At 34.7% G+C, this 64,056-nt stretch overlaps 6 protein-coding genes and 2 long non-coding RNA genes across 8 annotated transcripts; 5 read left to right on the plus strand and 3 right to left on the minus strand.

Annotated features, from left to right (window-relative positions):
- Window positions 1-957: 957 nt before the first annotated feature.
- On the plus strand, window positions 958-3,742 carry LOC116004149 (bidirectional sugar transporter SWEET7b-like). The gene is made up of 6 exons (XM_031244081.1): window positions 958-1,362; window positions 2,082-2,118; window positions 2,201-2,417; window positions 2,543-2,704; window positions 2,802-2,921; window positions 3,372-3,742. Exons 1-6 carry the CDS (start codon window positions 1,320-1,322, stop codon window positions 3,474-3,476), a joined length of 684 nt encoding a protein of 227 aa, XP_031099941.1. The 5' UTR covers window positions 958-1,319; the 3' UTR covers window positions 3,477-3,742.
- Window positions 3,743-18,628: 14,886 nt separating this feature from the next.
- Window positions 18,629-20,181, plus strand: LOC116010611. Its single transcript, XR_004096943.1, has 3 exons — window positions 18,629-19,407; window positions 19,619-19,810; window positions 20,037-20,181. It is a non-coding gene; the product is annotated as an uncharacterized LOC116010611 (long non-coding RNA).
- Window positions 20,182-20,191: 10 nt separating this feature from the next.
- On the plus strand, window positions 20,192-22,508 carry LOC116010610. Its single transcript, XR_004096942.1, has 5 exons — window positions 20,192-21,119; window positions 21,328-21,379; window positions 21,612-21,689; window positions 21,804-22,040; window positions 22,153-22,508. It is a non-coding gene; the product is annotated as an uncharacterized LOC116010610 (long non-coding RNA).
- An 11,980-nt stretch (window positions 22,509-34,488) lies between these two features.
- LOC116010656 (stromal cell-derived factor 2-like protein) lies at window positions 34,489-37,157 on the plus strand. Its single transcript, XM_031250149.1, has 6 exons — window positions 34,489-34,923; window positions 35,352-35,492; window positions 35,599-35,739; window positions 36,470-36,519; window positions 36,589-36,718; window positions 36,830-37,157. The coding sequence occupies exons 1-6, from the start codon at window positions 34,819-34,821 to the stop codon at window positions 36,920-36,922; spliced, it is 660 nt and encodes a 219-aa protein (XP_031106009.1). The 5' UTR covers window positions 34,489-34,818; the 3' UTR covers window positions 36,923-37,157.
- A 43-nt stretch (window positions 37,158-37,200) lies between these two features.
- Window positions 37,201-39,343, minus strand: LOC116010657 (40S ribosomal protein S12-like). The gene is made up of 5 exons (XM_031250150.1): window positions 39,270-39,343; window positions 38,513-38,553; window positions 37,720-38,005; window positions 37,510-37,575; window positions 37,201-37,417 (listed from the first exon to the last, which is right to left on the minus strand). Exons 2-5 carry the CDS (start codon window positions 38,518-38,520, stop codon window positions 37,358-37,360), a joined length of 420 nt encoding a protein of 139 aa, XP_031106010.1. The 5' UTR covers window positions 38,521-38,553; window positions 39,270-39,343; the 3' UTR covers window positions 37,201-37,357.
- Window positions 39,344-44,196: 4,853 nt separating this feature from the next.
- Window positions 44,197-46,980, minus strand: LOC116010948. Its single transcript, XM_031250441.1, has 2 exons — window positions 46,893-46,980; window positions 44,197-44,588 (listed from the first exon to the last, which is right to left on the minus strand). Exons 1-2 carry the CDS (start codon window positions 46,978-46,980, stop codon window positions 44,197-44,199), a joined length of 480 nt encoding a protein of 159 aa, XP_031106301.1.
- Window positions 46,981-55,291: 8,311 nt separating this feature from the next.
- Window positions 55,292-56,386, minus strand: LOC116010949 (actin-85C-like). The gene is made up of 2 exons (XM_031250442.1): window positions 55,534-56,386; window positions 55,292-55,424 (listed from the first exon to the last, which is right to left on the minus strand). Exons 1-2 carry the CDS (start codon window positions 56,298-56,300, stop codon window positions 55,292-55,294), a joined length of 900 nt encoding a protein of 299 aa, XP_031106302.1. The 5' UTR covers window positions 56,301-56,386.
- A 642-nt stretch (window positions 56,387-57,028) lies between these two features.
- Window positions 57,029-58,666, plus strand: LOC116011307 (probable CCR4-associated factor 1 homolog 7). The gene is made up of 2 exons (XM_031250859.1): window positions 57,029-57,367; window positions 57,508-58,666. Exon 2 carries the CDS (start codon window positions 57,620-57,622, stop codon window positions 58,430-58,432), a length of 813 nt encoding a protein of 270 aa, XP_031106719.1. The 5' UTR covers window positions 57,029-57,367; window positions 57,508-57,619; the 3' UTR covers window positions 58,433-58,666.
- The last annotated feature ends 5,390 nt before the right edge of the window (window positions 58,667-64,056 follow it).

Raw genomic sequence — 64,056 nt, forward strand, 5'->3', positions numbered from 1 at the left:
GTTATTTAGTTTCATTTTTATACATGTTGGTTTTATGACTTTTGGGTAGTCAAAGGCAGGCCAACACTACCTGTGTGAATAGCGAGAATATAGGAAATATGTAGGAAAATATAGTGAGAGAATATAGGTATTGTATTGCTCAGAATTGCTTGTACCTCCTTGTCTCCATGTGTGGAGGGTCTATTTATACATATTTTGGGCCTAGAGCCCTACAAGGAATAAGAATCCTGGACCGCCTCATATTGGGAGTCCCTGTTACATTATAACTAATAAGCCCTAATCTTGCTAATATTATAAGTGCTAAGTCCAATCCTTATCGAACTCTTCTGTAGCTTTGTGTTGAGGGTCCTTCTTGGACTTTCTTGATCCAATTGTTTTCTTGGGCCGGTCCATGTAGTCCAGGCTTAGTGTATTATCCATCAATACACATTTAATAAATTTATTACAACACCACTAAAATATCAGTATAATTTAATTATAATTTTATTTAATAATATACACTCAAATATGTTATTCAGTTTTATTTTACGCAAACTGTAGTCTTATTATAAAATTAATAAAAAAAAAAATATTGAGCGTGCCACAAAACATAACCGACGTACGGCTGTGGTTTCTATTAAAGGAAACGCGACTTCTTTTACCATGGTCCGCTATAAAATGATCGGTTTTATAGGCGATGGGCCCAGTGGGTACTATCTACGTAGCGATGTCGCCGGAAAACAACCCTTAGGCGACGGAGAAGCGGCGGAGATGGTTATTTAATAGCCGCGTCAGCAGTGAGTTGATTTTGTCCAGTTGGCAAGGCAGCCAGCTCAAACCCAGCCGTCTTTTGGTTAGAGAATTGCGTGCATGCGTGCAAGCATATTCATATACGTTAGTCAGTTGTCTAAAAGGCCACTGCGTTTTGGTAGTTGCAAGAAACCAGGAGTGGCAATCGGGCGTAAATATGCAGCGAACGGAGGGCTAATTCCCGAGCCCTTACAACAGTACAACTGACTGGATCGATAGAGGTACTATACGTTGAAGCAGAGCAGAGAGAGAGAGAGAGAGAGAGAGAATGAATTCAGTTGAGCAGAGAGTAGTGAGTAAAACGGAACAAAGTCCAGCTAATGAAAACCAAACCAAAAATATTCTATTCTAACCGTTAATCGCCTGTAGCGGCGTTGAGAGTAGTATATATATATATATATATATATGCCTATCTCCACTTTCCATTCTCTACCTTCATCACTACAGCTGAAAGTTCCATCCTGCAATATAATTCTCCGTCGATCCGATTCCGACTTCCGGCTTAATTAATCTCTTTCCGGCCAGCAGCAATGAGGAAAGCGCTTCTCTTCCGCACCATCCTCGGCATCATTGGTACTCTCTTCACTTCATATATACCGGCCTCTATCCATCTAATTAGTTCTCTCTTTGATTCTGTATGTATTTATCCTAGCATGTAATTAATAAGCCTCTTTAATTTCAGACTGACGTCAATATATGCATATGAATTTGATGTGATATAGCTTAATTTTGAGTTGGATTTGACTGAGATCGAGTTTGCATTGGTAGTTGATTTGAACGTGATTTTTTTTTTCTCCAATTCGATTCGTTTTTGTGATCTAGTATTTAATTTTGGTTGAGTTAGTTTCTTCATGTTTGATCTGGTCTTATTTTGACTGAAAATGAGTGACAGAGTTGAAATTTTTTGACTGGCCTTGCCTGGGGATGTAATAGTACGTATTAATTGATTGCCAGGATTGTTGAGTATAGATTGAAGCTAAGGTCGATCATATTGCTTTAGCTTGTTGATATGATCGCCTGCTTGCATTCCACGCAATGTTTCAAGTAACAAAAATAATATTTATTGCATGTCTATAGTCTTTGGGTGTTGGTTCTGATGATGATCAAAGAATTAATTCCTTACAGATCACAAGAATTTTAATGAAGCTCTTCAATTCTAGATAACTATCTCTGTTTTATCTACTATAGTCTATACATAATACATTAGCTAGCTAGCTTTTGCTGACAATTATGTTTACTCAATCGGCTGCTGAACTTAATTTCTTGTTTCATCTATATATATAAATGCACAGGAAACATCACCTCCGGCGCTCTGTTCATTTCACCAGCGTACGCATGCAATCCCTCTCTCTCTCTGTTCTATATATATATATATATATGGTGTTATTGTATTTTGCATTGCATGGTGCAGGCCAACTGTTTACAGAATTATGAAGAAGAAATCAGTGGAGGGGTTCCATCCATGGCCATACCATGCGGCACTGATGAACTGCTTCATGTGGGTGTTCTATGCCATGCCATTCGTCCATCCTCACAGCATTCTCGTCATGACCATCAACACTCTCGGCATCGCCTTGGAGCTCTCCTATCTCGCCGTCTTTTTCTACTTCAGCAATGCCAAAACTCGGGTATATAGAATTTTTCCATCTCATCTGTTCTGTTACCTAGTTTTCAAAGCTAATTAATAAGCTAATTAGGATATAGGAGGATATGATGATGATATGGTGTTGTACTGTGTTTGGGATCCATCCAGGGGAAAATGGTGTTGTTGCTCCTCATTCAACTGCTTGCTCTTGCTGGGATAGTTGCTGCAACTCTCATGGGTGCGCACACCACCCAAAAGAGAAGCACAATTGTGGGATCACTGTCTGTTGTCTTCGGCATCATTTTGTACGCCTCGCCTCTCTCCATCATGGTACATATACTAGCAGCTTTTCAGTTCAATTATATATATATATATATGGACGAATGAATTCCAAGAAATTAAGTAAGTTTGATGCATGCCCAAGCAGAGGACAGTGATCAAAAGCAAGAGCGCGGAGTTCTTGCCGGGTTGGCTCATCGCTTCTGGCTTCACTAATGGAATCATCTGGGCAGCCTATGCTTGCATTAGATTCGACATCTTTGTCTTCGTACGTAATTAAGCGCAGCTTTAACTCTACTCTTCCATTGCATTATTATATTATGACCCTGTTTGGTAAATGGCTGTTAGTTGATTGGGCTAGAAGGTATAATTAGTTGATAACATTAGCTAATTGTAAAAAGTTGCATGATAGATTAGCTGTTAGCTAATAGCTGTTTGGTATAATTTTTTTTTTCTCAAAAAGCTAATTGAAAATGCTACTTTGAGTAGCCTTTTGAACTTTAGTATTTTGGAGTTGCAAAAAGCTTATTAACCAAACAACTAATAGTGATCAAATAAGCCAAAATTGACTGATAGGCGGATTATTTACCAAACAGAGCGTATATATATATATTCTCCCGGCCCTTAGCTTTGAATTGATTTCTGATCTGAAGGCATTGCATGCATGCCCGCAGTACTAACAATTAAATTAAATTAAATTAAATATGCATGCATGCAGGTCAGCAATGGGGTTGGAGCGCTGTTGTCTTTCATCCAGATTATCCTCAAGATAATTTACCGCAACGGTCCAAAGCCGGAACAACCCAAGCCATCCGAGGTGTAGATCCAGAATGTGGCTTAGCAGCCTTAGCTTGAATGCTTGATCATATATATATATATATATATATATATATATATATATATATATATGCCGGTTTTTATGCAGTTTTTGAGCGGCGCGATCCATTTAGTCATGTTTAGTTTTAATTTGTAAATATCCACGTACCACCTATTTGTGAGAGTGAGAGTGGCAGACCTCAACTAACTGTCTAATGCTGATAAAGAAAGAGGAAAGATCGAGAAGAAGATTTATTGAAAGGCATGCATGCATATATGGTCTCATTTAACTATTTACCTTACACATATATAATTTTCTCTCTTTCACATTCATCTAACTTTGTCTCGCCAAATCTTTTGATGATGCTTAAAAAAAATAAAAAAAAAAAACTTATATTTTGACACCTTGGTAGAAGTTCTATACACCTCCGGATGTGGTCTCGCAACCCGCCACCGCTAGCATCATTGGGCCATTCTAGGACATTTTTCTCATATATATTTTCAGTGGATTCAAACCCCGACACTACTATTACCTCCGGTCATAACTTTCAAGTTCAGTGACGAACTATAAAAACTACACACTTTAGGAATCACGTTTTAAGACTTAAACCACCAAAGATAAATATAATTAGATCACATGGCATTGTGACATTCGAGAAACTCACCCAATTTTCCCTGGTTTAATTGTCTCCCGCCATGTGAATTCCACACAGCAACTTCAATGTTATATTCAAGCAATACCATATACAAATTGATCTCTTTGAGTTGCGTTCAAATGTTTAAAAAAGAAAATATTAGGAAATTAAATAACATTTCTAAGTAAATATTTTGTTTTAATTAAAAAAATCAAATGTATAATTATTACATCTACAGTCTATGCAATCAAAACAAATAAAAGAAGAAAAAAAAAAGAGTTAATTCCATTTTTTGTTCTAGATTTATAGGTGACCGTTCACTTTTAGTTCTTTTTATCAAAATATTCCCTTTTGGTCCTAGTATTATTGTGGCATAATCATTTTTTGTCTTCCATCAACAAAATCGTTGAAATGCCGTTAAATACAAGGACATTTCGATATTTTTAATACAAAGTACGTTGACTCGTTATATTTTTTATGCTTATCTTTTTGAAAAAAAATTCATAATTGAAGACCGAAATGTCTTTGTATTTAACGATATTTAAGCTATTTTGTTGATAGAGGATCAAAAATGATCATTCCCATTTGCGTTCCTTTTTTTTCGAAATACTTTATCCGAACGCATGTTTTTTACTGGAATAGGATTGCATGGGGTATAATTGACAAAAATAAGTTGACAAAAGTAGAAAAAACTCACTTGGGACATGCGTTTGAGATCAGAAACGCATGTCCCATTTGCGTTCCTTTTTTTCGAAATACATAAAATATTGTTGACGCAATTAACAGAGTTTTTTCCCAAAATAGTCCTTCCACTATTCTCAACTTGGGTCCTGAAGCCCACACATGGGCTATCAACTTGGCCACTACCACCCTATTGCTTTGCCTATAAATATGGCATTGCATTTGAGTTTTACATACACCATAATATTTTTCTTTGCATTATATTCTCAAAATGAAACGAAATTTCTTATTTTTCAATTTCTTCATCATATGCGGTGCATATCATTCATCATCCTACTATTGTGGTGCATATCATTCATCATTCTACTATTTTTTTGTTGTCAACAAAAAAATCGAATGAATTCCAATTAAAATTCGCACACTTGCAATTGAGCCTAAGGGGATTGAAAGTCTGATTCGATAAATTTCGTATTTCCTTTAGGGGTTACTCTTAGACGACTGGCTTGCTCCTCCAATGGGTCGGATCAGACTTGCTAATTCATTATAAAGGGTTGCTCGTTCCTTGCTGGTTTGTCACCTCAACATCAGGGTCTTTTATTATTATTTTTTCAAATAAATTTTCTTTACAAAAGACAATGCTAGCAAATAGTATAATAGCAGCTCCACTTTATTAATATATTTATTTTTGATGTTTCAAATTGCCATAAATAAAAAATGTAATGGCATCATTTGTGATTGTGCAATATACATTTATATTGCAATAACTTTTGAGGTTTTACCTATGTACTAGAAGAACTATGTATTCACATATTCCCAACAACGCCAAATACTTTGTTTATACTTATGAAATAAAATGTTACTTTATATCATACTGTAACGTTCTACGAAAGCTTGATCAATCTAAAGACATGCATCTAAAAATAAAATTACATATCGAAAACACATTTCACTTGGACCCTGTTTGGTAAATGACTATTAGCTAATTGGGTTAGCTGTTTGGGTTAGAAGGTATGATTAGTTGATAACATTAGCTGATGGTAAAAAGTTGTTTGATAGATTAGCTGTTAGCTGATAGCTGTTTGGTATAATTTCTTTTCTCAAAAAACTAATTGAAAAGGTTGTTTTGAGTAGCCTTTTGAATTTTAGTATTTTGGAGTTACAAAAGACTTATTAACCAAACAACTAATAGTGGTCAAATAAGCCAAAATTGGTTGATAGGCTGATTATTTACCAAACAAGGCCTTGTTCTAAAAATCAACTTCATATTTGGCTCGATAATTACACAAAAATTACTTGTTATGAATGTTATTGGTCATACTACTCATCTAAGACATAAGTTTTAGTGACTCCAACAATTGTACAAAAAGTTAGAAAAATTTTACTCCAGCAAAGATAGAAAAAGTTAGAAAAAATTTTCTAAAAAAAAACAGAAATCTATGCAAATGGGACGCATCTCCCGCTTGCGTTTGGAGAATGCAAGTGACACGCGTTTCCCACTTGCGTCTTCATACATCAGAGACTCTCCGGCGCCGGCGATGAAAAACGGATCTGGCCTGGGAGATGCGTTTCTCGTATCATACGAGGAATGCATCGCCCACGTGCGTATTACTGTACGTATTGGAATACAAAAAACATAAGTGTTAATTGCTTTAACAGTATTTTATACTACAGACGCATCTCCCACATGCGTTTGGATAAAGTATTTTAAAAAAAGAAGAACGCAAATGAGACATACTTTTCTGACCTCAAATGCATATCTAAGTGAGTTTTTTCTACTTTTGTCAACTTCTCATTTCATTCATATTTTTGTCATTATACCCCATGCATTCTTATTCCAATCAAAAACCTTTTAAAATGTCGTATTTTTATTCATACATAACAAAAGGGTCTTATTTTGCCAAGGACTTTGTAGTCCAGTGGCATCAAACCCTTCCCTTTATACGAGAGGGGGTGGGTTCGGTCCTCAATGGAGGTCCCTTAAATAGTATTCAAAAAAAAACAAAAAAGGGTCTTATTCCAGTTTTTAACCTAGTTTTCCACTGGCACCGGCGAAAGTGAAAATTCAGTGTGAAACAGAAGCCATAGTCGTACACTCGTACTCATAAATTCAAAGTTCTTAAGCACTAGAAGCCAAACAGAAAAAAAAAAAACCTTTTAATTGCTGGAGACCGGAGTGAACAATGGTTATTAAAGTTGGATTTTTGTGTTTGAGGAAAGACTGCAAAATTTGGATTGATTGTATGACGCTATGCTGTGCCTATTGTACGTGTCTTGAATTTGGAGCTTGATATGAATACCCGTATGCTTAATTTCATGGTTACTTGGGCCCTTATGTAACGAACCTGAGAATTTGCAGTAAAGATGACGAAAAAGCAGGCAAAAGAGAGGCAAGGAAGAGAGAAATTGCAGAGAAGGGGGAGGAAAATAGCAGAATTTTCCATAGATGGGAGGATTTTATGTGGCATTTTTACATGTCCTTGATTGTCTTGTAAATGGAGTGATATCAATGTTAAAAAGAAAATGTTATTGGCAAGCCCCTTCATTGGGCAAAATAACGAACTAAAGCGATTATTGTTCATCAAATTTTCAGAGATTAGGGCTTGTTCTCTCTAATGTATATAAAGGGCGATCTGGATCATTTTATGAAGCACTTCAACCATCAATCAAGGCACTTTTTGCTCATGGACTAAAACAACATGCTGATCAGTGAGATTTTGAGAATAACAGCTCCAAATCAACATATTTCTGAATTCCATTTGGTAATTATTTAGTGTAGGTTATTGTATTTCAACATGTTGAGTTTCTTTTCCAATATGTAGAACCATTACTACTTTTGCTCTTACATTTACATTTTGGTTGTCAACGCAGAAGTTCTGCCTAGTAATGTGAGGGCATACAATCTGGGGGTCTTAGATGCAAGCAATGCTTGGTTTCCATTTTTATTGTTGCTGTTAGTAAACTGACGTATTGTTCTTGCCTTTTCTCAGCCCCAACAATGCTGATGCTCTATTACCATACATGGAGGTAGTCAAGACTAGAGGACAGTGAAGAAATCTCTGTGGATCTTCTAAATATCCTCCTAACTACTGAAATGAAGGAAAACCAGGCAATTGCTTTTTCTAGTGTTTTGTGTTGTTTACTCTCCATATATGTTCCCAGCATATATTGATACTGAAGTTGCATTGTTTGGTGCAGAATCCTTTGAATCTATCTTACGGGTGGGCTGAGATCTTAAAGCCTACAGCATCTCAAAGTCTCAACTCTATTGAAGATTTCAACACTAGAGAAAGTTGTGCAGAAGAGGAAAACAAACTGAGTGGTGAAGCCTCCAAAAGAGTAAGAGGAAGTGTTCTCCTTCAGAAAAAGGTATGGAGTTATCATCATTTATTAGGCTGTCACTCATATGTTAAGTATTTCAAGAATTTTTGTTGAAACAACTTTTGAAAATTAGAAAAGGTTTGCTCAACTCAACCAAGCAGTAGATTATATATTGGGGCAAATATATAAATGGACATTTTGACAATTGTCCAAAGATGGTAATTTCTTAACTGCTTGTGATATGTGGATAATGGGATAAATCTGTGCCTTAATGAACAAAAGTACCTCAAGAATACTTAGATATGATGTTTTTGCAACACGAAGAATGTGCAAATGTGCTTTTTTTTTTGCACCCTCTCTCCTTCTCCCTTCATCTACCTGTTTATCTACTTTTACTCTTTTGAGATAATGTCTTTGCCAAAGTGGACAACTTTCTATGTTAAATTCACTTCTTGTATTCTTTTGGCCTAGGCAGTGAGAAAGCTAGCTGAAAAGCTGGTTGGATGCAGAATAAAGGTTTGGGTGCCGAAACACCAGATGTGGGTACAGTTAGTAGACATTTGTTTTGCAGCTGATTCTATTTCTTCTGTTCACAGACACCTTTTTTAAAACTTCTTGCAAAGTACAATTATGTTTTCTTAGCTTTTTTTTAATACTTTCTGGTTTTTCTCATATGCCAGTTTGTTTTTCCTAGGTTCTATGAAGGTAGTATCACTTCTTATGAGTTATGAGAATTATGAAAAGAAGCACAAGGTAAGAAGATTAGGTTGTACATCTAAATATGTAATGATTCCTTTTTGTTACCATTTATAACTTGCTACCAATCTTATCAAAATTGTATTACCATTTATAAGCACTTTTACATTTTTTGTCTCACTTGTTTCTATGATTTCTTACATTGTTCATATCATTTTTAGTGCTGTATGCTGCAACATTGATTGTGACTTTCTACTGTTCTATTGTTTCATTTTTTAATTTATTTTTTGTTTTCTGTTTTGTTTTTTTTAATAAATACTTTTGGAGATCATTTATAATGATAGAGATGTAGAAGACATGTTGATGTCAATGATCTTTCAGTAGAACACTACACTAGAAACCAGTAGATGTTGATGTGAGTACTTGGCTTGATATCATTTAAAAAAAAAATCTATTTCCCCTTCATCTATTTGAATATTTATGCTAGTGCTCTATGACACTGATTTAATACATGATATTTTTTAGGAACAAGAGACTGTGGCAAGTGATGATAGGTAAGCTACATGTTAATCATGTCGCTTTTAAATATTTGTACAGTGTGATTCCTCATATTTGAATTTCAGAGTAATTTTCACCTTCTCCACAACTGATATGGAATAATTTTCATTTACACAACTAATAGGAAAAAGAAGGTCAATGATATTTCTATCTCTTGCTGTCCATAGTGAATCTTCTTATCATTCTATTTGTATTTAAGTTAATGACCATAAGGATTTGACTAGACAAAATAGTATACATTCTTTAAGTTGTCCGTAGCACACCTTGAAATTTTTTAATTTGATATCTCGATGACATCTGATTTTCTTCTCATTTACTTATCCCCCCCTTAGTTCTTCATATGCTCAATATGCAATGTGTAACATATTGGCCTGCAGAAAGATTTATCCCCTAATAAATATGGATCGCTATTGAAGAAGAAAGCGTGGGTAGAATGTACAAATCTGCCCGTAAATACTGAACTAATTGCTGCAGAAACAAACTGGGATGACAAAGATGGAAAGATGCTTAGATGTTGTTGGGTTGGCAGTGTCCTGTTGTGAGGAATGTAGATTGGCAATGGAGACATCCCACAAGGCGCAGCAATTCTACTTGGGAGAAGCCAGTGCAAGGCTTGGTGTAATGCAACTTTGATGCAGCGGTGCAGCCATTTAAAGTGAATGTTGGCATTGTGATTAGGGATTTACATTGTGTTGGCATAGAGGTAGATGCAGCCATTACGGGGATTTTGTGGCACGTAAAGGTGGAGTGATGAAATTCTGAAATTCTTACATAAACTAATGGTGATTACAGCAGCATATATGCAACCTACTCTAATAAAGGAAAGAACTAATTAGCTTAATTCTTTCCTTAAAATCTGGTATTTGAAAATCAAAAAGCTTATTTGTAGGAGATACTGAAAATTACCCTCAATCTCTCCATTATTCCTAAAATATTTTCCTAAAATAAATTCCCTAATTTTGACTCCCTACTATTCAACACTCTCCCTCAAGTTGGGGAATATATATCATTAGTTGATAAAGAAACATCCATAGTGGTGTAAAGCTTTTTGGTGGTTGGAAAATAACACTTGTATCCTTTTTGTATTGAGGCATAACCTAGAAAAAGACACTTATTGGCTCTGGGATCAAATTTGCTACGGTGCTGGGAATACACATGAACAAATGCCGTGCAACCAAATATCTTGAGTGGTAAATCAGATGAGATTACATGTGTGTGAGGAAAATCTTGCAAAAGAAGTTGACGTGGGTTTTTAAAATTAAGGATTCTAGATGGCATACAATTAATTAGATAGGTGGCTGTGAGAATGGCTTCCCCCCCAGAAAGGAACATGAGAAGAAAAAATAAGGCACCTGGCTTCCCCCCAGAAAGGAACATGAGAAGAAAAAATAAGGCACCGACCGAGAAACTTCTAAGAGATGTTTATTCTTTTGTTCAGCCACTCCATTTTGTTGGGGAAGGGACATGAAAATGCAATAGCATAGTACGAGCAATTTCTACCATATGCCTATTTTTCCTCTCAGCAACCCCATTCTGCTGAGGTGTGTAGACACATGACTTTTGGTGTAACATACCCCGAGATTTCATATAGGACTGAAAGGGGTTAGAAAGATACTCTTTGGCTCATCTGAGAATCCAGCACCAAAGTTGCTGGTCGGTGATAATTCGAAAGAGCTTTTATCAAGCAGTGACTGTCCTAAAGAAGTTAGGACATCCTCAGATTTGGCCAAGATGTCTGGCCAAATCTTTTGTAATGGCTGGAGTTAGCAATGCTGATTATGGTTTGATGCTAAATGTGTAGTAACTCTTCTGCATGCCTTCCATTTTTCATGTAACCCCTATTTTGCAACGCCATCTTTTTCTACTTTAATAACTAGTCCGGGGTGTCACCTTTATTGCTATTTCTCTCTCTTTCTTGATAACACTTCTCACGAAAAGTCTCAAACTTTGCCTTGATCTCCACTAGAAATTTGTTGATTATGGTTTTTCTTGATTTTTGTGTTCGAGGAAAGACTGCAGAAATGGCTGCTGATGAGTGTCGCTTCTCTGGGAGCAAGAGTTAATCAAACAACTTGTTGATGCTAGGAATGAGCTTCTTGAGAACCTCCCTACTTCAAAAGAGGAGCTTCTGGGAAAACTTCAAGTGAAGCAACCTTTCTCCAGTACCCTTTTCCTTGTTCTCATTTATCACGAATTCAAAATTATACTTTTTATGTGTATTTGTATATCTGTAAGTTGTGCCTGATGTGTCTTGAATTTGGAACTTGATATCAAAACCCATATGTTAATTTCATTGTTACTTGGTCCTTATGGTATGGTGATGTCAAAATTTTGGTTTTGGATAATTTCTTGCAGGTTTCATTTTTCATAGTTGGGAGGATTTTATGTTGCATTTTTACATGTAAATGGGGGTGTTATCAGTGTACATAAACGCAGCCCAAAGAGATCAATTTGTTTATGGTGTTGCTTGAATATAACATTGAATCTGTTATCTGCTTAGAGGTCTTTAATTGAATGGGGGATGAAAAGTTGTGTGCTTCTGGTTTTGTGTTGATTGTATGTTGTGCCTGTTGTGTCTTGAATTTCGAACTTGATTGTTTTTTCAATTGGGTATTATAGTGGGGTGTTATCAATCAAAAACTCCTATAGATCATGACTGTCAAAAACCAAATTAACTTAGAAGCTTTCTAATCATATTCAAAACTGAAGCTTCTAGATACAAAAGTCTGTTTAAATAGAAAACTAGGAAAATAGAAGAGCTGCAAATATTAAAAGCATGCATGGGAGAGGTAAAATAAACATATAGAGAACTGCAAATATTAAGAATACTTAAAGCTAATCCAAATTTCCAATAAAAGCAGCCACCAAAATCCATGTCTCTTAGACTTCATGCATGTGACTATTTTTATTTTCTATGTCCCTTCTTGTTCCACATCACCTAGCCCCTTCATAGGGAAAATTGAGGCAATCATGATAATTGAGGACAGTGAAGAAATCTCTTTGGATCTTCATAATATCCCTCCTAACTACTGCAAAGAAGGAAAACCGGGTAATTGCTTTTCTAGTGTTTTATATTGTTTACTCTCTATATATATGTTCCGAGCATATATTGATACTGAAGTTGCATTGTTTGATGCAGAATCCTTTGAATCTTGCTTATGTTCTGGGAGAGACACTTTTTAGAATTTGCAATGTTAAACTGCAGCAATATCTCCCTGGAGTTGTGAAATCCTTGGGTATTCACATAAATGGTTATGCTCAAATAGTGCGATCAACATGTTGGGAGGCAATCCAGAGGGAAAATTTGGTGAGTTTCTCCAATATCCTAATCTCATGCGAAATGATTGTATTTATATTTGGCGCTTTAATTCTTAAAATATGATTCCATGAGCGTGTGCAGCTTCTGTGCAACCCATGCAACTCTGTTTTTTTACTCTTCTCTTGTGGCAGGATAACAAGGAGCTTGCACCAAATTCTTCTTATCCTAGAGATGTTGGCTCATCTGAAAATGCACTACCAAAGTTGCTGGTGGGTGGCCAAGCCAACCAGAATGACAATCAGACTCCAACTAGAAAAAGAGTGTGGAAGCCAAATTCTTTGATGAAGCCAGAGGAAGGGTATGATCTTACTTGGATCAGTGTTGAACAAAAATCCGATAAAACTCCCTGCCAAGGGAAAGCGAGCAAGAAAAGAACAGGTCGTCATCCAAAACATTCAGTTTATAAAGGATCGCATTTCTTTTCAGGTACAGGTGAGGCTGAGATCTTAAAGCCTACAGCGTCTCAAAGCCTCAACTCTATTGAAGACTCCAACACTAGAGAAAGTCGTGCAGAAGACTTTAGCAGGTGTTGATAGGTAAGCTACATGTTAATCATGTTGTCATGTTGTGTTTAGATATCTATGTCAGAGTAATTTTCAGTTTCTCCACAACTGATATGGAATAATTTTCATTTACACAACTAATAGAAAAAAGATGGTCAATAAGAAGTGTCCATCAATCAATGATATTTCTATCTCTTGCTGTCCATAGTATATATTAAGAATTATAATATAATACAAAAGGGTATTTTCGGTATTATAGTATAAAAGCTATTCCCAAATACTTGGGAATAGTTAATACTAGGGGGTTCCCTAGGAATGGCAATTCCCCCTGCAAAGGGAATAGCTCATTCCCGGGAATGCTATTCCTAGGAATAGAATAACGAACCAAACAGTGGAATAGGTCTATTGGCTCATCTGAGAATACACTACCAAAGTTGCTGGTCAGTGATAACTTGATACGCACCCAAAAGAATGGATAGTGTATTCACGCAGGAAAAGGAAGGATGGAAATTAGGCAAATCAGAATAAACAAGGAAAGCTTAAATCATGGGATTTGACAAAATAAATCAGGGGGCAATCATCTCAACAATCATCTCCTTTCTATAATTATTGATTTCCTGCACTATATATTAGAATGTCTAGATGAGGGTAAAGGCATCGAATCTGTTACCATTAGTCTTTTAGCTCTAAGTAGCTGGACAAGAGCCTAATACTCTTGTTGGGGAAGTCTTGTGATTTCCTATTTCTCCCTTTCAATCAACAAAACACCCCTCCTTGTTCTTTTCTCTAACAAATTGGTCCGACCTGCCGCTGAATGACGACCACAAGGATAGAGAATCGAATGGAGACGTTAGAGAAGAACCAGGAGACATTACAAACGAACCAAGAGGTGATCCGTGCTGAATTAGCCACTTTGAACGATAAAATGGCTAGGATTTCTGACCTCCTCGCTTTCTCCCTCCAAAGCAAAGGGCACGGCGATGCCAGTGCATCATCAATAGCAGTCCCAACAGACGATTCAACTCCCCCATCCGTTTCAAGAGTGGATTCCAATCCGCCATCAGAACACCGGTCTCAACCAGCAACACTATCCTTCCTACAGGTAAACTAGAACTTCCTACCTTTGATGGTGTAGACCCGATTGGATGGTTGGCCAGAGTTGAGCAATATTTTTCCATACACCACACCCGGGAGGATCTGAAGGTTCCGATAGCCTTTATCAGTATGCAAGGACCAGCGCTACATTGGCTCCGGTGGCTACAACAGCAAAATCCTACTCTAACATGGTCCCAGTTTACTCATGACCTGTTAGAAGAGTTTGGTGAAGACCTACCTGGTCCGCTGTTCGAGCAGCTTGCGGCTCTTCGTCAGATGGGCACGGTTGATGAGTATATCGCTAGGTTTCGTACTCGAATTGCTCAAACCACAGGACTTGCGACTCACATTCAACTGGGACTTTTTCTCAATGGATTGAAGCCGGCGATTCGGGTGCGACTGCGACCGAATGACGTGACAGACCTACGAACTGCGATGCGGGTGGCTCGCGCAGTGGAACGCAAGATTGACTTTGTTTCTACTGGTCGATTCCCTGGCCGCGGTGTGAACGAGGAAGAACGATCGCTTCTGAAGGGTTCTGCAAATACTTGGTGCAAAGGTTATGGGCAAAACTACCAGGCAAATTCTTATTTAAAAACTTCACAGCCCAAGCCCACGTCGGCCCACTCCTAATACTTTACTAATACCCAGATATCTCCTTCTGAGTTACAACCTTCCATCCATAAAACACAAACTTCTGGTTCCATACGTAGCTCCGGCTCAACAGCATCATCGGCTCCGGCACGACGCTACTCAAACAAAGACTATTTGGACATGCGAGCGAAAGGGCTTTGTTTCCGCTGTCAACAACCCTATAGCCCATTACATGTCTGCCCAAATAAGTCCCTCAAGATGTTAATCGTCGGTGAAGATGAAGACTGTGGAGGTGAAATTAATGATAGTGATGGCGATCAATTCTTGGATGGAGACCCGCCAACGGAAGTTGCACATTTGTCTTTGTTAGACCTTCCATTAACTGCCATGGGAGGAATTGATGGTCCCAAAACAATGAAATTTCGAGGCCAAATTGCAGGTCTTGATATTCTAATCATGGTGGACAGTGGAGCAAGTCATAATTTCATCTCTCGCCAGTTGACCGCCGTTCTGCAGCACCCGCTGGAACCAACCACTACCTTTGGAGTCCGACTGGGGGATGGTCGTCGGGCTGAATCAGACGGTAAATACTCCCAACTACATGTTGATTTGGGCCCCATTGCAATGCCGATCGATTGTTTTGCGTTTCCCTTGGGTGGAGTAGACTTGATTCTGGGCATAGCTTGGCTAGAGACATTGGGGGATGTTAAGGCAAATTGGGCTAAGTTGACAATGGAGTTTACCATTGGCGATATACCGGTTCAATTGGTTGGCGACCCATCTCTGGCTCGACTCCCTATTTCCCTCAGCTCATTGGATAAAATTGAAGACACTGCATATTGCTGGTTGTTGTGGGAGCTCTCTCTGTCACCAAATATTCAGGCTGCCACTGAAATTTCTGCAGTCCAAAAATCTCAATTGACAGAACGACTACAGCAGCACCAACATATTTTCGGGGAACCCAAAGGCTTACCGCCATTCCGAGCGAATGACCACCAGATTACCTTGCAAACAGGTTCTTCTCCCGTAAGTGTTAAACCTTACCGTTATGGCCATAATCAGAAAAATGAAATTGAAAGATTGGTGGGTGAAATGCTCACTGCGGGGATCATCCAGCCCAGCTCATCCCCGTTTTCAAGCCCTGTTTTATTAGTCAAAAAAAAAGATGGGAGTTGGCGATTCTGTGTTGACTATCGCAAACTCAACAAAGTCACTGTGCCAGATAAATACCCCATCCCAGTTATACAGGAGATGTTGGATGAGTTGTATGGTGCGCGATATTTTTCCAAAATTGATCTTCGCTCCGGGTATCATCAGATTCGGGTGGCTTCCAGTGATGTGGCTAAAACAGCGTTTCGTACACACTCCGGGCACTACGAGTTCCTGGTCATGCCATTTGGCCTAACTAATGCACCAGCCACCTTTCAGGCGATTATGAATGACTTCTTCCGGGCATATCTCCGAAAATTCGTACTGGTTTTCTTTGATGATATCCTTGTGTATAGTTTGACTTGGGAGGACCATCTGCAACACTTAGAAGTGGTCTTGGGGACTCTGCGAGTTCACCAATTGAAAGCTAATGGAAAAAAAATGTCAATTCGGCCAAACTGCTGTTGAATACTTAGGCCATGTTGTTTCTCAATTTGGGGTAGCAATGGATCCATCTAAAGTCTCCAGTATTATCCGTTGGCCTGTTCCAAAATCTATCAAGGCTGTTCGGGGTTTCTTAGGCCTCACAGGATATTACCGCAGATTCATTAAAGACTATGGGAAGATAGCACAACCTCTTACGACCCTTGTAAAAAAGGAAACAGGGGACAAATTTGCTTGGTCCGATGGCGCGAATAATGCTTTTGAGGCACTCAAGACAGCGGTGACAAATTCTCCAGTGTTGGTCACACCAGATTTTTCCAGACCATTCATCATCGAATGTGATGCTTCGGGAGTCGGGATTGGCGCAGTATTACACCAAGGACAACGACCTATAGCTTATTTTAGCAAGGGGCTCTCAGGTCAGACATTGGCTAAATCTACTTATGAAAAAGAACTAATGGCCCTAGTTCTGGCAATTCAACACTGGAGACCGTATCTCGTAGGGCGTCGATTTACAGTGCGGACAGATCATCGTAGCCTCCGCCACTTGTTACAACAACGCATCACCACACCATCTCAACAAAATTGGGTGGCCAAGCTCATGGGGTATGACTTCGAAGTAGAGTACAAGTCCGGGAGGGTAAATAATGTAGCTGATGCCTTGTCTCGGCAAAATGAAGAATTTTCACTATCAGCTATCTCACTGCCCATTTGGATCGATTGGACAGAATTGGCTACCGCCATCTCTATTGACCCAGAACTGAGCTCTATTGTTCAAGCACTACGTCATGACCCAGGCAGCCGACCTCCTTTTCAACTGCTTCAAGGGTGCTTATATTATAAAGGACGCATTGTTCTACCAGCAACGTCCTCTTGGATCCCTCGGCTATTGGAGGAATTTCATTCTACACCAGTAGGAGGACATTCCGGGGCTTATCGCACTTATCGTAGGCTTGCTGCCAGTATTTACTGGAAAGGAATGATGAAGCACACTCAACAATTTGTAGCAGAATGCCTAGTGTGTCAAAAGAATAAATATGACACATTGGCGCCAGCTGGTCTACTCCAACCTCTTCCTATACCAACGGCTGTTTGGGAAGACATCGCAATGGATTTTATTACTGGCCTTCCACGTTCTTACGTGTTCGATTGTATATGGGTGGTCATAGACCGTTTCACCAAATATGCCCATTTTATAGGGCTGAAACACCCCTTCACTACCAAGTCTCTTGCTGGAATTTTTGCAAAGGAGATAGTTCGCTTACATGGAGTACCAAGGTCAATAGTAAGTGATCGTGACTCAATTTTTCTGAGTATTTTTTGGACAAAATTTTTTGACAAATGGGGCACCAAGTTGCATATGAGCACTGCCTACCACCCTCAAACGGACGGGCAGTCCGAAGTCCTGAATCGGTGCCTGGAGCAGTACTTGCGGTGTATGACTTCTGAACAACCGAAGCAATGGGGACGTTTCCTCCATTGGGCTGAATACTGGTACAACACTTCATTTCAAAGTGCTGCTGGAATTACCCCATTTCAGGTTGTCTATGGACGTGTCCCGCCTACTTTGAAGCAGTATTTACCGGGAGAATTCAAAGTTGAGGCAGTTGCCGAAGAACACAATGATAGGAATGAAATGTTGCGGCAGCTGCGCTACCATTTAGAGAACGCTCAGAATAAGATGGCCAAAGCTGCAAATACCAAACGCCGTGAGCTCCAATTTTCTGAAGGGGACAAAGTTTTGTTGAAGCTTCGACCGCATCGTCAATCTACAATCCACCATCGCATTAACCAAAAGTTGGCTCCCAGGTTCTACGGACCATTTACAATTCTCCAAAAATATAGTGCAGTTTCCTACAAGTTAGCTCTGCCTGACACTGCAAAAGTTCACCCAATTTTTCATGTGTCACAACTCCGTAGGGTTACAGGAAATCATACTGCAGTCACTGATCTCCCTAAAGACATGGCAGTTACCGAACCAGGTTTTGACCCTCAAGACATCTTGAATGCTCGCAAACAGAATGGGGTGCATCAAGTCTTGGTGAAATGGGAAGGCCGCCCTGAAGAAGAAGCTACTTGGATAGATGTGTCTGACTTCAAGGGTCAGTTTCCCCACTCCAACCTTGGGGACAAGGTTGTTTCTTTGGAGGGTGGCAAAAGGAAGGATGGAAATTAGGCAAATCAGAATAAACAAGGAAAGCTTAAATCATGGGATTTGACAAAATAAATCAGGGGGCAATCATCTCAACAATCATCTCCTTTCTATAATTATTGATTTCCTGCACTATATATTAGAATGTCTAGATGAGGGTAAAGGCATCGAATCTGTTACCATTAGTCTTTTAGCTCTAAGTAGCTGGACAAGAGCCTAATACTCTTGTTGGGGAAGTCTTGTGATTTCCTATTTCTCCCTTTCAATCAACAAAACACCCCTCCTTGTTCTTTTCTCTAACATAACTCAAAAGAGCTTTTATCAAGCAGTGACTGTCCTAAAGGAGTTAGGACATCCTCAGGTTTGGCCAAGATGTCTGGCCAAATCTTTTGTAATGGCTGGAGTGAGCAGTGCTGATTAAGGTTTGATGCTAAATGTGCAGTACCTCTTCTGCATGCCTTCCATATTTCATGTAACCCCTATTTGGCAACACCATCTTTTTCAACTTTATTAACTAGTCTGGGGTGTCAACTTTATTGCTATTTCTCTCTCTTTCTTTATAATACTTCTCAAGAAAAGTCTCAAACTTTGCCTTGCTCTCCATTAGAAATTTGTTGATCATCATTTTCTTCATTTTTGTGTTCGAGGAAAGACTGCAGAAATGGCTGCTGATGGGTGCCCCTTCTCCTAACTGTTTTGCTGAGCAAGAGTTAATCAAACAAGTTGTTGATGCTGGGAATGAGCTTCTTGAGAACCTCCCGGCTTCAAAAGAGGAGCTTTTGGAAAAACTTCAAGTGAGGCAACCTTTCTCCAGTGCCCTTTTCCTTTTTCTCGTTTATCATGAATTCAAATTGCTAGAGCTAGAGCTACAATGTCAAAATCTCGTGTGAAATATTTGTATTTATATTTGGCGGTTTAATTCTTAAAATGTGTTTCCTTACTGTGTGCAGCTTCTGTGCAACCCATGCAACTCTTTTTTTTTTTTATACTCTTTTCTTGTGGTAGGATAACAAGGAGCTTGCACCAAATTTTTCTTTCCCTAAATATATTGGATCATCTGCACTACCAAAGTTGCAGGTCGGCAATAACTTGAAAGTTAAGCAGTGACTGTCCTAAAGAAGTTATTCCATCCTCAGATTTGGCCAAGATGTCTGGCCAAATCTTTTGTAATGGCTGGAGTAAGCAATGCTGATTAAGGTTTGATGCTAAATGTGATGTACCTCTTTTGCATGCCTTCCATTTTTCATGTAACCCCTATTTTGCAACACAATCTTTTTCTTTATTAACTAGTCCGGGGTGTCACCTCTATTGCTATTTCTCTCTCTTTCTTAATAACACTTCTCAAGAAAAGTCTCAAACTTTGCCTTGCTCTCACTAGAAAATTGCTGATTATCGTTCTCTTGATTTTTGTGTTTGTGGAAAGACTGCAGAAATGGCTGCTGATAGGTGCTGCTTCTCCTGCCCATTTTGCTGAGCAAGAGTTAATCAGACAACTTGTCGATTCTGGGAATGAGCTTCTTGAGAACCTCCCGACTTCAAAAGAGGAGCTTTTGGAAAAACTTCAAGTGAGGCAAGCTTTCTTCAGTGCCCTTTTCCCTGTTCTCATTTATCACGAATTCAAAATTCTTGCTTTTATGTGTATTGTATGTGTAAGTTGTGCTTGCTGTGTCTTGAATATGGAACTTGATATCAAAACCTGTATATTTAATTTCGTGGTTACTTGGTCCTTATGGTATGGTGATATCAAAATTTTGGTGTTGGATAATTTCTTGCATTCATAGTTTGGAGGATTTTATGTTGCATTTTTATACGTAAATGGGGGTGTTATCTGTGTACATAAACGCAGCCCAAATAGATCAATGTGTCTATGGTGTTGCTTGAATATAACATTGAATCTGTTATCTGCTTAGGGGTCTTTAATTGAACGGGGGATGAAAAAGTTGTGTGTTTCTGGTTTTGTTTTGATTGTATGTTGTGCCTGTTGTGTCTTGAATTTCGCACATGGTTGTTTTTTCAATGGGGTATTATAGTGGGGCGTTATCAATTAACTTGGCGGGAGGCAATCCAAAGGGAAAATTTGATGAGTTTCTCCAATATCGAAATCTCACGTGAAATAATTGTATTTATATTTGGCGGTTTAATTCTTAAAATATAAGCATGTGCAGCTTATGTGCAACCCATTTTTTTTTCTTCTTGTTTACTCTTCTCTTATGGCAGGATAACAAGGAGCTTGCACCCTTCTTGTCCTAGAGATGTTGGCCATCTGAGAATGCACTACCAAAGTTGCTGGTCGGTGACCGAGCCAGCCAGAATGACAATCAGACCCCAACTAGGAGAAGAGTGCGGAAGCCAAATTCATTGATGAAGCCAGAGGAAGGGTATGATCTTACTTGGATCAGTGTTGAACGAAAATCCGATAAAACTCCCTGCCAAGGGAAAGCAAGCAAGAAAAGAACTGGTCATCCTCCAAAACATTCTGTTTCCATGGGATCAGATTTCTCATCAGGTATGTGTGAGGCTGAGATCTCAAAGCCTACAGTGTCTCAGTGTCTCAAAGACATTTGTTTTGCAGCTGATTATATTCCTCTTGTTGACAGACACATTTCTTTTTCTTTTTTTTTTTTTTTAATAATGCTCTTACAATTTGCAATTACGTTTTCTTAGCTCTTTAAACACTTTCTGGTTTTTCTCACATGTTGATTTGTTTTTCCTAGGTTCTATGAAGGTAGTATCACTTCTTAAGACAATTCTGAAAATAAGCACAAGGTAAGAAGATTAGATTGTACATCTAAATATGTAATTTCATTATCATTTATAACTTGTTACCAATTTTATCAAAACCTTGTTACCATTTATAAGCACTTTTACATTTGTCTCACCTGTTGCTATGATTTCTTACATTGTTCATATCATTTTTAGTGTTGGATGTTGCAACATTGATTGTTACTTTAATTTATACTGTTGTATTGATTCATTTGCTATTCTTTTCCTTTTGGAGTTCAATTATGATGATGAACGTGTAGAAGACATGGATCTTTCAGTAGAACGCTCGAAACCCATCAGAGATGATGATGATGTGAGCACTTGGCTTAATTTTATTTATTTGTTTTTGAAATCTCTTTCCCCTTCGTCTACTTGAATGTTTATGCTAGTGTTCTATAACACCGATTTAATACATGATATTTTTCAGGAACAAAAGACTTTGGCAGTTGTTGATGGGTAAGCTACATGTTAATCACGTCGTGCATGTTTATATATGACATCTGATTTTCTTCTCAGTTCTTCATATGCACTTGATGCTATTTTTTAAATGAAAATGTGTAACTTGTTGGTGTGCAAAGTTATATCCCCTAATAAATAGGTATCACTATCCAAGAAGAAAGTCCGGTTTTAGGGTGTACAGATCTGCGCTTAAATACTGAAGAGAGTAAGTATTTATTAGTTAGTTTGTGTTGATGGATGATGTTAATAAGCAGTGATGTAGGAGTTGTGAGGAGTAAAAGATATTAATTGGGTGAATTTCCCTTTGTTTCTGTAAGGTGTGCAAACCAGGGGGAGAAGTTGCAGCTAGCAGAGACAAGCCAAGGAGGATGATTTTTATGCTGTTGGTTGGCAGTGTTCTGTTAGCTTGGGTATATGTTATTTTTATAAATGTATATAGGCACAAACATGGAAGAAATAATGAATTTTTAGATGATGGTGCTGCTTCTCCTGCCCGTTTTACTGAGCAACATTTAATCAAACAACTTAGCTTGTTGATGCCGGGAATGAGCTTCAAAAATGCATTTGGAAATATACTTCAAGTGAGGCAACCTTTCTCCGGCCGTTTGGTTGTGTGCATCTACTGTGCGCTCAAAGTGCAACTTTGCATTATTATTGATATATTCTTGTCTCATTTTATCTGTCCTACTTACTATTTATTTGTTAAACAACTCTTTCTTTTTTTTTCTTTATTACTTTTTTACTTGTTTTTAAATTTAATTTTTTGTGTTTAATAGTACTTTTTGTGTAGTTTCTTAAGAGTTTATTACCGTAATGGTCCTTCAACTATTGCGAAATTACCAATTTGGTCCTCGACAATTTTTCGTGCCCAATTAAGTCCCTCGACTTTGAAAAATTTAACCAATTTGATCCTCCGTTTATTTTGCCGTTAAAATCAGGGACCAAAATGGTAATTTTGCTACAGTCAAGGGACCAAATTGGTATTTTGCTATAGTCAAGGGACCATTTTAGTGAAAAATTATTTACCAATTTGGTCCCTTGACTATAGCAAAATTACCTATTTGGTCCTAATTTTAACGGCAAACTAAACGGAGGACCAAATTGGTTAAAATTTTCAAAGTCGAGGGATTTAATTGGGCACGAAAAATTGTCGAGGACCAAATTGGTAATTTCGCAATAGTCGAGGGACCATTTCGGTAATAAACTCGTTTCTAAATATATAAATTTTGTATATTAATGCTAAATTTAATATTATGAAAAATTGAATTAAAAATAACTTCAGTCAAACCTCGTTAACCGAACTAACACATAAAATGGAACGGAAGGAGTATTATATTATGTATTCCTAAGAATGAGAGACTAATTAATAATACGGAGTATTATGTAAAATTTCATTTCACAAAATAAAAAATATTTACAAAATAAACTAATTTTGTTAAATATAACTTTATGTCTAACTTAATTATTTTTAAGAATGATATATTTTTTAGGGCATAGCACGTCAATATTACATAAAAAGATGGGAAAATGGCATCTTTAGTCTCTGAGTTATAGCGGTAGTGTAGACTCAGTCCCTGAGTTATGGCCGTAATAAAATTTTTTTTACTATTCTTTATTTGTGCTAAGTCTTAAGTGTGTTATACAAGAGCCAGGTTCTTAAAAAGTCATTTGAAAGTTGTTTAAATGCTTTTAAAATTGAAGAATATTAAAAATAATTAGGCTAAGAAGTGAAAAATAATGTTGTAAAAGTGGTTTTGATATAAGAAGAATAATAAAATGTGAATTTCCTATTTTACCCCTCAAATTTTGAATATTTTTTAATTTTTTCGTCAAATTTAATTGCCAGGGACTAAACTCGCCACTTCGCGAATAACTGAGGGACTAAACTCGGATACGGTCATAACTCAGGGACTGAGTCTACACTACCCCTATAACTCAGGGACTAAAGATGCCATTTTCCCTAAAAAGATACTATTAAATGTATTTAAACTTTTAGATTTAAATTTATATAATTTCATTAGATCAATTTGATATAAAATCGGTCAATTCGTAATGATCAAATATAAAGAGTTATTATCAATTGACGAAAGATTTTATAATACGTAATAGTAAAATTTTAATTATTATAATAAAAATAATTTATAGATCGCTATTTTTGTTATTCAACATTGTAGAATTTCTTATTGATTTACTTAACCGATGAAGAAAAAAACTAGGGAAAAAAAACTAGAACTATTGAAATGTCCCTATTATTTATATTTGTGGAAAAAAATATACTATATGCAGATGTATTATAGAAAAATCTATACATAATAAATTTTCTTATTTACAAAAAGGATCATGTTAGAGATTATAATTACCGTTATGCGCAAATTATATCGTGGACCGTGGTCCACAATGCATTGTGGACCGTGGTGCATTGTTCAAAACGACGTCGTTTGATTAATGAAAACGAATGGATGAATTCGCGTCACTCACTTTCTTTTCATATATACTGCAGTTACATTTCAACACAACTTCAGTTACATTTCAACACAACTGCAGTTACATTTTGATATAACTACAGTTTCATTCGATAATATAAAAACACAAAAGTGAAACTGTTATTCAGTATCTGTTCATATACACTGCAGTTACATTTCAACACAACTACAGTTACATTTTGATATAACTACAGTTTCATTCGATAATATCAAACACAAATGTGAAACTGTTATTCAGTATCTTTTCATATACACTGCAGTTACATTTCAACACAACTACAGTTACATTTTGATATAACTACAGTTTCATTCGATAATATCAAAACAAATGTAAGGCAGTATCTTTTGGAATGAACTGTAGTGTCAATTACGGGGCTCCATCTCCCACTTACTAAAACGACGTCGTTTTGGGACCGCGGTCCACAATGCATTGTGGACCGCGGTCCACGATATAAGAACCAACCGTTATGCATTGAAAAATATTATGTAGATTGTGGACTCTCATTTTTACTTTTACTCTCAAATTTTTTATGTCAACACTATTTTTGGGAACCCACAAGATAAAAATAATATATCTTTGTTTAACACATAAGGGGGTAAATGTGAGGGGGCAAATTATGTTATGGTCCCGGGTCCACCTTGCAAGGTAGATCCGTGTCTATATTCACAAATTTAGAACTCTATGTTCACAATTTTAGAATTCTATGTTCACAATTTTAGAAATTTATATTCACAATTTTATATCTCAATATACAAAATTACATTACTCAATATTCACAACTTTTGAACTCTATACTTACAATTTTGTTATATAGATTCAAAAATTGTGTTATACTGTTGAACATAGAGTTATGAAATTGTGAATATAGAGCAACGTTGCAAAAATTGCTAGGCGCCTAGGCGGACGCCTAGGTTTTTTTTTTTTTTTTTTTTAATTTTAAAAAAAAAATTAAAAAAAATATTTTAAGTGTTAATAATTATAAAGTGTTTAACATTGTAACTCTTACACTTTAATAGTTAAATATTTAATACTTATTAAGTTATTAGTTACTACGTATTATTTATTAATTATTAGTGCATTACTTATTAGTTTAATTTAGTTATTACTTATTATTTTATTAAGTTATTACTTATTAATTATTACATATTATTAGACTATTAGAGTATTAGTTAATACATTATAACATTAATAGTTTAAATATTTCAGATTTATAATTTTTTTGAATTAAAAAAAAAAAAAAAAAAAAAAAACTCGCCGGCCGGCCTAGGCGGCCCAGGCGCCCGGCCAGGCGGGCTAGGCAACCTAGGCGCCGCCTAGTCGGTCGGCTAGGCGCCCGGCCGCGGAGGAGGCCAATTTCGGCCTTCCTTGACGCGGCCGGGCGCCGCCTAGCATCTAGGCGCGATTTTTGCAACATTGATATAGAGTTATAAAATTGTAAACATAGAATTATGAAATTGTGAACGTAGAGCTATGAAATTGTGAACATGAAATTATGAAATTGTAAACATGGTGTTATAAAACTGTGAACATGAAGTTATGAAATTGTGAACATGGAATTATGAAATTATGAACATAGAATTATGAAATTGTGAACATAGACCCTGGTCCACCTTACCATGGCATAACAACTGACTTGAGGGAGTATAATTTGGGGTATACCTAGTATAACTCTTATGTATTAGTTAGTTAATGACATGTCTATCTTTTTTTGGTTTTTAAATATTAGATACATAAATTTCTTATTAGCTCAATATAGAGTTAGTGAATTCACCAATAATTTATAAAAATAAATAAATTCTTTAGTTTGAGAAGATTAATAAAAATCAGGGAATTGAAAATGGTCAAATACACTCCCAAACCTTATGAGAGAAGTAAATTAGCCTCCTGAACTTTTAAAAGTTGCAATTAAGCATATTAACATGTCAATTTAGTGCATATAAAATACTAACCAGTAATAACATATCGTTAGAGTTCCGACAATTTCGGGGGAAAAAACCAACTACCAACGAACAATTATCGGTCGCCTTCGATGCCAGAGAAGGCGACTAGTTGGTCACCTTCTCCCTGCGCGGAAGGTGACCAACTAGCTAGTCGTCTTCCCAACGGAAAAAGAGATCATTGGTCGCCTTCTCCGGCGTAGAAGGTGACCAGTGGTCACCTTTTTTGTTGGAGAAGGCGACATGTTGGTTGTCTTCTTTAAAGAAGGTGATCAGCGGTTGTTCATTGGTTGTTGGTTGATGATTTCTCCTTAGAGGTTGTCGAAATCCTAGTAATATGTTATTACAGGTTAGTATCCTATTTTTTAGTTTTGATGCACTAAATTAACATGTTGATTTGCTTAATTGTAACTTTGAATTTTACTACATTTATTCTTAAATTTTATTCCTTCACTTTTACTCTCTGATGGGACAATCTCAAGAAAATATCAACATAAAAAATTTGACGGTGAGTTTAGAATTTGAGAGTAGATTTGATAGTCTACATAATAATTTTCTTTTGATTATGGTTTAAGAAGGTGGTTATGTGTAATTTAAATTATTTTACAATGAAATTCAACACCGATCAAAACTACCCCCACCCCCTCCTGAATTGCAATTCAGCAAAGGGTCACACTTGTGTGAGACCGTCTCACGGGTCTCAATCCGTGAGACGGGTCGGGTCACATAATTTGGGTCATATTTAACTTATGGATTAATTCTGTTTGGGTTATTCTTTTTAACAATTAGATATGGGCTTTTTTAGCCCAAATTTATTAATTTAGTTTATCAAATTTTCGCTCCATTTTTTCGCGTTTACTGTGTTCTTCACGTCGTGTCCGAGTAGTAGAGACGGGAGTTCCTCTACCCTTTTTCATCAGATTTTCAAATTTTCTCATCACAAAGGTGGATTTTCTTCACAATCTCAGGTGAGTTTTTGTTTTTGATAGTTTTAGTGTGTAAAATTTGCTAGGGTTTTGCTATTACACTCCATATACTCTCCATTTATTCCGTTTAATTTCTTCCTTTTCTAGCTGTTGTCGCCATTCCGTTAACTTTCTCGAAGTTTTGCGTTTGCAGTAAGTCCGATTGCGTTTGCATATAAATTTCGCCGTCGGTAACTGCTATTATTATACCTTTGCGACCGCAGCTATACTCTCCATTTATTCCGTTAAAATTCTTGCCTCAGGTAACTGCTTGTACGCTTCTTCTATTTAATTTCTCACATGATGTTCTCCATTATAATAAGGACTTTTGTGTTTGCATGCAGTAAGTTGGATTTCCTCGGCCATAGATATTTTGCCGCCGGCAACTCTGCTTGTTAATCTCTGCTTCTTCGGTTTAATTTCTCGCGGTTCGTCATAGGTAACTTCCTATTACTCTCTGCTTCTTCCTTTAAATGTTGAGTATTCATTGTTGTTATGAAGTAGTATATTTGTGCTTTTAAGTATTGTGTTTGATTATTAAAGTAGTATATTCGCATCATAAAGTATTAGATTTAATGCTTTAAGTGTTGGTTATTCATTTGTGCAATTAAAAAGTGTATTTGTTCTTTAATGTGTTGTGTTTGATGGTTAAAGTCATGATCATTCACTTGTGATATAAAGTACTAGTTTTAGGCTATTAAGTATTAGATTTAATGGTTAAAGTGTTGATTGTTCATTTGTGCAATTAAGTAGTATATTTGCTTTATAAAGTGTTGTGTTTGATGGTTAAAGTCATGATCATTCATTTGTGATATAAAGTAGTCTATTTGCATCATAAAGTATTAGATTTTATGCTTTAAGTGTTGGTTATTCATTTGTGCAATTAAAAAGGAAGGAGGAGGAGAGGGAGTATGGGGTGGGGACGTGGGGACGTGTGGTGACTGATAATTTCCTTCTATTTTTGAATTTCTACTGTGACAAAACATAAAACTTCTACACTGAAGTTATTGTGATTCTTGAGCCTTTTGAGAATCAAGATAATATCAGTTTTGCCAAGCACAATGAGAATGATAATACTCAATTCAATCTGTTCAACCAATTACAGAGTCCTATACAAAGGTAAACCGGGGAACACCATGCGACCGCCACGTCCTTTGCCGCGACCATTACCGCGGCTATTCCGTCCGCCACGGCCTGAAGAGGACTGGCGTCCGCCTTGGCCGCGACCATTACCGCGGCTGTGACCTGCATAAAACGCCGATGGAGCATTCTGCGGCGGTGTGGAGTCAGCAACGGCGAAGTCATCGGAATGGATAAACTCCTGCGCCCGGAGATGATCCGCCAGTTGAGCAAGCGTGACCGGCGTGCCTGGGGTGGTCAGCGAGCTCGCCATTGCTCTGAACTCCGGCCGCAGACCCTTAAGAACGTACAGGATCTGCGCATCAGCCGAGAGTGGATGTCCAGCGAGAGAGAGCGCTTCGACGAGCACCTGTGCGTGACCTAAATATTCTGCCGACAGGAGATTGCCTTGCCTCAAGGCCTGAAACTGCCCCAGCAAACTAAGGCAACGAGACCGCGAGGTAGAGGCGAAGGCGGTGGTGATCGACTCCCAGACAGCCTGCGACGTCTCCTTACCGACGGCAAGGTACATAACTTCGGTGGTGAGAGACGATACAATCAGCGAGAGGATGGCCTGATCTTGCTGAATCCACGGAAGGTAAGCCAGATTCGGAATGAAGGCCGGCGGAGTCGCTGGGGTGGGTGAGTCGACGGCGATGGTCTGCGGAGGGCACGGCAATGTACCATCGACGTAACCGACGAGGTTCTGACTGCGGAGGAAAGGCATAATTTGGGTTCGCCAGTAAAGGTAGTTCCGGGAGTCTAGTTTAATTGAGAGGAAGTGGTGGCTGGCGGTTAAGACTGTCGACGGCGGTGAAGGAGCGGCAACAGCGGGGGTAAAGGCGCCGGCGTTTTGGTTGCTCATGGTCGTTGCGTAAAAGAGAATTTTAGAACGGAGAGGATGAGAGGGAAGGAAGGGTTTCGAACCTGTCGTCTGATACCAAATGAGAATGATAATACTCAATTCAATCTGTTCAACCAATTATAGAGTCCTATACAAAGGTAAACTAGAAACTCTCCTAAACCTCTGGAGTTAAGTATTGACTAACTAACAGTTATTCAACTCAAATAATACAATATAAAATAGCTGACCATAACATAAGATGTAACATTATTAATAAGCACAAGCAAAATAAACTAAAGCTATGCAGGGACTTAGTAATAGAACAGATAAATTGCACCCCAGTTTTGAGGGGTTGCCACTTGCCATCATTTTCAAAAATAGGTCAAACCCAAACATTGAAGCACTAAACCAATCTAAATAAGTAGTAAAATAACATATTAGATTTAAGGTGTTGACTATTCATTTGTTAAAGTGTTGACAATTCATTTGTGCAATTAAAAAGTGTATTTGTTCTTTAATGTGTTGTGTTTGATGGTTAAAGTCATGATAATTCACTTGTGATATAAAGTACTAGTTTTAGGCTATTAAGTATTAGATTTAATGGTTAAAGTGGTGATTGTTCATTTGTGCAATTAAGTAGTATATTTGCTTTATAAAGTGTTATGTTTGATGGTTAAAGTCACAATCATTCATTTGTGATATAAAGTAGTCTATTTGCATCATAAAGTATTAGATTTTATGCATTAAGTGTTAGTTTTTTTTTTTAATACTACTAACTCTATTACAATGCAGTATATGTTCATAACTACTTTCTCAACCTATTGAAGCACACAAGTCAGTATTGCCTCCACTGAGGCTCGAACCCACCACCTCCCGTATAAAGGGAAGGGTTTGATGCCACTGGACCATAAGGTCCTTGGCCTTAAGTGTTGGTTATTCATTTGTGCAATTAAAAAAGTATATTTGTTCTTTAATGTGTTGTGTTTGATGGTTAAAGTGTTTAATATTCATTTGTGATATAAAGTAATAGTTTTAGGCTATAAAGTATTAGGTTTAATAGTTAAAGTGTTGATTGTTCATTTGTGTTTTAAAGTACTAGTTTTAGGCTATAAAGTATTAGGTTTAATGGTTAAAGTGTTGAGTATTTATTTGTGTTTTAAAGTACTAGTTTTAGGCTATAAATTATTAGGTTTAATGGTTAAAGTGTTTAGTATTTATTTGTGTTCTAAAGTACTAATTTTATGCTATAAAGTGTTGAGTTTTATGTTAAAGTGTTGAGCATTCTCTTCTGTGTAATTAGCTCATTCCATTTTTAAAAAACCAATTTGCCTAGTCATTTGGTTTGTCTCATTTTGCTTAACCCTCATTTTTAGTACATTTATTAGGGATAGGGACTGAACACGAGATCTTTTATATTGCGTATATTTTGGTGTATGCCATTTGATCATAGTATTAGGTTTTGCTATGATTTGTTCATTGATCACATTGATACAATCACCCCCTCCTATGTACAATCACTTATGTACAATATTCAACTTTCAAATTGCTACCAGTATTGTCTTTCATCCACACATTTATCATGCTTTCTAATTCAATTATCTTTTGGGATAGTTTCAAATTTACACATCCCTGAAATGTTTGAAGCAGGTCCATTTTGACCTGAATATGCATCCAATCCTGTAAAGAAAAACTATTGCATTTTACTCGTTTATATGTCACTTGTGGATACAGATAAAGATTATGAGTTCTGAACCATATACCTTAAGTAACCATGCAATGCAGTCCATTTTACACTAGTACAGAATTGACCAAAAATATAGGACCAGCTGTGTCCGGAGTTTTAACTTCAGACGCGCAAAGTGACGCGGCTGACATTTTTGTAATTAAAGTGACCAGCTGGTCCGAGGATAAACACCAGCTGCGTCTGAAGTTCCAACTTCGGACGCAGCTGCTTTATTTTATCTTTTTTTTTAAACCTAATCAGATCTAGATCTGAGGAACACCAAAACACAGCCGCACGTTGCCTCCGTCAAAAATTATGTTTTGTTTTTTAACCACTGTAGCGTTTTCCCTCTCTCATAGATGTTAAGTACAAAATACTGAGTCTTGGACTCACTCTTAATTGCTAAATTGTTACATTAAATTACTGATTTTTCTTAAATTGGCATCTGACAAGGGTGCTTACAGGAACTGATCACCCCATCCCTCATTCATATCACTACTCATTGCAATTATTTGACATAAAGCATAAGGACTATGCCAATGGAAATGCAGGGAATGACATGCATGTTTTTCATTGAAGAAATTGTGAATCTACCAATATCATTTATCTTCATAGACTAACTAAATTATTGTCCAACTCTGTAAAGCATCTTTTAGTACCTTCTTTCCTTGTGAAAGTAATTCAAAACGATAATCATACTAAAGGGTTGTACCTTGAATTCTTGTATAGTCTAATTATCAGTTTAAGTGTTGACTATTCATTTGTGCTTTGAAGTAATAGATTTAGGCTATTAAGTATTGTGTTTGAGCACTAAAGTGCTGATTATATATTTAATGTTGGAGACTGGGTATTAGATTTTTTTTTTTATGGAAGAAAAAAGCAACAAGAGGAAACGGGGCAAATATGTAATTCAAAGGTATTTTTTTTATGACAAGTGTTATATTTTTTTAATTAGAACTATTACATTATGATTGTTTAGTGTTATCTTCCATTTTAATTCTATAAGTATTAATTAGATTTTGACTCATAAGTAACATTGTTTTTTGATATTGAGAATGTGCCATTTAAATGGCAAACAAAGAGGCATGATGTTGACTGTGGTGTATACATGATGCATCACATGAGGAGTTTTAGGGGAGAAGTTTATCACACACCTGAGCTATCTAAGGTAATAAATTGGATTTTAGGCTGATTTTTTTTAATTAAGTTTTAATTTATTTTCTTGTTTGAATCAAGGTTGCCATTAGACGGGAGTTGAGAGCGGAAATTTGTTCAGTCATTATTTAGAGTCCATTAAATGAATTGGCAGAAGATGTGAAGAAGAGAGTTTTAGATTTTTGAAACAAAAAGTCTGCACAGAAAAAGAAAAACGTTAGAGAACCGAAGAAGAAGAAGTAAACTGTGTGTGATTGGCTTTAGATGGTGATTGGTGATTGGTGATTTGAATACATTTGTGATTGACTTTAGAGGAAGTAAACGGTGTGTTAGTGATAGACTTTAGAGGAAGTAAACTGTGTGTGCTATTAAGTAGTAGATGGTGATTGATGAATTGAATATATTGGTTATTGACTTTAGAGAAATGGTGATTTGTGCTATTAAGTAGTAGATTTAATGCTTAATTTCATTTGTGCTATTAAATAGTATATTTGTGCTATTAAGTATTATTTTTTATGGTTAAAGTCATGATTATTCATTTGTGATATGAAGTAGTATATTTGAACTATAAAGTAGTAGATTTAATGATTAAAATGTTAAGTATTCATTTGTGTTATAAAGTACTTTTTTTAAGCTATAAAGTAGTAGATTTAATGCTTAAAATATAAATTTATTCCTCAAGTAGTATAATAATATCTAAGTAACAAAAGTATTGAATCAAATGTATTACAATACTACTAAAAAAATTAAAAGAAATGAGGATTAGGAGTCTTTGATCCAGATTCTTTGGATGGTTGTGAACTTGTTGTGTCACTACTCTTCTTCTTCTTTTCAAAATGACATTTGATTCTTTGTTTTCTCTCCTTTGTAGTAAAACGAGTGGGATCTAGTACAATGTTTGATGAACTTGAAACAACAATATCCTCACCTTGTTTTGTAGAATCCCGTGAACACATCAATGCATTTATTGCTACAAAATCTCTATTATATCCATCTTCAAGAATTCTGTTTGCTTCATCATTTCCTTGGCATTTCAACACAAGAGCATAGTATTTGCGTGACATTTCATGACGCCAATTAATGTAGTCAATAGGCCGACCAGATTCTATATGCGACCTATCCCATATCTCACTCTTAGCAAACTTTGTCCACTTTTTCATCACATAATGTTGAGGTATTTGCTCTATAGAATTTATATGAAGGACTCTCAAACAATGACATCATAACAATCCACATTCTTCAAACTTCTTGCAAGAGCAATTAATTAGATTGTTGATAACATCATACACTACACGGTAGTAGTGCTCATCATCATTAGATTTAGCATCATAAATCATTATATTATTGTCAATCATCACAATGTTTGAACTAGTTGAAATGCATCCCAAAAATTTAAGTCTCAAAATCTTTGAAAAGTGCTTTTGTATATACCTCAGCAGCATGTTTCAAAAGACCGGTCATTGGCAATATAGATGTTGGATATGATGTCGAAGCTTGAAATTCATCCTGCTCCTCATTGCTCCTCCACCACTTAACTGTTTCTTTAAAAATTTTATAAAACTGCATCAAACTTGTAGTTTTCTTTGCATTAAACCCAATAGCATGATTTGTACTTTTACTTCTTTGAGAAGTCAATATTCCAGCCGAGAAGAAATCTTTGCTTAGTGCAGTACACCATTTTTCTTTTAATTCATATAAACGTCTAAACCAAGCATGATCTTCTAACCCATACTTTGAAACCATGGACTTCCAACAATTTTCAAATTCATTTTCATTAACACAACCTGTCAGAGTATTCCAATTTAACATATAAGTATAACATGCAAGGATGAGAGGGATTGACGGAGATGGTGAGGGCGAGATGCACGGCTTAGCGTGAGATGCAGTTTGAGAACACAGGGAACGCGTAGGTTGAAAAGCAGAGAGAGACAACCATAAAAGTGCACATGATATGCACATGTTGACTCATAAACTTGTGTGACCCGACCCGTCTCACGGATGGAGATCCGCACACAAATTTTTGCCTTGGTGAAAAGAGAAAAAAATATGAAAATGACGAAATTATATTTAATTATTGTTATTATTATTATTATTACACAAAAATATTTTAATCTTTGTATCACTTTTTCACTTCTCCTTTCCAATAAATCTATTTCTCATTACTAAATAATATAATTTAAATTCCTAATTTATTCTCATCTCACTCTTTTCTCACTAACATACAATTTGTTTCCTAATTTCTCGGTCCCAATATAACATCATAGTACACGGCGAGGCAGCGAACGAGTTGACCGGTGCAGTGAAAGTCACGGCTTAAAGATGTCAGCCAACAAGAAGCATTCACGTCATCATAGGAATACGTGGAGTGAAGTGATTGGTCTTACACTTTAATTCGACGTGGCATCTCTGACACTAATATACGGAGTAGTCTCTCAGTCTGACGATCAGAACTGAAAAAATGAAACATTAAATTAAATACAGAAAAAAGAAATTCGGAATCAGAAGTGTTTTGATCGGATCTTCATCGGAGCTCCGTCAGGCGCCCTCCAACAGCTTCAACCGTGGCTTCTTCAAGCCAACAACAACGCCAACGTCAACGTGAAAATCTCACCCGTAGGAAGTCAGCACCACCGTCCACGACGTTCTGGAATCAAACTGTTTCCAGCCCGACCCGGTTAGTGTACCGCGAACCCGCAACTTCCGATTTGGACCTCCCAGTTTGGCAAAGGACCTGGTTCATAGTACTGCTATTTGTTATGGCGCTCTCTTGTTTCGCCCTCGCCATCTTTCTCATCCTCACCCTCGATTCCGATTCCGATTACTCAATCGGCACTGCCTCCGCCGCTTCTGAAGGCGTCCAGGTAATTAATACTTCGTATGTTTATTTGTTTTGATCGTAAATTTGTCAATTTTTGAAGTAATTTGACTGAATTTTCGTATCAAAATTGTAACTAATGCAATGTCACTTTTTTCGCCCATTTTGTGAGTTGATTTCTTCTCAATCGTAATGAAGGAGAGACTCCATTCTTCATTCCTTTATTCATTTGTGTGTTTTTTTTTTTTTTTTTTTAAAATTTCTTGAATTTAGGATTGGGTGTGATTTTCATAAGATATATTAAAAGGTGGTCCATTTCCTGATTTGAATTTAAAAAATCCAAACGTTTTGGAAATGCAATAAACCTGACAATTGAGAAATGATTCCATGATTACTACTTTATGAAAGCTGTAGTTTTGGGAAATCTTTGGTGTTTTCCATTCTGATTTGGACTGATATGCAATTATTTTACAGATTACTTATGGATCAGCAATCAAGTTGATGCATGAGAAGACAAAGGTCCGGCTGCATTCGCATGATGTGCCCTATGGTTCTGGCAGTGGGCAGCAGTCGGTCACCGGATTTCCTGCTGTAGATGATGCCAACAGCTATTGGGTACACCATTTATCGTTGGTATTTAATTGTTGGTGCAAATTATATGTGTGTTGTATGCAAACAACATTTTAAAAATGGTTGCTTGTGCTGGGCTTTCCTTTGTCAGGTTGTTAAGCCTGCTCCAGACTCGTCTGCAAAGCAAGGTGATGCCATTAAAAGTGGAAGTATTATTCGTCTGCAGCATATGAAGACTAGGAAATGGCTGCACAGCCACTTGCATGCATCTCCAATAACAGGCAATTTGGAGGTTAGTGGCTCATTGTCATTTGGATCCATCCTGTCTAAACGGGATTTTTCCCTTGCGTTGCGGCATTTCCTTTTGTTGATTGTTGAGTAAATATAGTTCCGCTCTACATTATACCAGTTTGAGTTCTGTTTAACATTATTTCGTTAAATAACATATGAATTATTATGGGATGAATAATTTGTAGTGTGGATAGTGGAAATATTTTTTGATTATTCAAGTCCTTGTTTGTTGAAGACTACTACCCCATATTTGAATTAAAGAAGGTTGGGGTTGATAGCTAGAATGTCCTAGTGCTAATCTGTCAACTTTTAGGTCATGGATTCAATCCATGCCAAACAATTATTGGAAAACTCGTACTCTTTCTATCTTTCCTTATTTTTATTTTTCAATTCTTAATATTAACCTTTGCCTTTTACAATGTGAAATGAATATGCAAAGAAATTTAATACTAGAATGAAGTATAAAGTTTTCATTTTAGCTTGGGCTTCATCTTCCTGTGTTCTTCATCAAGTTTAGGCTGTAGGGGTGTGCAAAGTACAAACTCAAACCTCACATCATTCTTGGCACTCATAATTCTTCCTCTTGATCTCCATTCAAGTCAAATATAAAGAAAAGTGAGGTTTTCAAGTTGCAACATTTTCTGGTGTTCTTAAGGGAAAGAGCTGTAGTGATCATCTTCCTTACCAGGCCTTAGTTCTAATTTATGCTAATACCTTTGATATCTCTGCAGGTAAGCTGCTTTGGGGATGACAACGAGTCTGATACCGGGGATGTCTGGAGGTTAGGACTTCCTTTCTACTAATGCTTCTTAATCTTTTGGTTGCTATCCTAATCTTTTCATTCTTTTAGACTTGAAATCGAGGGGAATGGTAAAACATGGAGGCAAGATCAAAGGGTCAGGCTTCTTCATGCAGATACCGGAGGGTATTTGCACAGTCACAACAAGAAGTACACCCGTATAGCCGGGGGCCAGCAAGAGGTCAGCATGGGCTTGTCTAGTCTAGATTACAATAGAATGGCTGCAATTGCAAACCCTCTTTCATATAAGGTTGTTTGTTTCTCATCATCGTCTATTTTGCGCATTCTGCAGGTCTGTGGCATAAAAGAGAAGCGACCTGATAACATTTGGCTGGCAATAGAGGGAGTTTACCTTCCAGTTTCTGAAAGCAAAGCCTCTGCATGATGATATTGCCATATTGGATGGAGCTTCTTCTTCACAACACTTTACACGCTTAGAGCACCATACTTTTCCTCCTATTCAAAACTACGAATGGAATATTTACCTAAAATTTTGTATGTAGGACAAGTTAATCAAGCTGTAGTATAAGTTTTGGTTCATGGATGTCATGCTACCAGAAACCATTATTGTAATTCAATACCATTTTGATTACCAAATCTTAGTTGTACTGTTTTTGATTTGTTCAATGGTAAAAATAAATATTCTAGTTAATGGAGCAATTATAAACATGAACATAGGAAACAATTTTTAATTTTAAAACTCGTAAATATCCACCACATTGATTCTTGAACTATCAAAAACTTTTAAGTGTTTTCAAAACAAGCTAAACCCAAATCACTAAAGATAAAACTGCAAGAACACAATCATATTGCTAAGCACTTAGTGAGTTTTCACATAGTCTTGAACAACATGGAGGCCTTCAGTCTCCTCTCCAAAATCCTGCATTCCAAAGCCAAAAGTTCATACTGAGATACAGATATGATATAATATGGCGAGATACATTTGAGATTTGTGGATATTATGTTTGTTACCTTTACAACAACACAAGAGCATCCAACAACCTTCCTAGCTTTGCCCTCGGAATCAATCTTGCACAGCTGTGATAATAAACATTTAAGATGGTGAACTATTAATAAAATTCTAACATCAGTTGAGCATTCAATCTAGAATGCATTTTCAATTCCTTTGTTTTGCACTGCATAAAATGTAACAAGTGTGGGAGACAAAAGGCATGTACTTACACCAGACCATTCACCAAGGGTCTTTGCACTAGGAACTGTAATCAGATTGACATTGTGATCATTACAAAGTGCTTTGACCAATTTAACATAGTCAGGCTGATCACAGTCCTCGGCCAGCACACATAGTTGGGCTGCATGTTTCTCAATCACCTTAGCACCTTCATGAAGGCCTCGAGCCAGCCCACCGTGAGCAAGGGATTTCCTCAGCACAAGCTGCAATGCCGTCATTGCATCCATGGGCTCACCCAGGGCAGGAGCAGCAGGTGTCTCTGCAACAACATCTTCACTGGAAGGAAAAACAAGAGCAAACGGACAAGATTAAGAATAAAGATCAACAATTAATGTGTACATATACATATAAGAAAAGGTGTGTGTGTTCTGATAGGCACTGAGGTAGACCAAAAGTACTGTTATCCTTCATGAACAATAGTAGTATAGTACATGAGACAAACTCAGAAAATGGAATAGTCAGGCATTCAGCCCCATGCTGAAAAATGCATCTAATTATCATAAATCAAATTTAACACGTTTGCAAGAATAGCTTCTGGAAATACACACTCATTTAATATCATCTAACAGCATACATACAATATGTATATACAAACAGACAAGCGCTTTCCTAAGGAATACAGGGGCAGTGATCAGAAAAAAGAAAATTAAACAGCCAAAATTTCCATCCACATTCCCACAAATAAAATTATAATAACTTCCTAATTGGCTAGAGTAGCCATTCAAGACACACAAAAAGAAGATAAAAATTCATAGTTCTATGAATAGTGATGACAATAAATACCTTGCCATCTTCTCCTGTTGACTAAGCCTTTTGCCCTATACCTGTTAAGAGAAAAGAAATGAAAACATGCATCAGACACAAAATAAGACAACATAGTGAAAAAGCAAATGAATCAATAAAATCATGTCAATTTGTCAGAATGATTAAAAAGGACTAAACAGATGATATTTCTTGATACTATAAAAAATTGACCATGACAAACATTGAACTGAAAAGAAAGGCATAATTGAAGCAACAAAGTCAATTATTTACCATTTCTAAGCTTCATCCTGATAAACAGATAATTAGTTTGGAGGGAACGGTTAAACTCATTTTAAACAGAGCAGTCAGCTAGATTAGTTCTCAAACTAAACAATTCAAAAAAAGGGCAAGATGAGCTAACTCCCAAAATGACTCCATCATCTAACAGTGCGAGATACAAAGTCCATTGACAGACTTAAAGAGCTCATTCAAACAAGTAAAACAATTTCCTTCAAATCCATGAAAACTCAATAATAAATTAACCATGATTTCAATTCCATGTGAACTTTATGCAAAAAGGACACTAGCTTTGCAATAATACATCATATTTCAGAACAAAATTTTCACAAAAATGATCTCATATGTTCATATCCCTCACTCAATCCTTTATTAACAATATTATCAGGGATTCAGTTCGATTTTATCAGGAACTAAAAAAAAAAAAAGCCAATATATAAAATCAAATATCAATCATTAAATGCAACAATTGTAGAAAGAGAGTGTGTAGAGGGAGAACCTGTGAAGAAGACGACGATACGCAATGAGCGACGGCTGACGGTGAAGGAAAGGCTGGCGATCTTATATGTCAGAATAATATAGTAACACAAAACCTAGCTAAAACCCTAGTTTTGCAAGTGGCCCAGTTTCTGGCCCAAAGCCTTTGTATACAATTGGGCTTAAATTTACAAATTAGAATTTCAAAATCATCATGGACCGGAAGTTAATGACAAATTTTACTGTCCATGAACTCTATTTTTTTTGTTTTATTTTTCACAAACTAATTTAATTATAATAATGCTGAAATATTATTTTAATTACACTTCAGGTTTATTTGACAATATATGTTAATGTATGATTCTTGATTTTAGTTTAATTTTCTATGGACACTAGTTTATTATATCAACTCTAAAATATCATTTTAATTATACTACAGTTCCATTTGACAATATACATAATTGGATGAGCTCTGTTATTAGTTTTATTTTCCCCACACACGAATTCCATTATAGGAATACTAAAGTATTATTTTATTTCTACTACAGTTTCATTTGGCAACTGACAAATTATATTGTGGGTCCACCTTGCATGGTGAACCATGGTCCAAAACGATGTTAGTTTATTTGAATTGTCAATTAGCGCATCTCTTATCTCTTATATATATACATACATACATACATACATATATATATATATATATATATATATATATATATATATATATATCTACTTGACGGTAATAATGTGTTACCGGTATGTATTTGAGTATTATTGAGTATTTGAATAGCGTTGAGTACAGTGTTTTGGTATTTGTGAAAAGTGTGGCTTGATAAGCAGGAGGCGAACGCCACTTGATGAGCAGGACACTGCTTGAAGAAGGCGACGCCATAAAGGTGTTTGTGATGTGTGAAGTTTGCCTGAGATACGATCTCGGCTCTCAATGAGAGCACCAATGACGGTAATAATGCGTTACCAGATATTATTTCAGTATTATTTGAATGTTGTCAAGTATTTGAATACAATAATGAGCGTAGTGCTCAGTGTACAAATGAGTTGAGTGTCGTTTTTGTCTAGTAAGAAGTGTCGTGTCTCTACTTTCCGTTGTGAGTCCTTTTATTCCCTTCAGCTCAGTAATGGAGCATTAAGGCTGCTGAACGTTGGTCATCAATGCTATCAATGCTGAGGAGCTGAACGTTGGTCATCAATGCTGTCAATGCTGAGGAGCTGAACGCTGAGGAGCTGAACGTTGGTCATCAATGCTGAGGAGTTGGACCGTTGCGCATTGATGCTGAGGAGTGAGGTGTTGAACGGTTGGTTGAACGTCCGTTGCCTTGCCTCTGGGTCCTGCCAGTGGTTCCGGGTCGGGTGCTGCTAGCCTGATTACTCTGTCACTACTATATATCTACTATACTAATAAGAGCCTAAGAGAGTTAGGCCTAAAATGGGTAGAAAACATGGCGGTCAAATTATTTAATCAAATTACTAATAAGAGCCAAAGAGAGTTAGGCCTAAAATGGGTAGAAAACATGGCGGTCAAATTATTTAATCAAATGGATGGTTCAGATGAATTATTTAATCAAATAGATGGTTAAGATAATTCAGATTAATATTATTAATATAGATTACCTAATTTAACCTTACTTTTATGATTATCTGTTAAGTTTTCCGTTAAATATTCTCTTTTCCGTTAATATTCCGTTAACTTTTAACTTACCCATTAATTTCTATAAGAAAAGTCTTAGATTCGAACCCCATCTCAATCAAATTTGACATAATTAAGTTTCTCACTCTATTTTACTCTTATTAAATTAAATAAATTAGTAGCTACAACAAAAAATGATACATATGTATTTCTTTAATTTAGAATTATGTGTCTACAATACCTTTATTTGAAAAAATTATTCATTATCAAAAAATTAAATTAAATAAGAGAAATAATTTCATTAGTTATATTGTCTTTATTTTCTCTCATGCAAAGATTCTTTACATTCAAATTTATCAATTGATATTCATTACATTGTCCATTATCTTATTTTTACAATATCTTATAATTAAATATCAAAGTTATAGTACAAAATAATGCTATATATTTATTTACCAAGTATTTTATTAATACTATGAAAAAAAATTNATATATATATATATATATATATATATATATATATATATATATATCTACTTGACGGTAATAATGTGTTACCGGTATGTATTTGAGTATTATTGAGTATTTGAATAGCGTTGAGTACAGTGTTTTGGTATTTGTGAAAAGTGTGGCTTGATAAGCAGGAGGCGAACGCCACTTGATGAGCAGGACACTGCTTGAAGAAGGCGACGCCATAAAGGTGTTTGTGATGTGTGAAGTTTGCCTGAGATACGATCTCGGCTCTCAATGAGAGCACCAATGACGGTAATAATGCGTTACCAGATATTATTTCAGTATTATTTGAATGTTGTCAAGTATTTGAATACAATAATGAGCGTAGTGCTCAGTGTACAAATGAGTTGAGTGTCGTTTTTGTCTAGTAAGAAGTGTCGTGTCTCTACTTTCCGTTGTGAGTCCTTTTATTCCCTTCAGCTCAGTAATGGAGCATTAAGGCTGCTGAACGTTGGTCATCAATGCTATCAATGCTGAGGAGCTGAACGTTGGTCATCAATGCTGTCAATGCTGAGGAGCTGAACGCTGAGGAGCTGAACGTTGGTCATCAATGCTGAGGAGTTGGACCGTTGCGCATTGATGCTGAGGAGTGAGGTGTTGAACGGTTGGTTGAACGTCCGTTGCCTTGCCTCTGGGTCCTGCCAGTGGTTCCGGGTCGGGTGCTGCTAGCCTGATTACTCTGTCACTACTATATATCTACTATACTAATAAGAGCCTAAGAGAGTTAGGCCTAAAATGGGTAGAAAACATGGCGGTCAAATTATTTAATCAAATTACTAATAAGAGCCAAAGAGAGTTAGGCCTAAAATGGGTAGAAAACATGGCGGTCAAATTATTTAATCAAATGGATGGTTCAGATGAATTATTTAATCAAATAGATGGTTAAGATAATTCAGATTAATATTATTAATATAGATTACCTAATTTAACCTTACTTTTATGATTATCTGTTAAGTTTTCCGTTAAATATTCTCTTTTCCGTTAATATTCCGTTAACTTTTAACTTACCCATTAATTTCTATAAGAAAAGTCTTAGATTCGAACCCCATCTCAATCAAATTTGACATAATTAAGTTTCTCACTCTATTTTACTCTTATTAAATTAAATAAATTAGTAGCTACAACAAAAAATGATACATATGTATTTCTTTAATTTAGAATTATGTGTCTACAATACCTTTATTTGAAAAAATTATTCATTATCAAAAAATTAAATTAAATAAGAGAAATAATTTCATTAGTTATATTGTCTTTATTTTCTCTCATGCAAAGATTCTTTACATTCAAATTTATCAATTGATATTCATTACATTGTCCATTATCTTATTTTTACAATATCTTATAATTAAATATCAAAGTTATAGTACAAAATAATGCTATATATTTATTTACCAAGTATTTTATTAATACTATGAAAAAAAATTNCCAAGTATTTTATTAATACTATGAAAAAAAATTAAAATAATTTGAAGCTAATTATATTAACTACTTGGGGATTGGTTGACAAAGGGAGTACTCAAATAACCCAAATTGAAGCGGAATCACTCTACTATTTTACTCTTATTGAATTAAATAAATTAGTAGTTACACCAAAAAAATGATACATATGTATTTCTTTAATACCATGAAAAAAAATAAATAAAAAAGAATAGTTTGAAACCAATCATATTAACTACTTGGGGGATTTGTTGACAATGAAAATACTCAAATAACCCATTACCTAGCAAATTGAAGCGAGAAACTACCTTTTAATATCTTTGGAATACATAATATTTTAAATTTTTAAATTTTTATTAATTTATTTAATCTTTTTTCATAAACTAGGGATTTCTTTATCCAATAACTCATTCAACAATAATGGTTGAACCAAATGAACCCCAAGCAGAACACCTAAAGGAAAGTCCATAGCTCCTATATCATAATCTCATTGCATGACGTTGTTATCTATGCTACCAACAATAACCGAATTGCAAATAACACGCTACCAACAAAAAGAAAGAAAACAAATAGTAAAGATGAAGACAATGACAATGTTACTCAAAAGCGAGCACTTAGAAAAATTCAAATTAAAAGTGGTATTTATTTAGACTATCGATTTTACAAGGTTGCAAACATTTATTTTAGTAATAATTATAATGAATTTTCTATATTATCTTGGATTCATATACTTTGAGTTAGATTTTTAAATAAAAAAATTCGACATTCAATTACCCATGTTTTAAGTTCTCCTATGTAATTTTGCATGATATACTTCAAATATTTATTTAAATATAAACATTGGGCATTAACCCATTCGCGCAATGCGCATATAAAACTAGTATATATATACTAATAAGAGCCAAAGAAAGTTAGGCGTATAATGGGTAGAAAAAATGACGGTCAAATTATTAAATCAAATGGATGGTTCAGATTGTTTAGATTTATATTTTTACTTGAGATTTCCTAATTTATCATTAATTATATGATTATTCGTTAAATTTTCTGTTAAATATTATTTTTTCCGTTAACTTTTAACTTACCCATTAATATCTATAAATAAGGTCTTAGGTTCGAACCTCATCCAACTCAAAGTTGGCATAATTGTTGAACATATACTACGAATATGTTAGAGTATATTATTCAAAAGTAAGTAACTCACTCTATTATTTTTATTATTATTATTTTTTTTGCAATACAATATGGAGGGGGGAAACCCCAGGCTGAGTCTCATAAACAAAACAGCCTATACCGTCTCAAGAATGAGACGATCGCAAACAGCCCCTAGTTGATCGTTATACACAAAGTTAATGCATCAAGGAGGGGGTGAAACAAAAAGGGTCATGATCTCTCTAGAATTGCACCCATGCTTTGCTAAATAATCTGCAACAGTGTTTTGTTCATGGAATATATGCACCAGAGAAAAATTACCACTTTTCCGGATGAGCTCTCTGCATTTAATCCCCAACTGCCCCATGTTGTTCCCTCCTCGACTGTTCTCATTAAGACGCTTGGTCAACTCCTTACAATCACTTTGAATCTCCATGTCTATGATTCCTTTAGTTGTTGTCCATTGCAAGGCTAGATAAAGTGCAGTGAGCTCAGCCTCTAGTGGGTTATTGGCGTGAAACGAGAAAGAGCAACCTTCCATCCAGTTTCCTTTGTGGTTTCTAAGAACCGCACCTCCTCCAGCCGTCGAGTAATTTCCTGTAAAGGCACCATCAACATTGAGTACAACTGTGGAGTTAGTTTGTTTTTGCCATTTGATTTGTCTGTCGATAAGGTTTCCTTGAATGCTTCCTATTTGGGTTGATTTTGCAAAAGCTCTATGGTCTCCATTTCTTGCTCTCTAAGCCAATCGATCTTTTGTTGTAACTCCCAGTGATGACCACCAAAACTCTATTATTTTTATTAAATTAAATAAATTAGTAATTACAACAAAAAAAAATATAATTTGATGTCTTCTAAAAAATATCAAAGTTATACTAAAAAATAATTTTATATATTTATTTACCAAGCATTATGTTAATAACATGGAAAAAAATTAAAAATAAAACTGTTTGAAGCCAATCATATTAACCACTTATGAAGGATTTGTTGACAAAGAAGACATTCAAATAACCCAATAAATTGATTTAAAACTCATTATTAAAAATGTCAATGTATGACAATAGAACACTGTGACACACTTGATGCATTGAAAAGATGCTGGGACTACAACATTGTTGGAATCAATCTTTCAAATTCAAAAAAAAAAAGAAGAGAAATTTGAAAAATAGCTACCGTCGCAGCATTCATTAATCTTGTATGTAAAAAACTTATTGTGCATTCTTTAAATATATTAGAACTAATATAAAGAGTTAATACCCATTTTGGTCCCTCGACTATAAGGTAATACTCAATTTAGTCTCATACTATTAAAAGTACATAATTTAGCCCTCTAACTTGTAAAATTATACACAATTTAGTCCTCTGTTACAATTGTCATCCATCAGCCGTTATAAAGAGGGGCAAAAACATTATTTTCAATGGTCGAGGGACCAGGGATCATCATCATCATCACCAGAACAATGGCTCTTAGTTTAGTTTTGTATACCAAGACTAGGGATGTGTAATCTATTAACCAAAGTTTTTTAAATTTTAACCGTTAACCGAATCGAATTAAAGTTTTTTTTGGTTAATCGGTCGGTTAACAGATTAAACAAACTCTTTAAAGATAAAGTTATAAATCCTAAAAATAATACCCATAATAATAAATCCAATTAAAATAATACATATAATAATAAATCTATAAGAAAATATACAAAAACAATATCATAAAAACATTACAAATTTATAGAGATTTTATATATTAGATTTTATATATATATATATATATATATATATATATATATATATATATATATATATATATATATATATTTAAAATTTTGGTTAACTGACATGTTCGAACACTATTAACCGTTAACTAAAATTTTTAAAAACTTTTAACCATTAACCGAACATAAAAAGTTCAGTTAAAAACGGTTAACCGACAATTTCGAATTCAATTAACCGTTAACCGAAATTTAAAAAAAAAACATTTAACCATTAACCGAATCGAAAAAATTCAGTTAAAAATGGTTAACCGACCTTTGTCGGTTAGATCAATTAATCGAAAATTTACCGAAATTTACACACCCATAATCAAGATAAGCCTGTGGATCTTACGTACTTTCACATTAAACAAATTATATATGTTTGTTTAACTAAAAGAAAATAAATTGAGATTTCATTAGTGTTTTTAGTCAATTAACGAGGGACCAAAATGGGTATTAACTCTAATATAAATTTACAATTCATTTCATCTTCTACAATCAACTTGTTTGAATTAAAGACAAAATGAACATCGATCTTGACAATAAAAATAATTGGTATATAGGATGTATGTAGCCACTGTTTAAAACTGTTTATGCACAAAGTGGCAAACTATTTAACTGCATGCGTTGTGATGAAAAGACAGCAATGGGTACTCCAAGATTAGTATCAAATCAATAAAAAAAATTTAAAAAAACACACACACACACACAAAATCAAGTACTATACTCATTTATACTAATTCCAAAAATATGAACTTCAAAATAAACATGTGCAAAATGAATGTAGAAACTGTTGATGAAACTAGACATATTGCAACATCAGTATTCGGACTACCTACAATTGTTACTATCAAGTAAACAAGTTATGAAACTAGAACAAAATGTACTACTCGTTAACCTTCTACAAATATAATAAATATTAAGGAAAATGGTCAAATAGGCCCTCGAACTTTAGCTGAAAAATCAATTAGCCTCCTAAACTTTTTAAAGGTACAATTACACTCATAAACAATCTATTTTGATGCAAAGAAGCACAAAATACCGGTTAATGACCTGATATCACAGGTCATTAGGTTTCTGACAACATTCCGACAACTTTTCAGGCAAAAAAATGACCGCTGATCACCGATGAGGGAGAAGTCGCCTTCTCAACCAGAGATGACAACCCAGATCTGGGTTGCCTTCTCCAGCGAGAAGGTGACCGAGATAGGTCGCTTTCTCAACTGAAGAAGGCAACCCATACTTGACCAATGAAAGTGATACATGCACCTAACAATTCCTATTTTTCTTCTTATACTTTTTTTTTTCAACTTGAATATATTTTTCTCTTTTTCTTTTTGTACAAATAAAACTAATGTATAAAAACATATCATTAAAAAGCTCTAATTAAGATCTTTTAAATGACATCCATATTGATATATTTTTTATTTTTAAATAAATCTAGAGGTACGTAAAGTCATTACTTTAGTATAATATTTATATACATTAACCTTTAGTTATGTAGTAGAAAGAATTAGGGTTTAGATTTAAACAATTAAGTTGGTCTTTTATATGTAAAAAGCTCAATAAAATAAACTGGATTATAAAATTTTTACATGGAATGAAGTTTAAGCAGATGGATGTGGCCGATCACAAATCAGTACAATGTCCAGTGTTGATTTCTTTATGATTTAGGTCTTTGTGATACTATCTTGACCTCTATATTGTTAATTGAGTGATTTCTTTTGAAGTCTTTTTTGGTGTAGCAGATGGAGTTAGCTATCTAAAATGAGAGGGGTAGAGATTATTCTAAAAGGCGAGAGGAAGAAGACGAAATGAAATGGGTGAAGTGGTTTGGGTTGAAATGGGTTGTGGATATTTATATTGGTTGTAAGTGGATATTGGACTGCATACAAAGATCGGATAGAAACCCATACATTATTATTATTATTTTTAATAATAATAATAATAATATTATTATTATTATTATTATTATAAGTAGCAGTTTTTTATTATTATTATTATTATTATTATTATTTGTTAATATTATTCTTATTTAAATTATTATTAAAAGAAAATAATAATATTTTTTTTGAATACTACTAACTTTATTACAATGCAGTATCTGTTCATAATTACTTTCTCAACCTATTGAAGCACAAGAGTCAGTATTGACTCCACGAAGGCTCGAACCCACCACCCCCCGTATAAAGAGAAGGGTTTGATGCCACTGGACCACAAGGTCCTTGGCAAAATAATAATATATTTATTTATTTATGTATTTAATTTATTTATATGCAGTGTATTTCAATTATTATTATTTATAAAATAATATATTTATAATAATATTATTATAAGTATTATTATTAAGAGATCCGTTGTTTAATGCGATTAATGAGATTGATTATTACTAAATTAGGAGATCATGTTATTGAAGTAAAAATTATGTCAGAAAATAATTTGGGTACTCAAGTTTTGATTTCAAGATTGACATTGAGTCATTGATGCCATCATATTGGGTTGTCATTTAAGTTTCATATGAAACAATTCTCCTAATGTTGTCTTATGCAATAACAATAAATAAGAGCAAGGTCAAAGGCCTTGTTTGGTTAATGGCGTTTTGACCAGATTTGGGCGAATTTGACTATTTTAGTGGTTTGACCTGATCAAAACACTAAAAATAATGTTTGGTTAACGAGCTTGTTTGGTTATCAGCGGTTAGCGACTTAGCGTTTAGCGGTAGCGGGTTGTGTTAGCGGTTATCAAATAACGGATTGTATTAGCGGTTTGTAAAAAAATGTTTGGTAAAATTAACGGTTAACATGTAAAATGACCAAAAGGGTATACATATATTTAATAATTTATTAATAATAATAATATTTTTAAATAAAAATAAATAAATAAAAAGAAAAAAGGGGAGCCGCGCACAGCGGCTCCCCTAAACCCCCACTTATCCCACATCGGTGGGATAAGTGGGGAATGGAGCCTTGAGGCTCCTATAAAAGGAGCCTCAAGGCTCCGCAATGATCTTCACAGAGGCCATTAGTTTATTATTATTTTTTATTTATGTTAAGGGTGTTTTGCAACACGCTGCTAATTGCAGCGTGTTGCAACTTGGCGGTTTGGAGCAAATCTGTTGCTTCAAACCGCCAACAACAAAACGAAAATTTCAGCGTTTTGACCAAGTCAAAACACTAAAAATGGTGGATCCGCTAAAAATTGGTAGATCCGCCATTAACCAAACAAGGCCAACAGCGGATTTAATTGGCGGTTTGGAGGCAAACCGCCAACTTTACAAACGTTGCAATTTGCAGCGTTTGGCGTTGGAGGTTTGCAAATTGTCATAATTTCTGTAATGGCCCTTCCAAAATTGAGCATGAGGCTCTCCTTTTAAAGGAGTCTCATGCTCCATTTTTATTTTATTTTTACTTTTTCTTTTTTATTATTATATTATTATAATATAACAAAATTATAAATATTAATAATAAATTATTATTTACAAGGTAATTAGATAAAATATTATATAATAAACAATTATTTTTCGTTATTTTTTTAATATTTATGTTATTTATTTAATTTACATTTTTAAATAAAAATTATTATATAATTAATAATTAATGAATTATTTTATAAAATATATGTATGTCCTTATAGGTATTTTTACATCTCAACCGCTAATAGTAGCAGCTAACTTTACCAAACATCGTTTTACAAACAACTAATATAATCCGTCGGTCAAACTTGCTGACACAATCCGCTATTTGTTATCTGCTAACACAATCGCTACCGCTAACCGCTGATAACCAAACAAGCCCAAAGCCTTTCGAATGTTGAATTACTTCTAAATAAACCTTTTTTGTACTCTTTTCAATGACAAATGTTGTATATAAGGAAGTTTTTAACAATTTGTAATGTTCAATAGTAATGTTTAGTCTTTTTTGTAAAATTAGTATTAACTATATTTGAACTAATTATTTTTTAATATATGATCGAATTGCATATATGTTTATATTAAGTTGCTTATTTTTGAATAAATAATACTAGTCATATTTAATAACACGATTTTATACTATGTTTATAATATTTGTTTTATATGTTCATAAATTTAAACCTTAATATCCATAAACATCTATATACTTACTATATATAAAAGTAAAATCCTCTAATTCATTTTCTCACCAAAACTTTTGTAGTCAATTACTTAAATATTTTATTAGTCAAATAATTCATAAAATTTATTTGGTAAGAAAATGTAAAGTGGAAATTAACTATTATCTATTAATTGGTAATATTGTTTTTGTGTATATATAAACCCAAACTTTAATGTCCATAAATACTAAACTAAATGTACATAATATGTATTTCTATTTTGTTTATAGTAAATTCATAATGTTCATTATATATGTTCATAAAAATAAAATTTAATGTACATATATACTACGCTAAAGTAGTGGTTTTATGTACCTATAGAAATCTATTTTTTTAAAAGAAATTATGTGTGTGTGTGTGTCATTTAAAAAGATCTCAATTAGAGGTTTTTAATGACGATATATTTTTTATACATTAGTTTTATTTGTACAAAAAGAAAAAGATAAACATGTACAAGAAATGTGATGGAGCCAAATATTAACTAAGCCTTAATAAAATAAATAAATAAAGCAATTATTTATTATATTTCTTTAATAAAAAATTAATGCCCAAAACATTAAATGTCGACTCCTAGGGCGTACATGTCTAACACTTAGACCATTCTTAGTACGCTAAACGCCTAAACCCAATGGGTCTCATTCGATTACGACCTATAACCCCAACAAATTGATGTGTCTACACAAGTGGTTAAAGAAAAGAAATTTATAATTGAAGTTATATATATATAATATATATATATATATATATATATATATATATATATATATATATATGCTTAGGCTTTGGTACAGTGAAGGCCGCAAGTGAAAAATGCGATTGAATATCAGCCTTAGATAAACTCCTCCTTACAAAAAATTCACCATTTACGATCTACAACAATGTGCACCGAAAGGCACAACAATATACTTTGAAAAGCATAACAATATACACAGAAACACAAAAATGTGCACGGTATGCATGGCAGAAAAATATGAAACAATATAGTTATTAAAAAGACTAAATTTAATACATAATTTTCAACACAAAGCATAAACGATCACAATATTATCTTTTATAATATTTTTCATATATAATAGTTATAAAATTATGTAATTATTTATTTATTTTATTTATATAATTTGACAATTAATTTTGTTCATTAGAAATTTTTTAATCGCGCCGCATTGCGCATGTTAATTATTAGTGTGTGTATACATGCATACATATATATATATATATATATATATATATATATATATATATATATATGTATACATGCATACATACATAGAGAGAGAGAGTTATGACCAATTAATATGAAGATATGATTATATTCCAAAAGCTGTAAAAATTGTGATACATAAATGATCAAATCACCATTTCAACTATAAAGTGCACCAACAATTTTTTTTTTTTTGAAAACAAGTGCACCAACAATTATTCATCGATATTTTGATTATTTTCATTTGTACCACACTAGATGTTTGAAACCAAATAAGAATTTGGATTAGAAGAGGATAACAATTGGAATGATAATAAATTGTGCTAGAAAGCTCTTGAAGTACTTTAATCAATGATTATTGTTTTACATCAAGTTAATAAACATTCAATAAATAACAAAAAAAACATAGCCTTGACCTCTAGATTTGGACCTCACCATAGCCTTGACCTCCAAACCAGCCAACAAAAAAACAACAAACCCAGTTTTTAGCGTAGTAGTTTGTCGCCTGATTTGATGTCACGATTGAAGATGACAGTGTATAGTTTGAATCCTATTTGGAAATATAAATGAAAAAAAAAATCAATATCATGGAAGGTGTAAGTTAGATCTCTTGTGTGCACATGAAGACTAGTATATGACAGGTGGGTTGATTGGTGACTCACGATTAACTTTTGCAGTGGTCTTATAACTAATGATTTATTTTATTTTATTATTTTTTTTACAGAGGACCAAAAGTAGCATCTTCACAATAAATGAAGACCAAATATGAAAAGTATATAGGGCGTGGACTAAAAGTAGACATACCACCATCAAAAGTAGGATAGAGAGTTAACTCAAAAAATTATGTTTTATATCCTCAAATTCTTATTTAAGTTAATAACAAACTTTTAAAACAAATCAAACTTAATAATTATATTTTTTTAAAAAATACAAGAGTGAAACTTACTTTAAATTTAGTTGAAGGTTAAAGTTGAAAATAGGATGTATAATTAATATATTCAAAAGTCAGTGTGACATATGAGTAGACTTTGATATCTTAGTGTTACGAGACCAAACAAATCATTACATGTTTGAGTTAATTATTTAAGTCTTTATTTATTTATTTATCAATTTCTATTTAAAAAATAAAAATCATATTAATTAAGATTCAAATACAATAATTAAATTGGACAAAATTATATACTATAAAAGCCATTTTAAATACTTGATTAGATTTGATTGGAAAAATCCAATTTATTGTATCCAATACCTATTATTATATAGTGGATTAAAGTTCACCATATATATTGTAAATCATGTTCAGATTATTATGTACATTAGTTTATTTATAAATATATAATATATTAATTGAATGTACATAATATGTTAATTATAAGTAGATAACCAGTACTAAGATATGAAATACATATGGTGAAGCTTAGTCCACCACATTCCAATACACAATTTACTTTCTACATACATTTTTCTACTCTAAGTATGAAGTGTGATTGAAGCAAACAAAAGTAGGGGGAGGGGGGAGGAGGTATATACATACATATATATATATATACATACATATATATATATATACATACATACATATATATATATATATATATATATATATATATATATATATATATATATAATATTTGGCCTTTTCATAAATAATTTCACTAATAATACTCATAAAGCAAGCCCCATGTGTACTACATGTCTAAGTCTATAATTATGTCCATTGAAGAGGGGGCATCTTGAAAGTTTCAAATACCTAAAATATATTTGGGGACCCTAAGAATAATTGATTAGATCCAAACCATCAAAGATCAGATCTTTTGGAATCAATCACCATTTTCTCCACTATTTATTGTGATGACTCATTTGTGTTTTTCTTGATGTGCTCATTCACCCATCAATCCTTAGTTCAATGTATTTATAATAGCAATTGTAATGAATCATTCAAATTCTCTCCCATTTTGTTATTAATATAATTAATTTTAATGAAGATTTAATTATTATGATTATTTTTTTGGATCACAAGGAAAGGTGCTACCCATTACATCAAACTAGCAGTCAAGCTGTCTCCATATAGAGATGCCAAATTATTGAGAATACAAATTAATACCAAGAAATTACATCACATATTATGTATTTCTTCCTTCAAAAAAATACAAACTTATGCTTTGAAACGCTGATTAGAATCAAATTACATTAACACTAAAACATCGAAACTACCTTTATATAATATAATTATTTTAGTTAGTTTATTTATATAATTTCATAACATAATATGGGTAGGGATTTTCGCTCATTTTAAAGGGTTTTTTTTTTTTTTTTTTTTTTTTTTGAGGATAGCTCATTTTAAAGTTCTAATATTAAGAATTGATTGCTTGAGAATAACCTTTTACATTATGGCAAAGCCAAATCCATCAGTCATTCCCATTTAGCTTAATATTTAACAAAATGATTTGGTCATGTAATTAAGAGTTATGCTATGCGTACTATCAAATTCTACTCCCTTACTTGAGGGGAGTAAATCTTAGAAGTATAAAATAGGAGTCCATACAATATTTTTCTATAATTAATAAGGAAAAAACAATTTTTTTTGTCCTATATTTACCAATTTCCTCTCTAAAAAAAAATTAACAATTTCCAAAAACTTTTGGGGAAAAGAAGAATTTTATTTTTAGGCTGTGTCTGGAAAGCTCGGAAATTTTTCGGACTTCATGTGTTTGACTACACTTGAAAAATTCAATCAACGGAAATCATTTTTCCGTTGACTGGAGAAAATGACCCCAAAATGGAGGAAAATGACTTCCACCCAAATTGGGTGGAAGTCATTTTCCGCCGCATTTCATTTCACCATTCAACTTTGGTTTCCGGTGGAAATTAGATTTGGTTTCCGCCGGAAACGAGGGGTCTTTTTTTTAAATTAAAAATATTATTTTTAATATTATTATAAATATTTTAAATAAAGTAATAAAAATATATAATTATACAATTCTATTCATTTTTCAGAAAATAAACCAAACACACAAATACAGTTTTCTAGAATACATCCAAACACTTGAAATGAACTTATTTTCTGAAAAATGACTCATTTTCGAGCTTTCCAAACACAACCTTAGTCTTTTACAAGGCGTTTGGTTGGGATGAGGGAATTATGGGAGAAAAGAATTGTAATTCGATGGAATTGTAATTCAATAAATAAAATAGGAATTGAAATTACAGTGTTTGGTATGCATGAATAGGAGTACATGGAATTGAAATGTACTTCCTCTGTCCCATTTTACCTGTCCTGTTTAATATCCATTGGTCAAACCAACTATTTCTTCCTTGCTTATTTTCTTTAGTAATTTTTAGTTATTTTTAAATTTGATTTTTTGTGTTTAATAGTACTTTTAATGTAGTTTCTAAATATATAAATTTTATATACTAATACTAAATTTAATATTATGAAAAATTGAATTAAAAATAACTCCAGTCAAGCCTCGTTAACCGAATCAGACAAACAAAATGGGATGGAGGTAGTAATAAATAACAAAATGACTAAAATGCCCTTATGTTGTTGTTGTAGTAATAATTCTTTCAAAAATGATAATAATAATAATTCTTTAAAAATAATAATAATAATAATAACAATAATAATAATAAATATTTCAAATTTAAAAAAAAAAAAAACAAAGGGTATGGGACTATAGGAGGAGTGACAAAATTGTCTTTACACCTACAAATTTGCCCCTCATCTCCATTGAATTGCAATTCATGGGCCCCTCATGAATTGCAATTCCTCATTTGAAGGGAATTGTTAAAAAAAAAAAAAACAAAGGGTATGAGAGGAGTGACAAAATTATCTTTACATCTACAAAATTGTCCCTCTTCTCCATTGAATTGCAATTCATGGGCCCCATGAATTGCAATTCAACATTTGGAGGGAATTGTAATTCTCTCCAACCTAACAGTGTAGTTTGGGAATTCCCCCAAACTACACCCAACCAAACAACCCCTTATTGTAGTATTCTTCTCATCCTCCTATATAAATAAAGAGTAAATACCCAAAATGGTCCCTCAACTATAGCGAAATTCACAAATTAGTCCTCAACTTTTGATTGAATCCAATTAAGTCCTCAACTATTCAATTTTTACCTAATTTGGTCCTCCGTCAACTCCTCCGTCTAAAGCATGTTAACTCTAAGGTCATATGTGTAATTTCACCCTCTCAACCTCAAAAATCACCCACCATCTCACTGCTCTCCAACTCCACGTTCGCGACATCCCCAGCATCGTCCATCTCTCCCCTGACCTCCACCTCCGCCGCTCCTCTTATCTTCTTCACCACTGCCTCCGTCCTCTCCTACCTCACCTCCCAGCCTCCCACTGCACCAAGAACCTCAATATGACCCCTGATATACGTGGCACCATCTGCATGCGCCGTTCACCTCCCAGGATCGCACGGTTTCACCATCAAGCTCCAACACTCTATCGCCATATCTCTCTCTCTGTAATCGAATAAAATTTTTTTTTCTCGTAGCTTTTTTCTACAGTAGAGCTAGTCCTCGAAGTCTCCAGCTCTTGCTCATAGTCAAGGGCTATGTAAGCGAGCTTTTCTTTCATGTCTCTCACAATTTCCCGCTCAGTTGTGGTGGTGAAAGAGTAGCCACGCTCCGTGAGGATTTTCATCAAATGATCGGTCAAGTCCCGGCCAGCCAAATCAAGACGAAGGATGGCATGGGGAAGGGCATAACCCTCGTAGATGGGGACAGTGTGACTGACACCATCACCAGAATCCAAAACAATACCAGTAGTACGGCCACTAGCATACAGGGAAAGAATAGCTTGAATGGCAACATACATAGCCGGGGCGTTGAACGTCTCAAACATAATTTGGGTCATCTTTTCCCGATTAGCCTTAGGGTTAAGAGGTGCTTCAGTCAAGAGTACCGGGTGCTCCTCGGGGGCCACACGAAGCTCATTATAAAACGTGTGATGCCATATCTTCTCCATATCATCCCAGTTGTTAACAATTCCGTGCTCAATTGGGTATTTCAGGGTTAAAATTCCCTGCTTCACCTGAGCTTCATCTCCCACATACACATCCTTTTGACCCATACCCACCATCACACCCGTATGGCGAGGACGGCCAACAATGCTAGGGAACACAGCCCTCGGAGCATCATCTCCAGCAAACCCAGCCTTGACCACTCCTGTCCCATTGTCACAGACAAGTGGCTGAATATCATCTGCCTCGGCCATCTTATGCTACTTCCTCTCTAGAAGTCGGAATCGGAGAGAGAGAGAGAGAAAGACAGACAACGGCGCGAAGGAATCGGAGCTCTGTTCTTCTTTCTTCTTGCTTCTGGTGTTTTTTCTTCTTTTTTTTTTTCGTAATAATTTACTTTTTGAGCTTTGTGCATGAAATTACATATATATCCTCAGATATCATGGTCAACAAACAGTCAAATAGACGGAGGACTTAATTGGGTAAAAATTGAATAGTTGAGGACTTAATTGGATTCATTCAAAAGTTGAGGACTGATTTGTGAATTTCGCTATAGTCGAGGGACTATTTTGGGTATTTACTCATAAATAAATGATATGCTAACTATCATGTAGTGTGATGATATTCTGATTATCAATTACCATACTAAATAAGTGGTCATATGTTTGAACTCGATAGGTATAGAACAATTTACTACTAGGTAAAAAATTAAATGAGTATTTTAAAAAAATAAATTATATAACTTTTTATAAATAAGAAAATTCTGTCAAAGAAAAAAAAGTACGGAGTATTTCCTAGCTGTAGCACATTCAGAATTACAGATAAAAATAATCTGTCAATCACAGCCCCCAAAAAACCAACCCAGAAAAAAGCCAAACCGGCCTAAATGTGGACCCCCAAATCTAATTTATTCTCATTTTGACCCCAGGAAAATTTTCAGAATACACCCAAGATTTCCATTAACAGTTTTTTGGAACTTTTCTTCTTCTTGTCTGCATCTCTCTCTGTAATTTTTGGTTTCTTTAATCTGAGAGGGGGAACAGAGAAGGGCAAATAAAAAGGGGAAAAAGAAAATTCAAAAGAAAAAGCATTTACCAAAATTTCCAGATTTCGAAGGAGGTGAACAAAGAAAGGGCCCCCCCGTTCACCACAATTGAGTACTCTATTTATAAATATCCCCAGATTTTGCCTGTAATTGCATCGTCGTCTTCTTCTTCTCCTCCTATATCTCATTTCGCCGCCTCTTTTGATTTTCCAGTCAAAACCTAGGACCCCTCCTGCCGATTATCGATTCAAAGTTTGAATCTTTGTGTATACAAAGGTAAGGTTTCTATTCAATCAACCCCTTCATTTCCCATTCCTATTTCTCCGGGTTCTTTGTTTGTCTGTTGGTATCGATTTTCTTGGATTGGGTTTGAGTTTAATCTTCCATTTCCATGGCTTTTTTATTGTACGATGCAGATCTGGTTTGGAGTTGAAGCATATAGAATAATAGATCTGAGATCTGAGATCGGGGATTTCGTATGGTCGTGAAGCAAAAGTGGTTTTTAGGAGTTTTAGAGTGGATTGATAGATGGCGATGGTAGGTGAGAACGATTCGGTTCAGATTCGGGAAGTGTGGGATTATAATCTGGAGCAGGAGTTTGCCCTAATCCGGGAAGTGGTGGATGAGTATCCGTACATCGCCATGGACACGGAGTTCCCCGGCGTGGTTATCCGGCCGGTGGGCAACTTCAAGAACAGCTGCGACTATCATTACCAAACTCTAAAGGACAACGTGGACATGCTGAAGCTCATCCAGCTGGGACTCACTTTCTCCGACGAGGAAGGGAATTTACCCAAGTGCGGGACCCACACCCACTGCATCTGGCAGTTCAACTTCCGGGAGTTCAACCCCAACGAGGATGTCTTCGCCAACGATTCCATAGAGCTGTTGCGACACAGCGGGATCGATTTCCAGAAGAACATCGAGAAAGGGATCGACGCTAGGCGGTTTGGGGAGCTGCTGATGTCATCCGGGGTGGTTTTGAACGATAATGTTCATTGGGTTACGTTCCACAGTGGGTACGATTTCGGGTATCTTCTCAAGCTATTGACTTGTCAAATGTTGCCGGAATCGCAGCCCGGGTTCTTTACATTGATCAAGGCTTATTTCCCGGTTGTGTATGATATCAAGCACTTGATGAAGTTCTGCAATAGCCTCCATGGCGGGTTGAACAAGCTTGCAGAGCTTTTGGAGGTGAAGAGAGTCGGGATTTGCCACCAGGCCGGGTCGGATAGCTTGCTCACGGCTTGCACTTTCAGGAAGTTGAAAGAGAGCTTCTTTAGCAGCTCTGTGGAGAAATATGCAGGTGTATTGTATGGTTTAGGTGTTGAATCTTCTTGACAGAGAGAAAATTAATTTTATAAACCTGTGAATACCCAAAACACAAAAAAAAAAAAAACCAAGAAACAAAAATTATTATTCAGGAGATAATAGAGGTGTTTGTTTATTGAGGAGAGGAGGTATTATGTGTATGTGGGTTTGATGATGCCCCCCAGCCCCCTACTTCTTAATTTGTATACTCAGGTTGAAAAAGTATGTTATTTTATGATATCTTGCTTGTGTAGCATTGCTTAATATCTTCACATTTACCATTCTGTGCTGCCAAGAAACATAAGTATGTGTGGCTCATTCAGTTCATTGCTGCAGCTTCTCTGTTAGATCATTACATTTGCCTTGTGTTGTGCTTAGGTAGAAACAAAGTTATTATTGGTTCTCTTCAGCTGGATTTGATTTGATTTTACTCTGGAATTGCTGCATAGATTGGTTTCTGTTTTCCATCAATTCTGCAATTAAGATGGGGAAGCATTAGCCCCTCGGTACTTAGCGTAGTTCGTTCGTTGTGGCCTGGATTCAAAGTTGGAATCGTCGATGAGTTTAGATTAGTCCAGCAAAGTTGGGATCACTTAAGTTTAAAAAAAAAAAGATGGGGAAGCTTTTCGTCACAGTCTAGATTGAAGGATTTGATCAATGGGTCTAGATTAGTCCGGCGAAGTTGAAATCACCCATGAGTTTAAATTAGTCCGGTGAAGTTGGGATAACCTAACTTTAAAAGTAAAAGATGGGGCAGCTTTGAGAGAATAATTAACAGAATATATAGGTAAACTAGTATTTGTCCCGTGCGGTGCACGGACTAAAAATTATAAGTATTGTTGTTATGTTATTATATTAAAATTATTACTTATTATGTTGATTTTATATTTAATTTCTCCTTTTTATATATCTGGAGTCCTATTATAATTGCGATGTGTTCAATTATAATCTTTTTTCTATTTTCTATTTTGTGTTGATGTAGTCTTTGTTCAATATCATACCCAAGATTGGCAAGGCTCTGGTTCTACTTATTTTCAAGATCTATATCATTTTGTATTTTCATTTTCATTTTTACTTTATTCTTGTAAAACACAGTTCTCTACAACATATTATTTGTTATACTTTTATATGCAAATAATTAAATAAGTCCATTGTATGTAAATAACTTTTCAAATTTCAAGTTTAGTCACATTTGATCGACTGTGCATTTAATCTTGGGTATGATATTGAACAAAGACTACATCAACACAAAATAGAAAATAGAAAAAAGATTATAATTGAAACACACCGAATTAAAATGGATAACTAGCTAAAATAATAAAATTTTATACAAATTTTTTAAAACTAAAAATTAGCTAAAACATCCTAGTAAACTACAATGGCAGTTAATTCGTCCTACGCCTAATATATGCAACTGCATATATATATATATATATATATATATATATATATATATATATATATTAATAAGAACTATGAAACTTTTGCTTTACAGCTGAAATATATTCAATCTATGTATAAATATTTTAGAGGGATTTGAATCCGATTAAAACTTTCTTCAGTAAACATACATTAGATCGTTCGCTTGAAATACTAAAACAAACAATAAGAATAAACATTGAAATATAACAAATCTAAAAATAATTCTGCTCAAACTTTGAAATAAACACTTAAAAATGAAAAAGTTTGAGAAACCAAGTTGTTCCACAAGTTACTACACCTCCAAATTTAAAAATAAAACAATCCTACACGGTCTCATCTAGGATGATTGAATTGACAACCATGATTACCCCCTTCAAGGTTAACAAAGGAGATAGAGGCAGACATCCAAACAAATAATAATCCCACTATAGTAAATGTTGTAGGAAAAATCAATGTGTTGGGAAAGTTGGGCAACCTCCTTCCCCAAGCACCATACAGCCATTCCCGCCTCCTTGTTCTTCAACCAACCATCCACAAATTGGCCAAACACAAAATTAAAGTTTCCCAATGGAATTTTTTCAAATCAGCGTTAGATGCTCCAACAACATGATCCTCACACTGCACCTTACCAACCTATTCTTTCTTTCCCTTGCTTCAATGAGTAACATTATGTTTACCTCCAGGTATAAAAGCTACAGACACTCTTTCCATACTAATTGGAGAAACTTAAATCCTGCAAGAAAGAAAAAGAGTTATCATTAGACAAAGAAAGCCATATAGTAGCCTTACCTGCAAGAAAGAAGAAGAGTTTTCCTTAATCGAAGAAAGCCGGCATTGTACCTAGCCTTACCTTTCTCCACACTTTTATCCTTGGGGTTGAGAGCGCTTAATCGGGGACTCTGACTGAAAGACATCATCCTTCTTTCTACAAAAATTCATCGGTCAAACCTGTTTTTTAGAATTTCTTTTTCTTTATTTGTGTCCGATGCATCTTTTATTCCATGCATTAGCCCCATTTTTGCTTCCTGCGATTCACTATCATCCAAGCTATGCCCCAATTTACCGTCATCATGTTTAGGATCACCTTCTGCAGTTCAGCATGTTGCTAAGTCTGCTCTATCACCGTTAATTTTTATATATAATATTCCAGTTTTGCAAGCTGATTACCAAAGTAATCCAGAGTCACCATATGCCTTTATGTACCTGTAGTGTACATGCATATTGTTTACCGTTCCCAGTAGTACTCTTGTGATATATATGGAAACACAATGCACAAACCTGCAATTATTATCACCAGATCTGGGTTCTACGATGTTAGCATAGGTGGCATACCAGTAGAGAACTAAACAACGCCCAAAAAATAACAAACGCCGCCAAGTCTGGAATACAATGGGACAATTTTCGGTGAGCTAAAATTCTTCAGGTAAAATTTTTTTTCTCAACGAAAATGAGAAATAAAACATATGTTTATCAGTTGTTTAATATCAGTTTCATAATTTATTGTACATGCACAATATATATTTGTATTTAGTAAACTTAAATATATTTTAAAGCAAGGATTTTCTAATATATAAAAAGAAAATGTAGCCAGATGCGATAAACAAAATTAAAAGATTGATGAAGAGAAATTGTTTATTGGTTACACTAAAAAGAAGGTTAGTGTACATTGCTTCCTCTTGCATACTATAATGGTTTATCTTATAATTTTCATCTGTGTATGGTACGGTTGATCTAATAATTTTCATCTTTGTGTTCTTCTATCTTGCTAGTAATCTTATATATTTATATATATAATCTTATATATCTATGTATATACAGCTTGCTTAAGTAGTGTTGTAGTTGCGATTGTCCCAGGCGATGTTGCATACAGTTTTCTGCAAAGGAAACAAAAATCAATACCTGATAAATTTAAAAAAATGGATAAAAAATGAACACATCAGTTTCCATAAATACCTTGTTCCACATATCTTCTCTTTTGTTTATTCCTTTTTTTTTTTTTCCAGGCGTGATTGTAGAGCCTTCTGCCCTTCTCTACATTCTACCTACTTCCGCCTCGTCCGCCGCAGACGCCATGACAAATATATACACTAATGGTTCTTCTATTGTTTTGTGCCACTTTTTCGGGTGATGAAGTACGTCCTGAGTAGTGTTATCTTTAGAATTGTGAGGGCTTATTTATAGTGTTGATGATGAAGATTCCATAATTCATCTCAGATTAAAATTAATTTTGTATTTATACTTGCATTGATGTCTGTAATTATAAAGTATATGAAGAGACAACTTGATAGTAAACAAAATTTGATATTGCAAATAACCTTTCAAATTATTAATATTTATTTGTATTATTTTAGATATCTGCAAAATTGAAAAGCGTACAAATGCTGAATAAATATGAAACAGACTATCACTTTGTAATCATCGATTCTGCAAAATGGGAGTGTGAAGAACAGATTTGCTTTGATGATTATTAATAAGGCTATTTAGGATGAATATGATGTTTCTCCTCTTCTCTCATCTACCTACTTCAGAGGCAGTGGCACCTCCTACTCCTCTGCCATGGCTGACAAACACAAGGACACAACACTAAAATTAACCAAATATTTTTAATCAATCAAACATTCAGGGATCGTTTACTACATTTTGATGTTTTTCCATTTTCAGTTTTCCATTTTTCCTTTTCCATTCCTCCCGTTTTCCATTTCTCCAGTTTTCCAATTTTCCTTCTCCATTTATCCAATTTTTTCATTTCTTTAGTTTTAGTACATAATTTGATTACAAAACAAGATACTCAAAACTTCATTAAATACAATCATCCCATATAACATTTGTATATTTATACGACAAAGATAATCTTATCTTTATCTTATCTTATCTTACTCTATACAATAGCAAAAACTTTTGATGATGATGAGGTAAAAGCATAGAGTGTCTTTTGATGATGATGAGGTAAAAGAAATCCAAAAATGCATGGAGGATGAACAAGCAAAAGCATAGAGTGTCTTTTTGATGATGATGAGGTAACCTTTATATAAATTTTGTAGTAATAATATTTCAGATTCTTTCTTCAGTTCATACTTATATTTGCATGATTAGTTATTAACAAAATAATATTGTTTGCTATTACATAGGGTACATACATACATGCAACTATTCCAAAGGAGGATGTTTTGAAGTATCAAACTGTTTATGTTGAAGGTACTGCATATTAAGAACTTATTACAAGCAACAAACTACTATACCTACTTTCTTCTTAGTATGTGCTTCTGTTTTGCACTTGAACAGATTTCCAGCCTTCCATGTACTTCAAATAATACAATGTAACAAAGACGAGTGGATTCAAAGAACTCTATCAGACATCTTGAGGAAACAATGCCATCTAAAGACTTCAAAACTGATAGCATGGTTTGCATCATTTTGTTAGTAGAAAGTAGGAAGATTTCAATAATCTGTTATTATTTAATGTATAGTTATGCTTTTGTTTTGCATTTGCTTTAACATGTTTTCAGGTACTTCAAAGAACACAATGCAGCAAAGACAAGGGGATCCAATGAACTGGACCTGACATCTTAAGGAAACAAAAACATTCAAGGACTTTAAAACTAACAACTTGGTTTGCATCATTTTGTTAGAAGTATGAAAATTTCTACAGTTTGACAGTCATATCAAAGAACTGTCATTGATGCTAGTGGTATGTATTTCAGTTGTATTCATATTTATAAAAATAATTTATTAAAAGTATGCCAGGGTATTTCAATGTATTTCAGTTCTATGTTTTTAGACTGAAATGTTTTAATGTTTAATGATTATAATATATTGTTTATTATATAATGTTTATATGTAAGAAAAAAAAATTCTAATGTTAAATTTTATGATGTTGTATAGTATGTAGAATAAAGTTGTATATTTATTTTGTTATACTATGTATAATATATGCAATTATAATATTCTATCATTATTTATTAGATATTATTGCCTTATGTTGCTTGATTTTTCGATTTGTACATTTTTGCAACAAATGAAATTAATAATTTCCTACATTGCAACATTCCACATGACCATGTTGAATGAATATGTAGTACTAAAGTAAGGTGTTTACTACTATCAAATTGTCTGCGTACACCTTTAAGTTGCATTATGATTACACAATCATCATGAAAAATAAGTTCAATATATTCTCGCTGTAATGTCTTTTTTTTTTTTTTTTTTTTTTTTTTTTTTTTTTTTTTGATTTT

The sequence above is a fragment of the Ipomoea triloba genome, chromosome 2 (assembly GCF_003576645.1).
Source record: "Ipomoea triloba cultivar NCNSP0323 chromosome 2, ASM357664v1".
In the NCBI taxonomy this organism is placed as follows: domain Eukaryota; kingdom Viridiplantae; phylum Streptophyta; class Magnoliopsida; order Solanales; family Convolvulaceae; genus Ipomoea; species Ipomoea triloba.

What these genes read in the sequence shown, in the direction of transcription:
- LOC116011307 (XM_031250859.1), top strand. Translation starts at nt 57,620, where the DNA reads ATGGCGATGGTAGGTGAGAACGATTCGGTTCAGATTCGGGAAGTGTGG.
- LOC116010656 (XM_031250149.1), top strand. Translation starts at nt 34,819, where the DNA reads ATGGCGCTCTCTTGTTTCGCCCTCGCCATCTTTCTCATCCTCACCCTC. An exon ending in CCGCTTCTGAAGGCGTCCAG is followed by an intron (nt 34,924 to 35,351) that starts GTAATTAATACT and finishes ATTATTTTACAG; the next exon opens with ATTACTTATGGATCAGCAAT. An exon ending in CAATAACAGGCAATTTGGAG is followed by an intron (nt 35,740 to 36,469) that starts GTTAGTGGCTCA and finishes ATATCTCTGCAG; the next exon opens with GTAAGCTGCTTTGGGGATGA.
- LOC116010657 (XM_031250150.1), bottom strand. An exon ending in CCCTTGGTGAATGGTCTGGT is followed by an intron (nt 37,576 to 37,719) that starts GTAAGTACATGC and finishes TTATTATCACAG; the next exon opens with CTGTGCAAGATTGATTCCGA. An exon ending in GCTCTTGTGTTGTTGTAAAG is followed by an intron (nt 37,418 to 37,509) that starts GTAACAAACATA and finishes TTTGGAATGCAG; the next exon opens with GATTTTGGAGAGGAGACTGA.
- LOC116010949 (XM_031250442.1), bottom strand. Translation starts at nt 56,300, where the DNA reads ATGGCCGAGGCAGATGATATTCAGCCACTTGTCTGTGACAATGGGACA. An exon ending in ATTACAGAGAGAGAGATATG is followed by an intron (nt 55,425 to 55,533) that starts GCGATAGAGTGT and finishes TTCTTGGTGCAG; the next exon opens with TGGGAGGCTGGGAGGTGAGG.
- LOC116004149 (XM_031244081.1), top strand. Translation starts at nt 1,320, where the DNA reads ATGAGGAAAGCGCTTCTCTTCCGCACCATCCTCGGCATCATTG. An exon ending in CACCATCCTCGGCATCATTG is followed by an intron (nt 1,363 to 2,081) that starts GTACTCTCTTCA and finishes ATAAATGCACAG; the next exon opens with GAAACATCACCTCCGGCGCT. An exon ending in GATTCGACATCTTTGTCTTC is followed by an intron (nt 2,922 to 3,371) that starts GTACGTAATTAA and finishes GCATGCATGCAG; the next exon opens with GTCAGCAATGGGGTTGGAGC.
- LOC116010948 (XM_031250441.1), bottom strand. Translation starts at nt 46,980, where the DNA reads ATGGGTTGCCTTCTTCAGTTGAGAAAGCGACCTATCTCGGTCACCTTC. An exon ending in GATCTGGGTTGTCATCTCTG is followed by an intron (nt 44,589 to 46,892) that starts GTTGAGAAGGCG and finishes GTGCCTTTACAG; the next exon opens with GAAATTACTCGACGGCTGGA.